The sequence below is a fragment of the Microtus oregoni genome, unplaced genomic scaffold (assembly GCF_018167655.1).
Source record: "Microtus oregoni isolate MIOR12 unplaced genomic scaffold, Mior012 000003F_ref0000135, whole genome shotgun sequence".
NCBI classification, from domain to species: domain Eukaryota; kingdom Metazoa; phylum Chordata; class Mammalia; order Rodentia; family Cricetidae; genus Microtus; species Microtus oregoni.
This window is the reverse complement of record NW_024543062.1, coordinates 9,055,458-9,126,977: the sequence shown is the minus strand read 5'-3', so window position 1 is coordinate 9,126,977 and position 71,520 is coordinate 9,055,458. Positions and strand designations below refer to the sequence as shown.

The window sequence follows — 71,520 nt, the reverse complement described above, 5'->3', positions numbered from 1 at the left end:
CCTGGAGCAGGGTCAGCTGGCCACTGGGATACTCCGCGTTCTGTGGCGTTTATGTGGGGTTCATGGAGGAGAGGGGTTCACGAGAGGAAGGGACTCAGAAGGATGGGACAGAAAGGAAGGGGCAAAGAGCATGGGCAGTTTCAACGGAGGACTCAGACCCTCCCTAGTCCCCCTTCCTGGTCTTACGTCCTCGTTCACAGTCTTGTCACCCCCCTCCAGCCTCCCACCTGCCTAGGCCAGGCCACTTTAACCTTGTCGTTTTCCACTCAGGCCTCAGTGAGCTCCAGGACAGACTGATCCAAGCCTGGGCCCCACTGAGGACATCTCAAATCTGGGCTGTCAAGACGGGTAGATGTGAATACTGGGCCTTGCTCAGGCCCTCAGGGTCATGAGGCAGGGGCGTGAGGTTCCAAGTAGCAGGGCACTTGTGAATGCTTCGAGTATGAACTGGCTGTGTGGGGGTAGTGTGAGCTGGTAAGAGCTGGCCTTGGGACAGAAGTCAACCCTAGTGTGAGCTGGCCTTGGGACAGTAGTCAACTCTAGTGTGAGCTGGCCCTTTAGGACAGTGGTCAGTCTGAGCATCAGCTGACCTCCTGGGACAATGATCAGTCCAAGTGTGAGCTGACCATTGGGGCAGTGGTTGGCTCTGGGTGTGAGCTGGTACCATGGTACAGTGACCAGTCCTGGGTGTGCGCTGACAGGCCCCAGGGACAGTGGTCAGCCCTGGTATAAACTGGATCCATAGTCAACCCTGGTGTGAACCGGACCCATGAGTCAGTGATCAACCTTGAAATGAGCGCCCCCTTTAGAATGATTCCCAACTCTCTCTCTCTCTCTCTCTCTCTCTCTCTCTCTCTCTCTCTGTGTGTGTGTGTGTGTGTGTGTGTGTGTGTGTGTGTGTGATCCCAAGAAGGCTTCCTGCAGGAGGAAACATGGCCTTCACATTGGGTTTGAAGGAAGAGGCTGGAAGAAGAGGCAGTGGGGTCCATGGAGGTATTTGTGGGTTCTGTGTGGCAACTGTGGCAGGGACAGGGCAAGGCAGACCTCTGGGTGTGGATGTCATGGTCTGGGGATTCCTGCTGAGGGAGTAAAGGTATAGACAGAGGCCGGCAGTTGGGTGAGGGGCCGTCAAGGGCAGGGGTAGAAGTATTAACAAGGAAACGGTGCCCTTGGGAATTGCTCTGTCTTTCAAGCTATGGAAACGTCTAGACCAGACTCTGTCCCACCCACCACACCCCCACACAAAAACACTCCATCCATGCAGGGTGCACTGTAGAGGGGTCCTCCTCAGCCCTCCTCAGGTTCGCCCAAGTCCAAGGGTAACGCCAGCTCGCGAGTTTCCAACCTCATAAACCCAGAGGCAAGGCAGATCTCCGGGAAGATTCAAATCCCTCCCCAACCTCCTCAACCCCCACCTCTCACCCCCTCCAGGAATGCAGTTTCCCTGGAAATTCTCATTAGGTACACACACTTCCCTACAGAGCAGAGCGCTTTCCTGGGAAGCCAGGGGCACAGGGAGACCCCACCTCTTGGTTCCCAAGTATCCCTTATCATGGGGAAGAGAAAGGAGAGCTGCAACCAAAATGCTAGGTTTGAGCCCACAGCCTTGGGCTCTAGCCCGCCCTGCTACTGCTCCAGCCTCAGTTTCCCCATCTAAAACAGACCCACCATCTCTATTTTTAAGATTGTTTTTGTGTGTGGGGGAGGGAAGGACAGAGGGAGGGGGAGGGAAGGACAGAGAGAGGAAGGGAGGGAGAGAGAAAAAGAGAGAGAGAGAGAGATATCACAGTGCATATATAGAAGTTAGATGACAACTGCAGAGCTGGTTCCGTTTCCTTTGTGCAGGTCCCGGGATTGAACCTCAGGTCCTTGGGCTTGGCTGAAAATGCCTTTGCCTACTGAACCCTCTTGTCAGCCCAGATCCAGTGTCTCAACAACTTCTTTAAGGGAAGGTTTGTTTTTTGTTATTATTGTTGTTTGTTTGTTTGTTTTACTTTCCTGTTCTTCAGAGTAGACAAGCCCTCCCCCCGGGGGTCAGGGTGAGGGGGTTCTGAGGTCCTTCCCCCTGCTTGACCCCTCAAAGAAACCCCTCTGTGCTATTCGCATTTAAAAGAGAAGCTGGTGGATCCTATGGGGTGCCATCAGGGGTATGGCGGGGCAAAGCTGAGGCGACAGCCGGGAAGGGCAGGGTGGGGAAGAACTTGGAAATTTTTACAACTTTGACAGCCCCAGATGGAAGTTATTAAGCCCTGGCGGTAGGCGGCACAGTGGGGTGGAGACAGCACAGGGGGGTGGAGACAGCACAAAAAAGGGGGTGGAGACAGCACAGGAGCGAGGGGGGGCTGTGGAGACGGGGGGGGGGGGGGGGGGGGGGTTAGACAGTCCAGGAGGGTGGAGACAGCATGGGGTGGGTGGAGACCGCACAAGGGGGTGGAGATAGCACAGTGGGGTGGAGATAGCATAGGGGGTGGAGACAGGGGGATTGCTGGAGTTCAGAGCGCTGAGCTCCAAGCTCCAAGCTTAGACCCTGAAATGCATGGGCCTGGGGCTTGGAGACATATATAGCCAGTCTAAAGAGTCCAGAGTCATCCTAGCTCCTAAAGTCACAAAGACCGTCCCGTAGAGTGCCACTGATGACAGGTAGCCACAGTTCAGATCTACACAGCACTTAAATGGGACCTAGGCTTCCCCAAACCTCTCTCCGCTCCATAGGTTCCCTCAGCCTCCCCATCCATCTACTCAGTCATTTGGCAAACTTTCAGTTTGGTTCGATTTCATTTGGCTCTCAGGAGAGGCAAAGGTCAGAGGACAATCTGTGCTCAGGAGCCTTCACCTATCATTTGAGATGGGTTCTCTCCTTGGCATGGAACTTCAACCCAGAGGCCAGGCTAGTTTCCAGGAAACCTCCTGTCTCTGCTCCCCACCCCCTTCCCCGTCTTCCAGCTCTGGGGTTACAAGCGTGCACCGCCACACCTGATTTATGAAGTGCTAGGATTTGAACCCTTGTAGGGAGATGGTTCTGTGGGTAAGAGTGCTCACTGTGAAGAAAAACAAGGGCTTGGACTGGATCCTCAACACCCATGTGAAAAGGCCAGGGGAGGCCACACAGGCCTGCGGCCCCAGCGGTGGTAGTGAGGGAGACTCGGAGATTTCTGAGGCTCGCTGGCAGACAGCCTAGCTCAGTGAGACCCTGTCGTAGGGAATAAGGAGTGACAAGATAGGATCCTAGACAGTCTCCTCTGGACTCTGTGTGTGCATGGACATGTTCACCCCCCACATACACACATTTGTCCTGCCCCCCACAGGTGTGTGTGTGTATGCGCGTGTGCGTAAGGGTGTGTGTGTGTCCATCTCTCTGTTTCTTTTTCTCCACAGACACAACAAAAAGACGGAGTATGATAGAGAAATGCACCGTACGTCAACCTATGGCCAGCACACATTACGTACAAATGAGTACATGCCCATACATATAACACACATGTACACAAAGGCACGAGTGTCTCAAGTTGAGATGAGACTGTCTGAGCTACATGAAACCCTATCTGAAAATATTAGCAGATGTTAACTTTACAAAATTGATTTTATTGGGATATTATCACATATGTATATATTGTATGCCTGATGGTATTTATAGCTCATTAACTCTCAAACCCTACTTCCTCTCCCCAAATAGTCTCTCTTCTACTTCCAGGCCTTGTTGTTGTGTGTAGACAAGATCCCATGCAGCCCAGGCTAGCCCAGAGCTCACTATTAGCCGAGGATGATCTTGAACTTTTCAATGCTCCTGCCTTCACCTCCCAAGTGCTGAAATCACAGCCATCCGGCATCAAAGAGGTTTGGGTTTGCATTTCTTTGGCGACTGAAGAGGGCAAACATACAATCCCACTTTAAATTGCTCAGGTCAGAAGAGAAGAAGGGGGAGAGGGAAAATAGTTAGGAATGGTTTTCTTGTATCAGCATCAAAAAGGATAAAATACCTAGGGGGAACCGAGTGAACTTGTACACCAAAATCTAAATATCACTGGAGAAATATAATACGTAGCTAAGTGGAAAGGAATCCCACGTTCATGGAGAGCAAGGCTGCATTCTGTTAGAAGACAATCGTGGCCAAGGCCAGTGGCTGTGCTGATGAAAACAGCTGTAGAGCAGGCTCCGGAAAATCCAGGTTGCATTTAGAGAGTGAAAAAAAAAAAAAACCCTAAGATTGATTTTATTTTTCTCATATGTGCACTGTGTATGTGCGTAGGAGTGCATTGATAACAAAACCCTGTTCATCAAGACAAGTTAGGTGGTTAAGGACAGACCTAAAAACGATGGAATTAAACCGAGGGAGCGACGATTGTCTTCACAGTGGATTGAGTTTTCCCAAGGGTGCCCAACCACATGTTGTTGTTCGTTGTTTTCAGCAGGTAGGCCAGGACAGCTGGCTTCTCAGGTGACAAAGACTGAAGCTGGGACGCTGGGACTGGAGCTCCGTCAATAGAGTGTACTCTATAGAGTCCTCACCAAGCGCACCCAGGGCCCTGGGCTCCTCCCCAGTACTGCACGAACCAGGCGTGACAGTGCACACTTGCAGCAATAGGACTCAAGGGGCAGAGACAGATTGTCACACGTTCAAAACCAAGTCTAGTGTGATACAGTGAGCCACAGCCAGCATGGGCTATGTGTCAAGACCTAGTCTCAGGTGGGGGGAGGGGGCCTAGTCTCAGGTGGGGGAGGGGCCTAGTCTCAGGTGGGGGAGGGTCCTAGTCTTAGGTGGGGGAGGAGCCTAGTCTCAGGTGGGGGAGAGGCCTGGTCTCAGGTGGGGGAGGGGCCTGGTCTCAGGTGGGGGAGGGGCCTAGTCTCAGGTGGGGGAGAGGCCTAGTCTCATGTGGGGGAGGGGCCTAGTCTCAGGTGGGGGAGGGGCCTAGTCTCAGGTGGGGGAGGGGCCTAGTCTCAAGTGGGGGAGGGGCCTAGTCTCAGGTGGGGGAGGGGCCTAGTCTCAGGTGGGGGAGTGTGGGTGGTTGTGAACCTGCTGACAGGGTGTTGGACCGCAGTCCTCTACAGAAGCAGCAAGTGCTCTGTGGAGCCATCTCTCCAGTCCTTACCGTTCCATGCTCTATAATGAGTCCTTTAAAGTTTTTTTTTTTTTTTTTTTGGTTTTTCGAGACAGGGTTTCTCTTCCTTTAAAGTTTTTAATTTGAGTGAAGAATATATATATATACACACACACACAAATTGTATTTTATTGTAAGGCCAATAAGGGAGAGAGAGTTTAACACAGATTTTTGCTGTTTGTTGGTGGCGTGCTGTAGAGAGATTTCCTGATTCGGCAACAGTAGCAGAAAAAATGCTGTGTCATTTTAAAGCGCGACTTCCTGGGGCTGTGCCAGCATTGCGATCTCTGTCTGGCTCCTGCGGGAGACAGAGCTTTTGAATAGAACATTTGGAGTAAAGTGCTACGATTTGTTTGATGACAACTAGACTTGCTGTGTTCTCGGGTCTGCTCTGCTTGTTAGAGGCAAGCATGCGCTTTCTTCTAAGAGAAGCTTCCTGACTCAGCTTTAGCTGCAAAGCCTGCAGCTCATTAAGAGGTCCTGCCACGAAACACTTAAATGGTGTTGACGAAAAGCTGAACACATGCTTTTCGGTTTTCAGCAGCAGCAGGAAAAAACCTGTTGTTTGAAAATGCCGGCTTTCTGGGCCATCCTGCCAGGGCAAACTCTGACTGTTTGAGGCAGGAGGGCCGGCTACCTAGAGAGGACTTGAGTGTTGTCTGTTGTAGCTCACTTGCTGGCAGGGACCTTGAAATGCCACACAGTTGTGGCAGTAAACATGGCTACAGCCAGTACCTCAGCCATGAGGCTGGAAAGCTAAGGAATGGACAGGATCTAGCTGGCAAAGCCACGCCTTTAATCCTACTGATATTGCTTGGTAAATTAAAGACTCATGTGGTCAGAAAAAGAGAGATATACAGTAAAGAGAGATTCAAAGACAAAGAAAATTTCTGAATGGTTTAAAGTGTGTTAAAAATATATGCAGACTAAAATTTAAAGTTCTTAAAGTAACAAAAAAAAAAAAGGAAGAGAGTTGTTGTGTGTGGTAGCACATGCCTTTAATCCCAGTGCCTAGAAGGCAGAGACAAACAGATCTCTGTGAGTTCAAGGTGTAGTAGTGTACACCTTTAATCCCGAATGCCTGGGAGGCAGAGACAGGCGGATCTCTGAGAGTTCAAAGACAGCCAGGTTTACAGAGTTACTTCAGGTCAAAGATACAGAGAACCTGTCTCAAAAAGCAAAGAGTTAAAAGTAAAAATAAACAAAATAGAGGTTAAAACAAAGCTGCACAAAGATGGAAAATACACAGAGAATTTTGATACTGTATGCTATTATGCTCTCTTTGAATTGTTTGAATGCTGAGGAAGGAGCAACAGCTGCTAAAAGATATTTATTTATAAATGCTGCTGAACTAATCCGACATAGATATTTTGATGTCTTGACTTTGAAATTTGGATCTAAGGACATGATGCTTTGGAAAGGAGTTTCTTATTTTGTTTTCACAGAGGATGAGACGCTGTTCATTTCTTCTATTCCGATTTGGTATGATGGACCACGTCCTCCTGAATGGTTCCTGTGCACGCCTTCAAAAAATTGCTTCACTCAACTGCCAACTGAGACGAAACTAGCACACAGGTTATACCATGAAAGACCTAATTAACGACGCCCCCATTCAGCAGGAAGCAGTTTGGAGAGAAATAACTGCGCCCATATTCCCAAAAAAATGTTTATAAATGTTCTTTTACATTTAAAGGGGGATATGATATAGATCTGAATAATTTACATTAGTATAGATTTTGCTTTATTGATAGAGATTTAAGGTCAATTTTGTTATATATATGTGTTTCTGATTTTGATTAAGGTATTGTGATTGTGTAGTTCATTTAAATATGTACTGTATAAATAGGAAATATAGGTTGTTAATGGATAATCATTGATAATAGTAAAGCTTGTAGTCATGTTAGTTAGATTTTCTAGATATATAGAGATATATTTTAGATAGGCATTCTTCATATTTTTCAAAGATTATAGAATATGGCATTTTAAATGTTTTAATAGCTTAGGACTTTTCATGACAATGAGACACTCTGCTCCTGGCAGCACCAATCTACTTCAGGAGGAAGATGGGCATCGAAGAGGCTCGTTATGGAGTTTTGATAGCCATTTGGGCAAGAAACTGCTCTTGCCTGGACTATTGCATAAACTGGACACAGAGAACCTGCAGAGAGAGGACTACTAAACTTGCCTAAGGTGAGATGATCTTTCGGGGTTCCTGATTCATTTTGAAAGAGTCTGCGAGACATGCTGCAGGACACAACAGATAGTGACTGAACTGACTTTGAATTTTCCTGCTTTATGGAAATGTCTGCTGGATACCATGGGCCTGAAGGCTGAAGATGGATGCCCCAATGGTACAAAAGAACTTTGGGTGACTGTCCAGGCAGCGAGATGTCTTTGTCATTTCTAGAGTTTGAAGTTTCTTAGTTCTTGTTTACTTAGGTAATATATCTTTCTGGAGTCTTTGATGGAGTTAAGAATAGTTAGTTATAGTTATAGTTTTCCTTAGTTATGATAAAGATTATTGTAACTTTTACTTGATAACTGTTTTGTTATATGTAATTTTGCTATGTTAAAGTTAAAGCCTTTTTTTTTTGTTTAAACCGAAAAAGGGGAAATGATGGAGGAAGGTCATTGGCTAATAAAGGCACTGCCCTGGCCCATTTTATTGGTTAGAGGATAGGTGGGAGGAGTAAACAGAACAGAACGCTGGGAGGAAGAGGAAGTGAGCTCAGAGTCTCGACAGCTTAGAGACGCCATGCCCCACTCCCGGCATGAAGCTCCGACCCAGGATGGACTAGGCTAGAATCTTCCCGGTAAGACCAGTTCTCACAGATTATTAGAGATGGGTTGATCGGGATGTGAGAATTAGCCAGTAAGGGCTAGGGCTAAAGGGCCAAGCAGTGTTTAAAAGAATACAGTGTCTGTGTAATTATTTCAGGGCATAAGGTAGCCGGGCAGGCAGCCAGGGGTGCTGAGAACGCAGCCCTGCCGCCCTTATTACTTCATTGTATATTGTATTTTATTGTATATTTGTTTATTTTTTTATTTGTGTGTATCCATGTTTGCATGGGCATGTGTTAGGATGTGCATGAACATCCATACATGCCCATGTGTGGATGCCAAAAGTTGGTGTTGGGAAGTATTTTTCAATACCTTTCCATCTATCTTCTTTTCTTTTTACAGAGTGAGTCTCTCACTGAGCCTGGAGCTCACTGATTGGCTAGTCTGGCTGGCCAGTGAGCTCCAGGGATCCATTTGTCTCTGCCTCCCCAGCACTAGGCTTACACATCCAGGTGTGTGTGCGAGTGTGAGTGAGTGTGTGTGTGTGTGTGTGTGTGTGTGCTGGGAATCCAGACTCGGGTCCTCATGCTTGTTCAGCGGGCACTTTACTGCCTGAGCCGTCCCTTCAGCCCTACAAACCATATTTGAAATGACTTCAGAGAGTTTGCGTATCAGATACTTGAGGAGTAGAGGCTGGAGAGATGCTCGGAGGTTGAGAGCACTGGCTGCTTTTGCACAGGACCCGAGTGTGGCTCCCAGCATCAGCATCTGATGACTCACAACCACCTGTAATTCTGGCTCCTTCCTGCCTTCCGCAGATATCACACCCTTGTATGTGCATGTGTGCACACACATGCCCACACTTAAAATAATTAAAAAAAAAGACATACTTGGAAACTGTGGTAGTGTGGAGGAGAGAGATCCCACTGCATAGTTTGCCCAGTGAGAACCCAGGTAGGATGGGAAATTACAGGAACCAGATTGGGAGAGGATGGGAGAAAGCCAGGGCCCTTGTCCCTGGGGCAGCCATGGCTGTCTGGGAACTTACTCTCAAATTCTCTGAATTCCCTCATATTAATTTTAGAATCAGTGCTCGGCGCCAGTCAGGGCAGCTCCCAGTGAGGGGACAGCATGAGGGAGAGGTTGTCAGCCTTGGCTCAGTCTCCAGGCTAGCCCTTTTCCATGGGAAGTAGACAAGAGGCATGAGCCAGGGCCAAGGCCTGTACAGGGTACAGGCAAGGGGCCACGGACCAGAAGGCCACGGAGCCCAAGGCTTTGGTTCCCACTGACATCAATGTAAGGTGTCAGGAGACCTGAATCATCTAGGCTCCGGCCAGCCCCCTCCTGGAAGAGGGACGACATAGCAAACTCGTGAGGCATTACCCAAGGCCAGGCAAGCAGCCCCAGGCTGGGCTGGACACAGCCTGTTTTTTAGAACTAGCCAGTGGGACCCACCACAGGAGAAGACAGAGATGTCATCATCTCGGTTTCTAACGAGTCACCCCCCCCCCTTCATGATTCACAAAATTAATTTCAATGGCTACAGAAAGGAGGCTGTCAGAGGGCCAGGGGGTCATAAACACAGGGACTATTAACAGCCTCAGCCAGACTGCCAGGGGTTGGGGGGGGGGCAGGGTAGGAAGCTTCCAGAAAGACTGACTTATTTAGGCTTCTCATTAACCAAGTGGAAAGAGAAGATTCTGCCCAAGCCTGGGGCGGAACCTGACCTACATCTAGGCAGGAATTTCCCAAAAGGATGGATCACAGGGGACCATCCTGAGCCGTGACCCAAACAACCTCCACTACCACCCAAGGAGTATCCTCATTGTGCTACAGTTGATGATAGAAAGCCCAGCGAGAGCATCCCGGCCTGGGAAATGACACCGACGCCAGGCATTTGTCCCTGCGTGATAGACAGGTAGAGAACTGGCCATGTAAGGTCTTGAGACCCTTTCTCAGACACAATAACAACGAGAAAAAGTGAGATGTGGGGATACAAAAGTATCATTCTGACATCGGGGTGGTAGAGGCGGGAGGACCGGGGATTCAAGGTCATCCTTGGCTCTACAGCAAGTTCAAAGGTCAGCCTGTGTTCAATGACACCCTGTCTCAAAAAAAAAAAAAAATCACACAGACACAAACACAAACTTGACCAGGTGAGTCTGGCTGTTTCCTGATGTTCTCACAGCTGGTCCCTCCCAACACTGTGATGTAATTAGTGAGCCCCACAAGTCACCCCCAAAATCGGGAGATGATATTTTAAGCTAAGGGTGTGGGTACCCAGAAGGCATGCACGTGCAAGGCTCATTCTGTGTCTTGGACACTAGTTCTTCCACACGCTGAGCGGCGGCCCCACCCTGTGCAGCCTGTCCCACTAGAGAGAGCAGAAATCAGGGCAGCTGGCAAGCTCCAGCCTGTCCAAGTCTCCAAGGTCCTGAGAACATGGTTTCCTGTAGACCTCAGACCCCCAGCATGGGGTGGGTGAGAGGAGGGAGTTTGGGGGTCACATTCTAAGGAGCCTGTGATGAAGGGCAGCTGGGGAGGGGGATGATCTAGTTTGAAAAGGTTTGCCCGGGGCCCCGCAGCAATCCCACTAGAGGAGCCTCCCCTGGGAAGCCCTCGGCTCCCAGCTGCAGGCTTGTGGCTGCCAGAGCCAGGACAGACACAGACGAGCTGGGCCTGGCAGAAGCAGGGAGCTGGGAGCCTGCCGAGTCCCAAGCTGGAATGAAGGAGAAAACCTGTCCAGCAATGAGATCAAGGCGATGGCACCAGCGTCTCCCCCAGGGAGCAGAGCTCTGTGTCCCAGGACATTCCAAACTCTTCGAACAAAACATGGTGTGGGAGACCAGCCAGGCTGGGATGGTGCCAAGTGGTCTCCCTCCTGACACACACACATACCATCAGTAAAGGGAGGTGTCATGGCCTCCGAGTCCCAGGGGCTGTCCCAGCTCTACAGTGGGACCGGCTGGGAACATAGCATGAACTGCTGGGAACTCTGCCCACACAAGTCGCCTGGGGACGTGGCGTCCAGGCACCTGCCACGTTCCCTAGACAGAACACTGCACGTGGTCATCTGCCCAAGCCTATCACTGTGTGTGGCACTGTGAACAACAGGTTCAGAGCACCCACCTGGTTGGCAAGGGTCAAGATAGATGACATCAAGCAACCCCAAGTGGAAAGCCATGTCCGGCCTCTTTCCCTGTCTTGGTAGTTAACCAAGGCCCATTACAGACTTTGCTTAAAGTAATACTGCACTCGGCCGCAGGATTCTCACCCAGGACCTCCGTTCTTCCTGCACCTGGGTTCCTTAAATTACACTCTGTTGCTGACAGCAGGGAACCGCCGAGGCCCTCGGCTCGTGTGGTGGTTCACAGCAATACTTGGGAGTCTGTAGCAGGAGGGCTGCCGTGAGTTCAAGGCCAGCCTAGGCTACAGGGTGTGACTCTGTCCTAAGGAAAAAAAACTGAAAAGAGAGTATAGCAAGGAAAAGGGGAAGGAGAGGGGACGGGGAGATGGTCAGTCAGGTCGCCTTGGGTGACCTGAGGTCCTAAGTTCAGATCCTCCACACCCATGTAAAAAGCCACATGTGACCGTTTGCACCTGCGACCCCAGTGCTGGCGAGGCGAAAACAAAGGACAGTGCTGGCCTAGTATGCATGAAGCCCTGGGGTCCATCCTCACAGCCGTATAGGTGGGGCACAGCGGTGCACGCCTTTCATCCCAGCACTTGGAAGGTAGAGGCAGGAGGATCAGAAGTCCCAGGTCATTCTGGGAGCAGCAGACATGTTGCTGCTTGCTGAATGGGGCTGTGACATCTGCAGAGGGGCCTGGGGAAAAGTGGAGGCAGAACCGTGCTGGCAGAGGCTGAAGGAGCCATGCACAGACATGGAAGAGGAAGCCTGGGTATGCATGGACAGCAGTGAGAGCTTGGACCCCAGGCCGTGTCAGATCACAGTCCATAAATGACAGGAAGCCACAGTCAGATTCACTGCGGTCCAGGGAAGGAGCCATCGGAGTCCAGACAGGCGCTGGTGAAGCCGTACGTCCCGGCACAGGTTTAGAAGGCTCAACGTGAAAGGCTTGGAATGTGCCTAGTATGCCTAAGAGCCTGGGTTCAATCCCAACACCACACAAGCTGGGTGGGGTGGCTCCTGCCAATAATCTCAATACTCTGGAAGTGGCAGCAGGAGGGTTGAGAGTTCAGAGTCATCCTCAGTTACACAGTGAGCAGGAGACCAGCCTGGGCTGCAAGAGATTCTCAGTACATGGACAGACAGACAGACAGACAGATACATACATACATACATACATACATACACACACATACATGCTTGCATACATACATACATAGACAAATATAGGCTTCAGATGAAAAGCTCCGTCTTTCTCCCCACATCCATCCTGGAAAACTGTAGATCCCTTGAGGGCTGCTCCTCAGAGCCAGCACCAAGAAGCAAGGCAAGCCTGTGTGCTGACCCCTGGTCGAACCTGGTGACTGCAGCCCTCTGCACGGACAAAGAGTCCATCCGCACTGTAGCTGGACCAGGTCATGTTGACCGAGTTCATCGCTGGCAGGCAGCCTCATCCAGGAGCAGCGTCATCTGGCTCCCTGCGCTCCTCACAGCCTCCACATCCAGTGACAAAAAAAAAGCCTCACCGAAACCAGTGACTCGGTGCTGGGCAAGAAGGGCTCAGTCAGTAAAGTACTTGCCTTGTAATCACAAGGACCTGAGTTTAATCCTCAAGAACCCATGTGAGAAAGCCAGCACTAGGGAGACTGGGAGATGAGGATCCCTGGAGTTCCCTGGCCATCCAGCCTAGAAGAATCATCGAGCTCCAGGTTCATTGAGAGACCCTTTCTCCCAAAACAAGACGGACATGCATCTTCTGAGGAATGACAGCCAAAGTTAGCTCTGGCCTCTGTGTGCACATGCGTATCCAAACATACACATCAACGCATGCACACCAAGCAATTAGTGGTCCGAGCATCCACAGGAAGTGGACAAGAGCAACACATGAACAGAGACAGAAAATCTAGTGGAGAGGCCAACCGTTCTCTCCCACAGATGGTTACTGAGCGTTTGCTATGTACCCGGCCACAGGAGAGAAAGGAGGAGCCTGGGGGAAACCCAGGTGGGGACCAGTTGGGGAATGAATGAGCCAGAAACCTTGGTCAATAGAGGGAAGAGGTCAGGAGAGGCTGAGCAGGGTAAGAAACTTCCAGGGCAGAGATGAGAACACAAGGAAGAAAGAAAGGAAGGAAGGAAGGAAGGAAGGAAGGAAAGAAGGAAGGGAGGGAAGGAAGGAAGGGCTGCAAGGTGGGGGGGGGGAGTCAGGAGACCTCAGAGACCCCAGAGCCTAACCAGTCAGGTTGTGTGGTCTGTGTGTACAGGTGCATCCTTCATCACTGTCCGCCTCTTTCTGAAAGAGGGCCTTTCATTGGGCAGCAGCTCACCAAGTAGGCGTGGCTGGCTGGCTAGCAAGCACCATAATCCCCCTGTCTTTGTTTTCCCAGCACTGAGCCTAGAAACATACTCCACCAAGCTGGGGTTATAAACACACTATCCAGCACAGGGATCGAACTTGGGTCCTCATGAATGCAAGGCAAGCGCATACCAACTGAGCCATCTCCCCAGCCCCTAGCCAGGCTTTGATAGAAACAGGATCAAGTCTGTGGGCTATTTTCACCTTTTAAAAACCACAGACATCCGACGCGTGGGCACAGGAGCCAAATCTGGGAGAGACCAGGGCCCTGTGGGCGCTTCCCTTGACGTCAATATGGGTTTGTCTTCGATGTCTGTGGCTTTGACAGGCGAGGGCCAGATTAGGGAGCTGAGCTGAGAGGGTGGGCAGGGAAACAGAGCCGAGTGCCATCCACTTCTCTGACCTGGGACGCTCCTGTTTGGGGTAGTTCAAGGTCCCTGAAGGTAGTGCAGGGGTCACGAGAAAGGCTGGGAGCACCTCAAGTCTCGTACAAAGATATGACCCCTTGCCAAGTCCCATGCCCAAACCACAATGTCACATCCGTAGTCAGTGATGCAGAGTGCTCCCTGACTTTGAAGATGGAGGTGGAAGGGTACACCACCAATGAACGGTAGATGTCTCTGTGGTTAAGCCTGCTGTGTCACAACTTCCAGGGAGGTCCTGTCTCCCCACCCCCCTACCCGCCTTCAGCCACCTCACTCCAAATCACTGGTTCCTGTGTGGTTCCCAACTGCCATCTAGTCTCTAGTCCTCTTTTGTTTTCTGTTTGCTTTGCTTTGCTTTTGAGACAGGGTCTCGTGTAGCCTAGGCTAGCCTGGAACGTCCTATGAAGCTGAGGATGAGCTTGAACTTCTGATCCTCTTGACTCCAGCTCCGAAGTGTAGGGTTACAGACATGGGTCACCATGTCCAGTTTACACAGTACTAGGATGGAACTCCCTGCACGGCAAGCACTCTACCAGCTGAGCCACATGTCCAAACACCCTAATCCTCTTGCTGATCAAGCTACCAGTCCATGTTTCTATGGCACGACCGATCCCCAAAACCCCAAGGGTGGGGAAACTGAAGCCTGGAGAGCATGTTAAGAAATCTGGTCCCCTTCTCTAGCCACCAAACCCAGTCACAGCTCTCATCTTGTCTCTTCTCCCTGAAGCTTCAGAAGTGGGGGAACAGTGGGTTGTGGGATGAGAATCAGGCATAGATTGTGGGAGACCCCCCAGGGTTCCCTTTCAGCACATACCCCCTCCATCAGTTCCATACACTGAGTGCTTGGACACAGTCTGAGCCTTAAACCCATACCTCAGTGAGCCCAATGCCCCTACCTGATGTGGGAGTGTCATATATCAATCTGTTGATTTCATTGGTTAAGCAATAAAGAAACTGCTTGGCCCTGATAGGTTAAAACATAGGTGGGAGGAGTAAACAGAACAGAATGCTGGGAGGAAGAGGAAGTGAGCTCAGAGAGGCCATGCTCCGCTCTCCCAGGCAGACGCACACGATGAAGCAAGCCGCCAGGTCAGACATGCTGAATCTTTCCCAGTAAGACCGGAGCTACACAGTTTATTAGAGATGGGTTGATCGGGATATCAGAATTAGCCAGTAAGGGCTAGAGCTAATAGGCCAAGCAGAATGGGCCAAGCAGTGTTTAAATGAATACAGTTTGTGTGTTATTATTTCGGGCATAAGCTAGCCAGGCGGCCAGGGTGCTGGGGACGCAGCCCCCACCGCTCCTATTACTACACCTACCAGTCTTCATTCACCCACAGCACCAGGATGAGTTCCAGTCATGGGCACTGACTTCATGTTGCATCTGACTTAACAAAGCCTGAATCTGACCTTGATATAGACTGGCCTTAACCAAGACTTAGCCTGAGCTTGACAACACACCAAAGGTTAACATCTACCCTGGGCTGAAGCCTGACCCCAAGCTACCTTAAAACCCCATTGCTTTTCCAAAACTAAACTCCAGTATTTCACCACACTGAGCCCCGATGACAACCCCAGAACTCTGGCCCCAAACTATTCCTGATCTTAACCTTAGACCAAGACTAGTTCTTGCCCTTGACACGTCCTTGAGTCCAACTCCAGACTGAAGCCCAGAAATGTAGGTTGAGCCCAGAGCCCAACAGAATGACTTTAGTAGACTAAGCCCTGATCCTTACCCAAACCCCAGACTGAACTTGACCCCAAGACAGAGTCTTGACCAGCTCACAGAGACCAAGAAAGACCTGGACATTGTGAAGATGGCCTTCAACTGCAATCCAGCAGGTAAAGGAATTGGCCAGCGAGCCTGGTGGCCTCAGTTTGATCCCTGGTATCCACATGGTAGCAGAAGAGAACTGATTCTTACAAGTTGCCCTCTGACCCCCACATGTGTGCTGTGGCACATGTGTGCACATACACGCACACACACACACACACACACCATACATGCACACATGCACATATACCATACATACACACACATACTTTATTTATGCGCACACAGAGAGAGAATAATAAATAAAAATAATAATTATTAAAAATTTTACAGGTCAGGTGTGGTGTTAACACCTTTCATCTCAGCCCTTGGGAGGCAGATGCAGACAGATCTCTATGAGTTTGAAGCCATCCTGGTCTTCAGAGTGAGTTACAAAGGATAAATAGACAAATGGTGGGACTGGAGGGACCACTCAGTGGTTTAGAGCACTTGTTGCCCTTGCTGAGGACCCAGGTCAATTCCTAGCACCCGTGTGGCAGCTCACAACCATCCTATCTCCGGTTCCGGGTATCTGATACCCAATTCTGACCTCCGCCAGCACTGGGCACATAGATATATGCAGGTAAAATATTTATACATGTAAAACTAAATAAGTCACTTTCAAAAGACTTTACTGGTTAACTCTACACGAAAGCAACACACTGTTGTTTGCTGCCTGTTTTAAACATTCATTAGCTACATATCAAATCCTAGGTTAGCCTAGGCTACACAAGGGAGGGAGGAGAGAGCGAGAATGTGGGGACAATGGTTACAAATCCTGATCACTTTGTTGCCGGGTCAGTGGCAGTTTCTCAGAATGGTGGAACCACCGAGGTCCTAGGAGGGAAGACTCAGTGACAAACTGTCCCCCAAGTCAGTTTTCCTCTTGGTCCAGGAGGTAGGAAGCTGGGCATGGTCATGCGCACCTACGATCCCAGTGCTTGGGCAGTTCAAACAGGAGAATCAGAAGTTTTGAGACCAGTCTGGGCTGCTTAGCAAGACCCTGTTCATCTCCCGAAGAAAAACCACATCTGCAGGGCTAGGATCAGAGCAACCTTACAGTTTCTGTTTTAGATGGTAGAAGGGGGCCAGGCAGGACAGTTCCGGTGAGACAATGGACCCTTGCACCCCCCCCCCCTCCGTCAGCTCCTGCAGGCAAAGGGAAAAGACTCGGTGCAGAGGGGCAGCCTACCCAAGATGGCACCAGAGAAGACCTAACACTGGGTCAACGCTTCCGTGAGACTAAGGGCCACACTTCGCAGGTGCCCAGCTGATGTTCCCATACACGGGCGGTGTAGAGGAAAAGCCCCCATGGGATAACAAACAAAGGACGAGTTCCAGTCCTCTCAAGTGCCCTTTGGTCCCTGAAAAGGGAGTCCAGGGTCCCGGGGAGACTCGTGGAGCTCCCCCATTCTTTAACATAGCCCCAGTCCCTGGACCCCACATCTTGCCTCATTATGAGAATGCATGCTCGCAGCCACTGAGGAGAAATCAGCCTGAAGGAATGCACTTGTCCAGGAGCCAGTGGCTGGGGCTGGGCGCTGGAGAGGGAGCTGGGGAGAGCTTGGGAAGGCAGCACTGACATGTGCTAAGGCAGCCAGCCAGCCAGGCAGTACCGGCCCAGCCATTGTTCCCAGCCCCAGGGTCAGGTGCACTGGGCTCTGGCCCAATCCCAGCACTGCTCCAGACTTCCCCAGGCCTGCTTGTCTCCCATCCGTCCCAGACCTTCATGCCTGAGGCCCCCAGTCTGGATCAGGAAAAAGACAGCACTTGACCTCCTTGCCTCCCAACTGGCTCTGTGAACCTGGGCCTGCCTCCTGCAACATGGCCCCTGTCAACCTCATGTTCCAAGTCCCTCTACAAGCCTTACTCTGTTTAGACTTCTCCTGTGACTCGAAGCTTCTGGATTCGATGTGGATGCTAATAGCTGTGCATAGCTAACGCGCGTTACTCTCAAAGTGTGGTCCCCAGGACCCACAACACCAAAGTCCCCCAGACACTGGCTTAAAATGCACATTGATGCTAACTGACATGGTGGCTGTCATCTGTAAACCCAGCACAGGCTAGCGACCAGCCTGAACACCAGAACATAGCTGTGTCTCAGAAACAGACAGACTGGAGACGGGGGAGATGGCTTGGAAGATAAAGTCCTTGCTGTCAAAGCACTGGTATTCCCAGCACCCATGCGAAAAGTTTTCCATGGCAATGGGTGTCTTTAAATCCCTGAGCTGGGACACCGGGACACGTGGATCCCTGGGAATTACTGGACAGCCAGACTAGTCAAAACAATGAACTCCAGGGTCACTAAAAGACTGTTTCAAAAGCAAAAAACGGAGGGCTGCGGAGATGAGGGCTCAGTAGTTGAGAGCACATACTGTTCTTGCAGAGGGTCCAAGTTTATTCCCAGGGTTCAAGATGAATAGCTCACAACTGCCTGTAACTACAACAGAGGAATCTCACACCTCTGGCCTCGGAGGGCACAGCGTTCATGTACACTTACCCCACACTGACATACACACACATGTAATCAAAAGCAATCATAAACATTTTTTTTAAGTTGGAAATGCTAACTGAGGAAGGCGTTTCAGCATCCACCTCTGGACTCCACACAGGCCTGTACATGCAATGCACCCCGTACACACAGGCGATAAGCATGCACGCACACACACACACACACACACACACACACACCCATGCACGCACACACGCACACACACACAAGTACAGGAGGTGATGTGGGTCTGGGAAGTGGAACCAGAGGATGAAATTCATGGACTAGAAAAGAGCAAAAGGGAAAGCAGGGAAGGGAAGAGGATGGGAAGGGAAATTCTTTTTCTTTTCTTTTTCTTTTTTTTTGTTTTATTTTGCTTAATTTAGAATCTCATTATATTTACAATACTGTCTGTTTAAATAATATCTGCATTTTTGAAATTAAATATATTATTGTGATAGTTTGAATGAGAATGGCCACCATAGGCTCATATGTTTGAACGCTTAGTCACCAGGGAACCACTGTTTGAAAGGATTAGAAGGATTAGGGGCTGGGGACTTGTTGGGATAGGTGTGACCCTTTTGGAGGAAGTGTGTCACTAGGGTGGGCCTGGAGAGTTCAAAACCCCATACAAGAGCCATTCTCCCTCTCTCTACCTGCTCCCTGTGTCTCGGGATGTAAAGCTCTCAGTTAGTGTCCCAGCATCATGCCTGTCTGCTTCCCACCATGAGTATCATGGACTAACCACTAAAACTGTGAGCAAGCCCTCAGTTAGCTGCTTCCTTTTATAAGAGTCGCCTTGGTCGTGGTGTCTCCCCACAGCAATAGATAGTGACTGAGACAATTATATACCCCCCTCTAGCCCCCTTTTTGCCCTCTCTCAAATTCTTGGCCTCCAGTCTGTCTTTTTGTTGTTGTTTTTGTTGTTCTGTAAATAGATACAAGCTACTTAGTCTGTATGTTGGGGTGCCTTAAGTCCCATTCTGCAGCAACTGGATCAGAACCTGTTCAGCAAACCTTCAGGGGAATCAGAGGCACACTCGGGTTCAAGTCTAGGGATCACTGACTTAAGTATAATTGAACATTGATAGAAATGTCAGATCACTGAGTGACTGAATGAGCCAGAGCAGATTCAGCAGGGCCTGGAGCTGGAGAGGGCTGCCTCAGTCTGTCATGTGCTTGGAGTGAGAACACAATGGCCTGGATTCAATTCCCAGCACCCACTTTGTTCTTGTTGTTGTTTGCAAAAGCTGTGAATTTATAATCTGTTCACTGGGGAGGCAGAGGCAGGTGGATCCCCGAGGGCTTTGTTGGTTAGCCCAACTAACCTATTTGAGGAGCTCCAGGCCAGTGAGAGACCCTGCCTCAAAAAAAAAAAAAGCAGGTTTCCTCTAAGAAATGACACCCAAGACTGTCCCCTGATCTCTTCTCTGATCTCTGTATGTACACACACACGCACACAAACACAAACACACCACACCTGCATGCATACATGTACACACACAAATACCGCATGCCTGCATGCATGCACACATGCATACATACACGCTCGCATGCATGCACACATGCATACATACACACTCACATGCATGCATACATACATGCAAGCACACATACAAACACATGACACATGTATGCATACACACACACCAAGGCCTGGCTGTAGGCCTCAGGCTCAGGTAGAGCACTGCCTTATTCTCTAATTGAACCTAAGGCATAAGGAAGGACTAAGAGGGAACAGCCTTGGGAGTCCTGCATTAGGCAGGAGGGTCCCTAGGATACAGGGAAGACTCTAGCCAATGGAAGCACAAACGAGAGGGGTTGGAGTGAGAAGCAAGAGTCTCCATCAGTAGAGCTGGAACAATGACTTATATGCCAGCCCTGTGAGCACCACACTTGTTAATAAATCCTCTAGAGAAGCTGGGCATGGTGGGTCCTGACTGTGCCACTACCCGCAAAGTCAGACATTTCCAGGCCAGCCTAAGCCATGTTTTAAAACCTTGTCTCAAAAATAAAAACAAGTAAGCAAAAATTCCTTTTGTAGAAACCTCCCTCAATGAAGCTGAAGTTGGGCCCTAGAGTCTCTAACCTGAAAGTGGAGTTTAAGGAAGCAGACAAAGTAGGATGTGGAAAGCTGACCCTCACTGGGGAATTCTAGGCAGGGGCTCTACCACTGAGCCACACCCCAGCCCCTCACTGAGGGATTCTAGGCAGGGCCTCTACCACTGAGCCATACCCCAAGCCTGTCACTGGGGGATTCTAGGCAGGGGCTCTACCACTGAGCCACACCCAGCCCCTCACTGAGGGATTCTAGGCAGGGCCTCTACCACTGAGCCACACCCCAGCCTCTCACTGGGGGATTCTAGGCAAGGGCTCTACCACTGAGCCACACCCCAGACCCTCACTGGGGGATTCTAGGCAGGGGCTCTACCACTGAGCCACACCCCAGACCCTCACTGGGGGATTCTAGGCGGTTGCTCTACCACTGAGCCACACCCCAGACCCTCACTGGGGGATTCTAGGCAGGTGCTCTACCACTGAGCCACACCCAGCCCCTCACTGGGGGATTCTAGGCAGGGGCTCTACCATTGGTCTATAGCCCCAGCTACTTTTTCAGTTCTTTATTTTGAGACAAGGTCTCAAGTTTTCCAAGCTGGCCTTGAACCGTATTACACAGCTGGTCTCGGACTTTTCACTTATGATTCAGCTTTGCTCACAGCTGGGGTGAGAAGCCTGCGCCACCGGCCCCAGGCTGTGCACGCTCTGAGTTCTGTCAATTCATCCCAAAGTCTCTCCTGGGAATCAGATGCCACCTGAGGCTATGAAGCTCAGACCAGCCGAAGACAGAAATGGCCTCCAATTTCCCAGCTGCCTGGGTCCCACCCAGTTTTGCCTCCAGCTGACCTGATTATGACTTGTGTTTCCAGAACAAACTGGTGAGATGGCTAGGGTCTGGGCTGTCTCCTTGACCCGTCAACCAGCTGACTCACGTCCCTTCAGGAGCAGGGACGAGGATGCATTGCCTGGACAGATGGCCACACTAGTGTCATCCAACAATGGAAGTGTCATTTTCCATTCAATAACAGCAAAAATGAGAAGCGTGCCGCTGGGGTGTGATGACACACACTTATAATCTTAGCACGGGAGGCCGAGGCAGGAAGATCTCTAGAGTGGGCTGCACAGGAGAACCAAGGCCAAAATAAAAGCAAAGAGAAAGGAAACCAGTAACAATGATGAAACCAAAACCATCATCTTAGCTCGAAGTCACCACTGTTGCTAGACAAATTGCTATTTTACATCCGGCAATGCCCAAGGTGCCCTCTCAACATTTCATATCCACGGTATATCCTGCCTGTCCTGCAAAGAGAAAAAAAAAGGGGGGGGGGGATCCCATGAAGGGAAAGAGGACTCACATGCCAAGGACTCCTTCTCAGAAGGTTAAAAGCTCTATGAACCAGAAGCCCTGCACGCAAGGTGTCTGTCTGATGCATCACTCGTTACTTTAGTGTTCTCTCCCCCCAAACGAGGACTGTGAAGCATTGTCTGGGAACACATGTCCAAAACATAAAGGGCTTTCCAACATTCTGGGCTGAGAAAGAAAAAACAGAGGAACACCTTGTTAAAACGTCTGAGGCAGAGAGGCAGAGGACTTAAAAGGATGCAAAGACAGCATGGGCCCCTCCATTAGCTTCTTGAAAACCCTGTCTCTCTGGACTTGAGTTCTTAGACCAGCTCAAGCCTACACGAGATTCCCCAACTATGCCCCGCTGCCTTCCCCGACTCCATCTTCCTGTAGTTTTTCTGCAGCCCCAAGGACCTGTGCCCGCCGGCGTGAAGGCTTTGTCCTCTTTAGAAGTGGAGGGCAGAAAAATCCAACCACAACTCCCTCCTCCCTCCTGTCTCTTGGCTGTCTTGGGAAACAGGACAATACAGGGAAATGTTTGTGCCCAAACAGCCGTACAGCTCCAGGAACTGTGACCCTGCCCAGGAAAGCCAGCTCCGGGAGCCCCACCCTGTAGCTGCCTCTGTCTGCTGGATGGGACGGCCCAGGAGAGGGTCACCAGAGCAAAAGGCACCCTTATGTGGGAAAAAGGAGAGTTCAGGAGTGGCCTCTCTGAGGGACCAGCCTTGTATAACCTGGACAAGGCAGAATGGGGTCCCTGTCACCAGGGTGACGGAGGCCAGAGGATCACGAGTTCCAGGCCACCCTGGGCTACAGAGTAAATTTAAGGCCAACTTGGGCTCGATAGGAAGTCCTTGACTCACTCAGAAAACACGGGGAGAGATGGATTGCAACAGGAAGGGAGAGACTGAGGCAGAGACGAGGGAAAGTCAGAGATGGGGAGAGACAGAGACAAGGGAGAGAGACGGGCGAGAGACGTTGGTCCCATGTAAAATGGCTGCGGCTGGATTGCCAATATTTATCTAGAAAATTGTGGCCCTGGGTTAATCGAGCCTACAAGTCATAAAAATAGCACTTTGATTCGACTCGAAAAATGCATTAATTCATTCAACAAGCATTCTGCACCCTTGGACCCAGCTGGGCACTGGAGATCCTGGGTGGACCAGTCCCACCCTGTCCTGGAAAGACCTACAGTAGAAGGAGGGGGTAGAGGGGTTGGAGACAGACGCGCGCATGTGGAATTGGAGGTCTCTCGTCTGTCCCCAGCTGATTCCTCCTGAGAAATGCCAAGCTTGTATTGGCTAAGAACCCCAGAAGCGAGTGCGTATGTGGGTGGACTGGGTGTTATCAGTGTCCCCAGAGATGAAGTTCAGGTTTAGTCTGTAGCTCATAAAGCTATCATGTCGTGTCTGGTCCCCAGCCCCCACCCCCACCCTGCCACTGCCCTCCACACTGTAATTTTTTGAGTCGGAGTCTCATATAGCTCAGGCTGGCCTGAAATACTCAACATAGCCTAGGATGACCTTGAACTTCTGGTCCTCCACCATATCCAGATCCAGTTTATGTGATGCCAAGAACCCAGGGCCTCAAATGTGCTAGGTAAGCAGACTATCAAGTGAGCCACATCCTCAGCTCCCAGCCCCATGGGTGATTAAACATTTCAGTGTTGGGGCTAGGAAGATGGCTCAGCAAGTAAGATCACTTGCTGTCCAAGCCTGAGGACCTGAGTTCAAATCCTGACACCCATGTAAAAAGCTGGGCATAATTGAGTGCATGCCTGTAATCCACTGTTGCAGGGGGCAGTCTTTGGATCTCTGGGACTTGCTGGCCATCAATCTAGATCCAGGTTCAGTGACAGACTCTGTGTCAAAGGAATAAGGTGAAGGGTGACAGAGCAGGACACCTGACATCTTCAGGCATTAACACATCTGCACACACATCTGGACAACACACAAACACACATGCGTGCGTGTGTGTGCACACGCATACACACACACACCCCACACAAATAAATAAATAAAAAGATTCCCATGCCCTTGGATACCCCTCCTTTCTGCTGCCCTTCCCATGATCCTCTCTGATTTTAGCCTTGCTAATCTCATCCTTAGATGATGAACATCAGGTCTAACCCAACAAACAGGAAAAGCAAAATAATTTTGGCCACTTCAGATGCCTATAATCCCAGTATTCAGGAAGCAGAAGCAGGGAGATGGGACATTCCAGGCTACTCTGAGCTACAGTGTGAAATACTTCTCAATAATAACAAAAGAAAGCTGGGCATGATGGTCAGTTCCTATAATCACTCACTATCTGGGAGGCTGAGGCAGGAGGATCACTGGGAATTTGAGGTCTGCCTAGGCTACAAGGTATCAAAAGATAAGGGGCCAGGGATGTAACTAGGTAGAGCGCTTGCTTAGCAGGGTTGGCCCAGCACCACACATACTAAGTGTGGTGGTACACACCCATAACCCCAGCACCTGGGACATGGAGACAGGAGGATTAGAAGCTCCAGGTTATACTTAACTAACATTGAGACTGTCTCAAAAAATAAAAAAGAGAGGTGTGGGGGGTCGGGTGGAGAGATAGCTCAGTCGTTAAGAAAGCTTACTGCTCTTGAAGAAGACCAGGTTTGGTTTTGGGCACCCACACTGGGCAGTTCACATTCACCTGTAGCTACAGTTCCAGGGAATCTGGCGCCCTCCTCTGGGCTCCGAAGGCTTTTGTGCACACATGGTATACTTCTCAGGCACACACAGGTGCACATAAAATGATAAATAATTTTTTTAAAAGAAGAGAGAGGAAAGGGAAGGAGGAGAGAAGGTTGAAGAAGGAAGGGGACGGGAGAAGAGGGGAGGGGAGGGAAGAGTAGAGAGGATAGAAGAGGGAAGGGAGGGGAGGAGGAGAGGGAAAGGGAGAGGAGAGAGGAGAGAAGAGGGAAGGGAGGGAGGAAAGACAAGGACTTTGACTTCAGGGTACAAACAGGTCCATGAGTGACACGTGACCCGGCCACATGTGACCCCGGACATTCCTGTTCACAAACCTTCTGGGCATGTCCATTTCCCGTTTCCAGAAGTCCCGAGGTAGAAAGGAAAAAGCTGGTGACCCCAGGGTCCCTTCTCAGTCCTGCCAGGACTTGGACAACTGCCTTCATCTTCTTGCCTTCGGGAACACAGGGACTGGGGTGGAAGGAGCCAGGGAGATGGAGGGACAGCCAGCTAGGGGGCAGATGAGGTCAAGGCAGCCAGCCTGGTTGTCACAGGCCCTCACGCCCACCTCGCCTGCCAGCAACTGTACGTTTTCATCTTTTCCTGGGAGGGGGAGGGGTGCAGCATGGAGCCTTGAGGGCTGAATTAAGTGACGATGAATTTGAACCACATGGAGCCCCGGCTTCAGGGGGAAAGTGTTTGGGTCAAACAAAGAGAGAGTTTCATCAGGCCCACCCTCACCCCCGCACCCACCCCCAGACAGTACAAAAATAGTTCGGGCCCAGGCAGTCCATGACCCACAGGCCTGGCTGTGTGTCATGGCCCCCTGTCCTGGAAAGATACTTCTGGTGGCCTCTTTCCCTGGATGTGGATTTCGCAATCTTCCCTTGTTTTGGTGGCCTCTTTTTGGACTGGCCTGGTTTGTCTGGGAGAATTAGCTGGAGAGAAGAGCCAGGGAGACCCTCTCTGTGTGTGTCTTTTATTTTTCTGTTGGTTTTTGGAGATAGGGTCTCACAGCCCAGGCTGACTTTGAGCATGCTCTGTAGCCAAGGATGACCTTGAACTCATGACCTTTCTGCCTCCAGCTTCTCCAGGGACTGGATTACAGATGTGTGCCAGCATGACTGGTTTATGGAGAGCTGGGGGTGGAACCTAGGGCTCCGTGCATGCTAGGGCCACATGGGGAGCCTAGGAAACTTGAGGCAGGACATATCCTCTCACGGTACCCAACCGAAAGCATAGAGGTTCAGAGACACCCAATCCCAGAGACCAGAGCAACATCCCATAACCAAAGTTAGACATACACTGGGAGGCCAGTACAAGGGACGGCAGGAGATCTCTGGTATGGGGATGACTAAAACTTGCTCACCTGGACCCGAGGAGATGTCCTGCTGATATCGCTGCAGAGACAGCGTCTCAAGCAGTCTTGACAAACCTCATTCCACCTCGTCATGTGGCAGAGGCCAGCCTGGGCACTCTTTGTTCTTACTGTAACCCCTGCTCTAGGGACCCCAGGACCCAGCCCGTCTGGGACACCATGTAGCCTGGCTTCTTTCCCCATGCTGGCTTCCTAAAGGGTTTCCGTCCTTTTCGTTCCTATTGTTCTCCCAGCTGCCTGCCTGATTTTTGCTTCTGCAGGCCCTGACCTCCCCTCACAGGCCAGGCTGGGACAGAAACCAGTCCAGCTAGGGAGTGGGGCCACAAAGCTGGGCTCCAGCTTTTTATTGTTGCTGTCGCTGACTGTCACAGTCTTAGACTGTGGATGGGGCTCAGTTGGGAGAGCCCCTAACCTAGCAATGCATGGGTCCATCCCCAGCAACGCATAGCCCCTGTGTGCTAGTGCACGCCTGTAATCCCAGGGCTTGGGAGACAGACGCAGGAGGATCAGGAGTTCAAATTCACCCTTGATCATACAGAGAGTTCAAGGCTAGTCTGGGCCACACGAGACTCTGTCTCAAAAAGAAAAAGACACGATCTCATTATGTTTCCCAAACGGTCCTCTAACTTTTGATCCCCCTGCCTCAGCTTCCTGAGGGATGGGAATATAGGCACATGCCACTGTGCGAAGGTCAAGTTAATTCCCACTGCAGGAATATGAAGAGGGGAGGGTGCCTCTCCTCAGTCCTCTTCATAGGGGTGCTAAGTAGGAGGTCTCTGAGAAGGCTCAGACTGATCTGTGATTCTGTCTTGGCCAGGACAGTTGTCAACCATGTGGACGAGTGATTTGGTTTTGCTGAGCCTCAGTTTTCTCAACTATAAAATGGGGTGGTAATGGGGGTGATAAGGGACTCTCTCCCTAAGGGGGTTGGGGGCAGTATATGGGGTGCGACATAATAGAGTGCCCTGACTCTATTTCTGGGGGCGGGGGGGTGCGGGGGCTGGTATCTGTAATCTCAGCACTTGGCAGGTAGAATACCTAGCACTCTGGAAGCAGAAGCAGGGGTCTCCAGGACAAGTTGGTTAGCGAGGCTAGCCAAATCGGCATGATCTGGGGTCAAGTGGATGCCCTATTTTGTTTTAAGATTTGCTTATTTTTATTTTATGAGCATGAATGTTTTGTTGCATGTATGTCTGTGCACCGGGTGTGTTATGGGGGCCAGAAGAGGGCGTCAGATTGCCTCTGGAACTAGAGTTACAGACAGTTGTGAGCTGCCCTGTGGGGTGCTGGGAATCGAACCTAGGTCCTCTGGAAGGGCACTCAGTGATCGTAACTGATGATATCCACAGCTTCTGGGGATGATGCCCCATCTTAGTACATGAAGATGAAAACAGTTCATGGAGAAGAACCCTGGATCAGCCTCTGGCTTCTACCTGCACAAGTGCCCACACACACGTGTGTGCACATCATCCCACACACACATGTGTGTACACCATCTGCAAAAAAAAAGAAAAACAAAGCCAAAACAAAACATGCATAGCATACATCCATACACATGAAAATAGATGAACAAGAAAATTCTTGCCCGTGTCCGCTATCGTTCATTGTCCCCAACGCATGTCTTGGTTGACTCACATTTTCCGTGGCCAGGGAGGGGCAAAAGAAGGTTTTCACTCTTTGCTGCTTGCTTTTCCAGGGCCCCAGGCTAGGCTGCAGCTGCAAAGAATTCCTTTCAATCGTGTCCAGTGATGCTACGATAAGCCTGGACCACAGGATACAGCATCACCAGGGCGAGGAGGCTGTAAGCCAGCATCAGAACAGAGGCCATTCAAAGCAGGCAGGCTCTGGACTTGGGAGCAGGGGAGACAGGCAGCGGGGATCTATTCTCCATGGTCCCGGTAACATTCTTTTTCTCTTGCTTTCTTCCTTACACCTACCCCCTCACCCACCCTACACATTAAACATCTGTTCTCTACCCCATGATTGTGTATGGACACGCACACGCACCCTCCACGGGACTCTCTAAATGAAAGCTCCAAGGCTTGACCTTTAAAGGTTATCTGACATCCTGGGGTCCTGGCAAGAGTAGCCTCTGCCTGTTGGATGTTCTGTCCTAAAGAGGACATCAGTATCAGCAGGCTCAGGGGGGGATGGAGAGGAAATGCTGTTTTCCAGACACTCTGTGAACTCATCTGCACAAGATTAGGTCTTCAAACCATCCATCGTGGCTACTGGTGGGCTCACAAGGTCCCGCCCCTCTCCAAAGATCCCTAAACTATGAACGGTTGCTGGGGAAAGGGAGAGAGACTTTGGAGTCCCACGTGCTTCAGCTCAGCATAGCTGTATATCCTAAGCCAGAAATGTTAGGGGCAAGCAAGATGGCTCAGAAGGTAAAGTCACCTACTGTGAAACCTGATGACCTGAGCTGAATTCCTCAGGACCCATGTGCGGAAGGAAAGACCTGAGTCCCTAAAGTCGCCCTCTAACTGCCACGTGTGCACTATGGCGTGCGTGCACACTCATCCCATAAATAAATGTAACTTCTAAAGGTAGTTACTTAGTGACTGAACTGAGCATGTGCCGGTTAAAGGGCTGGGGGTGTGGCTCAGTCAGGGCTGTCTTTGCTGAGTGTACAGGAGGATCAAGAATCTTCCTCAGTTACATGGGGAACTTGAGGATAGCCTGGGATACATGAGGCCCTGTCTTAATTTTTTTAAATATTTATTTATTATGTATACAATATTCTGTCTGTGTGTATGCCTGCAGGCCAGAAGAGGGCACCAGACCTCATTACAGATGGTGGTGAGCCACCATGTGGTTACTGGGAATTGAACTCAGGACCTTTGGAAGAGCATGCTGAGCCATCTCTCCAGCCCCCCTGTCTTATTTTTTTTTTTTTTTAAATCCAGTTACGGTTATGTTGAGTCCCTGCTCAGAAGGTCCCTTACCTTTGGGGTAGACATCTTTTCCACAGCTTAGCCCAGTTCCCTCTAGTTGTTTTCTGTCCCAGGCTCTCCTACTCTGAATCTCGAGGTCCTGAAGAGACCACCTGCTCCTGCTAGCTGAGCACAGAAGTTGGCTCAGTATTGTTCCCACAGAGTGGGCTGCAAGGCAGGGACCCAAGGCTGTCCCCCTCCCTTCCAGTTGGGAGAACTCCAAGAGAGGGCATGCGGGCAGGCAGTCCCGTGGTCCCAGAGGCTCTTTTAAGTAATGCCAACAACCCCTCTCGGGTGGGCTGCGCAGAGTGGCAGCTGTCACCAATCCGGACAAGGGACATGTGTACAGAGTATGTTAGGATGAATCTGTTGCCAAGGTAATCCCTTCAGGCGAAGTCCTGAGAACAGTGCCTCTCAGAAAGTCTGGGGAAGCTCTCTGAATGCAGGACCCCTACCTCAGGGCAAGGACCCCAGACAGACGGTGGTGATGGTGGCAGAGACAGCTCCTGACCCAGCTGGACACGGGCTCCAGTCCTCCAGATGCACAGCCAGCATTCCGCTGTGGAGACGGGGCGGAGCAGCAGCAAGGGGCCCAGATGGGCCGTGTTAACCTAGAAACAGCTCTTCATGTCCAGATGCTCTGTGTTTAGCCAGCAAGCCGGCTTTGGTCTCCAGATGTGAGCCTGGGCTGGGGGGTGGGGAATACATCACCCCAGATGTGCACATTGTGAACAAGAATGGCTGCAGGGGTCTGGGCTTGGATTTCTCTGTTCTCTTTAGACTAAGGGGTACTGTCCAGCACCCCTACTCCCAGCACTCTGGTCCCTAAGTCAAGAAAGCTTCAATATTCACAAATGCTCAATCGCAGACGCCGGCAAACCCTGTGGTAGCCATAAGAACCAAGCCTGACCTGCCCAGGGCTCTGTGAGCCAAGAGACTGGTCACTAGTGATCCCCAGTGGAGACAAAGGAGCCGAGGTCCCTCCGTGCAGCTAATTCAACTCAGTTGGTAGAGTGTTCTCCTGGCGTGCATGAAGCACTAGGCTTGATCCCAAGCATAGCGGCTCCTGCCCGTAATCCCAGCATTTGAGAGGTGGAAGCAGGAGGGTCAGAAGTTCAAGGCCAGGCTCAGCCGCACAGTAAGTTCGAGACCAGCTTGTCTCAGCGCGCGCACACACACACTACAGTCAAGAAATGTAAATTTTAAACTATTTCAATCATTCCACTATTATTTTGTTGTTGTTTATGGGTATGAGTGTTTGGCATGCTGGTATATCTGTGCATGACATGTGTGTCGGCTACGTGTGAAGGTCAGAAGAGGGAATCGGAGCCCCTGAAACTGGAGTTACAGATGATTGTGAGCCGCCATGGGGTGCTCGGATTTGAACCTGGGTCCTCTAGAAAAGTAGCCAGTACTCTTAACCACATGGCCATCTCTCCAAACCCCTAAATGTAATTCTTTCTTTTCTAAGTTTTAAAGATTGCCTAAGTAGGGCCTCCCACTCCCAATCTCCTACCACCAGGAGCAGAAATCAAAAAGCAAAGGTCACAAGCCAACGAAGGAAACCCATCGTCTCCTGATTTCCAGGCAGGAAGGTATGGTGGCCCATTGGAGGCAGAGGTCGAAGGTCAAGTCTACCCAACCACAAGGCAGTAGAGGCCTTGGACAGACAACAGCCCCTAAGTCCTACTGAGGAAGAAAACTATCAAAGGGTCTGTAAGGTGGACAGTGGTCTCTTTGTGACCTGCTGGGGACACCAGGGCTGGCATCATGTGACCTAGGTGGGGAGTCTGGTCAGGGAGCCTCCAGGCCGAGGAGCGAAGCCCTAATAGGTTGTGTCAGGCCAGAGCTCTGGGGAGGGGGCCGCACCCCGACTCTGGCAAACCCACCTGGGGTCAAGCCCAGAGCTGGGAATAGAGAGAGACTGACGATTCTGCATGGAGTATGAGGGGGAAGGTAATCCACCACTGAGCCCCCCAACTCCTGACAAGCCTGAAGCGGAGGAAAGATGTGGAGACCACTCTCACGGTCATGAGGGTGGGGGACAGTTTCAGGTAGGCTTGGGTGGGCTTGGTGGGAAACTGACCTCTGGGGTTCCCAGCTCCACACTCATACCAGGATAACCAGGATTCGAGCCCTAAATGGGGGTGGGTGGCTTGATCATTTAAACCCCCCCCCATTTGCTATTGTTATGTCTGAGATGCTCAACTCCAGTCAGCCCCTATATAACTTCTGAAGTCATTGCGTTCTTTGGAGTCAGATGAGGTGAGGACCAGGGACACGGGGAGAAACTTAAACATCAGTCCCCTTACCCAGGCTATGGCCCCAGAGAGGAGAGAAGGTTGAGAAGCCGCGGCTGGCAGGAGGGTCAGTGAAGGGCCAGAGACTGGAGATGGGGGCCCTCTGGCAATCACGGCGGGACAGCCAAGGGCCCTGTGTGTCTTGGCTGAGTGAGACCCCTAGGCCGCCAGGTATGTAACAATTCTAGCCGTTTCCTGTCGTAATAATGAGAAAGGGGTTGGTATAAATATACGCGAAGCATAAATAAATACAGGCCGGGCCGAGGCTGCATAGCAGACAGATTGCGTGGAACTGCCGGCCAGCCCTCCCGCCTGCTCCCCCACTGCCTGCGGCCTCCCCTCCTTCCCCACTACTCCCCTCTTGCTTTCTTCCATCACTCCAGGCCTGAGAAAGACGAACTGGTGACCCTGGGCCACAGGGCCTAGGAATCTCTATCAGTAGACTGTGGCCCCTGGGAAGTCAGTGGATCTAGAGGAGATAGCCAGGGCCACGGGGTCAGCTGGGAGCATCACGATGCATGTATAGACTAAACAATAGCCCTGTGAGGGCTGGTGTGCCGTAGCTAGTCACAAGTAGGGAAACTGAGGCATGCAGGTTTGATTTACTCAGTCACTTTACCTAGCTGAAGTTGTCTAGAGCTAAGACTCCGACCCAAGGTGTTCTCAGTCCAGGGCATCTGCTTTAAGCATTGTTAAGAGGCATCTGAAGGGCTGGGGCGATGGCTCTGTGGATACGCTTGCCACAAAAGCATAAGGTCCTGAGTTCAAATCTCCAGAGCCCACATAAAACCAGATACAGTTACTAGCCAGCCCCAGTGCTCCTGGGGTGAGGTAGGAAGTGGGTGACATGAGACTGTCTTATCTTGGTTTGTTTTTATTTGCTTTGTTTTGTTTTTCAAGACAGGGTCGCACTATGTAGCACTGGCTGCCCTGGAATTCACTCTGTAGACCAGGCTGGCCTCAAACTCACAAAGATCCACCTGCCTCTGCCTCCCAAGTGTTGGGATTAAAGACGTGCACCACCACCACCCAGCCCCACCTCCCATTTTATTGCAAGGCAAAGACCAACACCTGAGATTGTCCTCTGACCTCTCCACATGCGCCTTGGTCCACACGCCTCCCACTTACACAGGGACTTACGCTGCTAAAATTCCTTCCCTGGGGGGAAATATGAGCATCTATACCTTCTTTCTAAGTTCCCAAAAACAAGCCAAAGTTCTGTTCCACCAAAGTTCACCCCAGAGAACTGATGAGTGTATTAGGCTTACCCATGGAAGGGTTATGAGCAAGAGAATGTGTGACCCCAAAGCAGCTACAGTCTGGAAGGTCTGCACCCTCCATGGCTCGTGACGCCTCTGTGGCTGTATAGATGGTGCCCTCTCCCCAATCTTCCCCAGCCTGTGTATGCTAGCCTTCCCAAAGCCCTGTGTGATTAGGGCAGAACTTCATACATATGGGAGGGGGGTGTATCAGGTGAGCGGGTTCCGTGAGCCTCTCTGCCCTCATTCTCTGAGGGAATGCCAACAGTCAATCAGTCCACCCGTGAGAATCTCTTGCACACAGACACAGCTGGTCCTAGGAAGAGGGTTGGTTGTCCATCTTGGTTGATAATATAACAATGTAGGGGGGGAGGAAGGGCCATAGCAGGGAGGCTATTCTAATCCTTTCTCCAGAATCCTGGCCCCAGGCCACCAGGGTCTTTAAAAGACTGGGGAATTTATCTCCAAGGCGCTAAAGCAAATACAGCAATGACCTGGGGCCAGGGATCCCAAGGGTCAGATTCCCTGTGGCTTGTGTAAAGGTCCAGTGGCCAGGGCTGTGTATACAAGAGGCCTAACCAGTATGTGGCTTTGTTAACTGTCTGCTGGGGCACTGGAGGCGGGGGAGGCCTGGGGGCTCCCCCTCATCATGTTGTATCCACAAGAAAACTGAGGCCAAGACAGGGCAGAGCCGCATCTAAGACCAACTGGGAAAGCAAGAACAGAGTCATAGGATTCAAGGTGCAGCTCAGTGGTAGAGCCCCTGCCTAGAATCCCCCAGTGAGGGGCTGGAGTGTGGTTCAGTGGTAGAGCCCCTGCCTAGAATCCCCCAGTGAGGAGCTGGGGTGTGGCTCAATGGTAGAGCTTCTGCCTAGAATCCCCCAGTGAGGGGCTGGGGTGTGGTTTAGTGGTAGAGCCCCTGCCTAGAATCCCCCAGTGAAGGGTTGGGGTGTGGCTCAATGGTAGAGCTTCTGCCTAGAATCCCCCAGTGAGGGGCTGGAGTGTGACTCAGTGGTAAAACACTGGCCTACCCTGGAAATGGCCTTGGATTTCATCTCCAGGAGGAATAAGAGTAAACAACACAAAACAAATACTTGGGAGACTGAGGCAAGAGGTTTGTGAGGTTGAAGTCAGCCTGGGCTACATAATAAGACCCTGTCTCACAAAAGAAAATGTAAATAAACATAAAAGTTAACAAACATGGTGGTGCATGCCTGTAATCCTAGCTCTCAAGAACCAGATGCAGGAGAACTGAGTGAATTTGAGGCTAGACTAAGCTATGTAGCCAGAGCCTGTGTCCAAAAATAAACTATAAAATAAAATAAGGGCTGTAGAGATGGCTCAGTAAAGTATGTGCTTTGTATTTATGAAACCTGGCTTAAACCTCCAACCCCCCCCCCCAAAAAAAAGGCTCAGTGTGTGGTACAGACTGCAATCCTAGCCCTGGGAAGGTAGAGACAGGTGGGTCCCGGGGGAGCCCATGGTCACAGCCAGTCCTAGCAAAAGCAGCAATCTTCAGATGCAGTGAGAGAGGTGGGAAGTGACAGAGGGGACAACCTCTGGCCACCACAAGTACTTGCCTCTGTGTGTGTGTGTGTGTGTGTGTGTGTGTCTGTGTGTCTCTGTGTCTCTGTGTGTGTGTCTGTGTGTCTGTGTCTGTGTGTACATAATGAACTCATCAACTCATCCCTCTCTCTCTCTCTCTCTCATACACACACACAAGCACATGGAGAGAGAGAGAGACACACACACACACAGAGAGAGAGAGAGAGAGACAGAGAGACACAGAGAGAGAGAGAGACACAGAGAGAGAGAGAGAAAGAGAGAGAGAGAGAGAGAGAGAGAGAGAGAGAGAGAGAGAGCTACTAAAAGGAAAAGAAAAGCATGCCAGGATCACATACACACTCTCACAGTTCAATGCCAGAGCTGATGCCATCCCAGCCCCCAGCCCCATCCTGCTTAGCTCTGCACCCCCTGCTCGGACTTTTGTCACCTCCTTTCGTCCCTCCTTGGGCTCTGAACCCCTCTCTACTAGTTTTCCCACTCCGTTCTGGCCCAGGTGTAGCCCCAGGCAGCTCAAAAACATTCCGGTTGGAAGGGGGGTTTGAAACCCAGGTTTCCCCAAAAGTTGTGGGTTCTCTGGGATCTAGAAGAGGCTGCCCTTTACTCGGGAGCTTGTAGCCCATCCCACAAACCCCAGTAACTGTTCTACCTTAAAAGGGACCTATCAGCTGTCTCTTGAAGGCCAGTAAGCTGCTTCCTGTATCTGGAGGAAGGACCTGGAAGACACACCTAGCCTGGGCCATTTGCAGCCATAAGGGAGGCATTAGCTACCCTGACAATGCGGAATGGGGTGGGGTGGGGGGACCAAAGTTCTCTGAACCTCCCCACACACCCATGGGTGCCAGGTCTCGAGCTAGGGGAAGGGGTGGGAGGTGACAGTTGACTCTCAGAAAAACAGCCCTTCCTCTTTTTTCAGAAGAATCCCTCACCTAAGGACAGGGCCAGAGCCTGAGCTCAGATGTGTCTGAAGGACCAGTGAGAGGTGGTGGAGACTAAGTCTTCTCTTGCTTGGGGTGGGGAAGATGGACAGTCTTTCTGCGATGTGACATATTTTGGATAGAGGAAAGAACAGACTAGTGGATGTGTGAATGAACGGAAGGAGGAGTGAGGAGATACATTTGGGGATAAGTAGGTGGATTTGAGATGGTTGGAGGGGTGAAATTTTGAGTGGGGGGAGGGATGATGTAGAGGGAGGGAGGGAGGGAAAAGGGGAGGGTCCTATGCATGGATTGGCAGCTGTGTCGATGAATGATGAGTGGCTTAGAGGGATACCTTTGTGTGAGAGAATGAATGAGCTACTTCCAGACTTTCTTGGGAGTGATATTCCAAAAAATTTTTCTACATCTCTAAACTGTGGGGCCCTGGCACCCCCCAGAGGCCAGAGTCTCTAACTGCCCAGTTCCCTTTAAATTCCTGGAGAACTGAGAACCAAGGGCATAGATTTAGTGTTAGAGACCTGGGAAGCAGCACCACCTGGAGACCTGAGCCTGCTCGGACATATCCCCGAGGCTCGATTTACTTGTATGGAAACAAGCCAGATGCTGGGGTTGCTAGGAGACAAGCCAAACGGCATGGGAAGTGTCTGAGGAGGTTGATATGTGATACCTGAAAGGCACTTGGGGAATGTGATTTCCATTCCAGAGGCGCCAGGGCCTGGGATTTCATCCGTGTGGACCCGTAAGCACAGGTACATGCAGATCCATACACGCACACATATGACACAGTTAGGTAGAAGGCTGGTGAGTCCGAAAGGCAGGTGGGGGACACATTTATTCTCCGGGGGTTCCAGGCTGGGATGGGAAGGGCCCAGCCTCAGCGGTGGAGGACTCTGGAATTAAGAACTGAGGCGAGGGGGCCCCTGAGGTCTCCTGGGATTTGGCTTCCTGAGCCTGGGCCAGTTGGGCTGTGTGTTCAAAGGCAGCCTGAAGCAGATGAGAAGCAAGACAGGTGGTCCAAGTGACAAGATAGGCCAGGTTCCAGGAAGTGAGTGTGGTCATGTGCTCCACCCACAGGTAGAGGCGTCGCAGCAGGGCCAGGGCTTTCAGCAACACAGAACTCTGCAGGATGGTCCAGGCAAGCAAGAACATTGTAAGGACCGAAGGGATGGCTCAGCAAGCTAAGTTTGAGCCCTAGCACACACAAGGTAGAAGAGAAACAAATCCTGGTTTTCCCTGATGCCCACTGGCATAAGCATGCACATACACAAATAATACTTTGGATTTTTTTTTTTTTTTGCAACATTCTATGGGGCTGGAGAGATAGGTTAAGTGAGTAAGAACATGTACTACTCTTGCAGGGGACTTCAGTACAATCTCCATTACCCACGTCAGGTAGCTCACAACTCCAGCTCCAGGAAATCTGATGCCCTGTTCTGGCTTCTGGGGACACCTGCGTACTCGAACACACACACACACACACACACACACACACACACACATTTAAAAAAAATAAAAAGAAAAAGAGCATGCTAGGGATTGGAGAGGTGGCTCAGAGGTTAAGAGCACTAGCTGCTCTTCTAGAGGTCCTGAGTTCAATTCCCAGGACCCACAAGGTGACTCACAACTGTCTATAATAAGATCTGCCCTCTTCTGGCATGCAGGCGTACATACAGGCAGAGCAATGTATACATAATAAATAAATCTTTAAAAAAAAGAAAAAGCATGCTGAGTGGCCCCCAAAACCTGCCCATGGCTGGTACTGACCAGCTGGGGACCCAGAGTCCCCAGCCTATCACCATCTGCAGTCTGAATACCTGCCAACCTACCTGGCTGGGCAACCAGCCCAGACTAAAGCGATGGGCTTTCTGCACCAGCCTCCAGGTCAACAGCAGCATCAGCAAGGCCACCAGCATCAGGCCATGCACAGAGGAGATAAACAGGTCCCTGAAGGTGGTGGCAGACAGGCCCAGAGGTTCCCAGACACCTAAGTGCCACAAGGCCAGTCTCACGGTACGAGCACAGCACAGCCCGATGTTGTATGCCAACCTGGGTCCCCAGAGCAGCAACCACAGGGGGACCCAAAGCAATGCCAGTCCAACTTGAAGGGCCAAGCTCAGGGGACAGGTTATGATGACTCCTGGAAGCAGGCGAGACTGGTCACCGCCAGAGCCCCGGGCCTCCTGGGCTAGTCCCAACACCCACTGCTGAAAGGCCGCCATCTTCAGGAGCAGGAAGTTGTACAGGTGCGTGCGGTTCTGGATCAGCTGCAGGAAGATGGAGACGCCGGTGTTACCAGCGCAACAGAGCCACCCACCTGGGGTGGGACCCAACCTGTGCTTTAGACATAGGGGCTGTCCAATCATTATGGGCCAAGTGTCAGTTTACTTGTGAATACACAAAAGTAGTCTCTTATTTATTTATTTATTTATTTATTTGATTTTGGTTTCTTTTGCAACAGGTTCTCTCTATGTAGTCCTGACAGTCCTAGAGATCGCTATGTAGAATAGGCTGGCCTTAAACTCACAAAGATCCTCCTGCATGCTGGGGTTAAAGGTGTGCACTACCACTGCCCAGCCTATAATCTTTAAAGCGTGACTTCCACGGGTGGGAATGTAGCTCAGATGTAGCTAAAACCAAGAAAGGTGGCATATGCCGAAAGTTTTAATAGTTGGGAGGTAGAGGCAGAAGGATCAAGAATTCAATGTACTCTGGCTGTATAGGAAGTTCAAAGTTAACCTAGTCTACATGAAACCAAGGAAGGAACAGAGATGGCTCAGTGGTTAATGCTCATGCCCACAAGACTGGTGACCTCAATATGACCCCGGAACCCATGTAAAGCGAGGAGAGAACCAACTCCCCAAAAATCTTCCTCTGACTTCCACACGGGTGCTACAACACAATAATAATAAATAATAACAAACTGGGTGGTAGTGGCGCACGCCTTTAATCGCAGCACTCAGGAGGCAGAGACAGGTGGATCTCTGTGAGTTCAAGGCCAGCCTGATCTACAGAGTGAGTTCCACGGCAGCCAGGGCTACACAAAGAAACCCTGTCTCAATAATAATAATAATAATATAATAATATAATATAATATAGTAATTAATAAAAACAGATAAGTAGATGCGACATCCCCCTTCACCCTATAAGATTTGAACACAGGCTGGCCGACTTCCCCCACGTACCTGGGTTTGCCCATTGTTGCCCTTGGCACCAGGAGGGCATCTGGAAGTAACGGTATCACTAGGGACAGAGCGATGTTGAGACATGGAGGTGACAGTGTGATGACAGACCTACTGTGAGGGGTATAGGACGAGTGACTTAAGATTTCCAGGTCTCTCGTCTGAGGGGCAGGCTGGCCAAGAGTGGGATTATGGGGGGTGAGGCTGTAATTGAGAATGGCTTTCTGAGCAGTAAGCCTCCCTGGTAGAGCCCCCAGCCTCTAGCCCACAGGTGACAGAAGTGATCAGCAGCCTGGATCCCCTGACCCACAGGAGCATCAGAGTCCAGGGACCAAGATAAGAAACCAGGCATCAGAGCACAGGCCTGTCGTCCCAGCAGGTCAGGAGTTCAAGGCCAGCCTGGGTTACACAGTGAATCTGAGGCTAGCCTGGTTGCACTGTGAGTCTGAGGCCAGTCTGGACTACATAGTGAGACAGCGAGGGTTGGAAGAGGATGAAAATGAGAAGTGGGGACTGGAGAGATGGCTCAGCAGTTAAGAGTGCTTGCTACTCAGTCCTGAAGAGCAGAGCTGAGTTCGGGTCCCAGCACCCACAGTCATAAGCCAGTGCGGGCATGGTCCAGTGCATCCCCGCAACCCCAGCACCCAAGATGTTGAAGACAGGAGGATCTCTGGGGCTTGCTAAGCTGCCAGACAAGACAAAATAAACAAAACCCATCAACTCCAAGCTCAGAGGACCAAAGGAATACGGTAGAGTGATCAAGGGGGCATCCAGGGCATTCTTATGTTACATACACAGGCATGTACATTACACACATGTACATGCATCACGCTCACACATGGGCACATACATCATACCCACACACATGGACATACACCATACCAGCACCCATTCACACCAGAAGGAAATAGGAAAGGAGAAGAAGAGAGGGAGGAGGAGGAGAAGAGAGGAAGGAGGAGGAGAAGAGAGGGAGGAGGCAGGGAGGGGAAAGGGAAAGTGGGCCAATGCGATGGCTCAGCAGGGAATGGCACCTGCTGCCAAGCCTGACAGTCTGAGTTCAATCCCCAGGACCCACATGGTGGAAGGGGAGAACTGACTCTCAACACACACACAGACACACACACAGAGACACACATACACAGACACACACACACACACACACACACACACACACATCAAATATAATATTTTTAAAGGAAAGAAAGGACCGGGTGTATTGGAGCACATCTTTAGTCTCAGCACTGGGGGAGGCAGAGGCAGAGGCAGGTAAACTTCTGGGAGTTCAGAGCCAGCCTGCTCTACATAGCAAGTGCCAGGACAGCCAGAGCTACGGCTACATAACGAGACCTTGTCTCAGAATATATATAAATAAATAAAAAGAAGGCAGGGGAAGATAGGAAAAAAGAAGGGGGAGGGAAAGAAAGATTGCCACAGTAGTTCAGGGAACGGGGCTTCTGGGAGTTCATTGGTTATTCCCTGGGGGCTAGGAACCGCTGAATCTCTACAGGTCCCCTCTCCCCACCATGCTTACCATCGCACAGAGCCTCCCAACCTGCACCAGAATCCTAAGGAGGCCGGATCTGACCCGGGGAGCGGCCTCCATGTCTGGCCTCCATCCATTCCTCCAGCCAGGGAGGCAGGGTGACCTCACAGATGCCACAGGGTGTGGGGGGGGGGGGTCTAGTTACCATGGGGACCCAGTTGCCACATAAGCCACTGTCCCTTTCCCTAGATCCCTTTCCAGCTCCTCCGAAACCTCAGTTCAAATCTGGCTACATGGTGATCACGGACCAGAAAGATGGCTGATGGCTAGGGTCAGTTCTCTATCCATCTGTCTGTCTGTCTATCTATTATCTATCTATCTATCTACCTACCTATCTATCTATCATCTTTTTATCTATTTATCTGTCTATCTATGTTGCTGTTAGAGAAGGTCTCAGGCAGCACAGACTGGCCTCAAACCAGCTATGTAGTCAAATATGACCTTGAATTCCTCAACCTCCTGCCTCCACTTCCCAAAAATTGGAACGATAGGTATGAGCCGCCGCGGCATGTAGCCTTTTTATTTTGATTTGGCTTTTGTTTGGAGACACAACTCACCCTGTAGCCCAGGACGGCCGATCACAGCGGGTGTATTCATATCATGTTTTGGCTTTGGGCAACCTGTGGATTGGGACACCCAGGGAAACAGCTGAGTACATTTCAGCATTTCAGAATCAGTCTAGTTTACCTGCCAGGCACTGGGGGGGGGGGGGGGGGGAGGGAGGTAGGGAGGGAAGAAGGAAACGAAGAAGGGAGGAGGAGATGGAATCTGTACAGCCTTCATTCCAGAATGGGCCTGAGGGTAGCAGATATGCAGCAGGAGGAGCCCCAATTTAGTTTCCCCAACTGAGAGCCCTCTGTCCTCAGCCCCAGACCTCCCTCCCTGTCCCTTCTCTCTCCCCATCAACTGAGTGCACTCTGGGCTGTGCACTGTGAACTGCGAAGTCTTGGAGTTTCCCCCACGCCGAGGGTAAACAGCTGGAGGCATGCAGGAACCAGTGGATGCTGCCTTGTACCAAACCAGGGGTCACCATTCTGGATCCCTGCTGGAGAAGCTTGATCGCATCCCCAGAGCAAGCCCTAGAAGTACTCCGCGCTGATGCAGAACCACAATGCTGCCGCGCGGGGGCGAAAGACACCGCGGGCAAGCAGGGCGCTCGGCAGGCGGCGGGCGTGAGAATGCTTCTGATTTTTGCCCTAGCACCTGCAAGACCAGTTTCCTAGTAACAGCCTCTTCGGGGCTTCTGAAAGCGCTTTTTGTGCATTTCCCGTCAATGCCTGGGTTACAAGAAGAGGAACCAGGAACACCCAGAGATAAGGAGACTCACGTCACAGTCTTTCCCCACTCCGCCCCACCCCACCTTTTTCTTTTCTTTTTTATTTAAAAAAATTTTTTTTTGAGACAGGGTTTCTCTTTTTAGCTCTGGCTGTCCTGGAACTCACTTTGTAGACCACACTGGCCTTGCCTGCCTCTGCCTCCTGAGTGCTGGGATTAAAGAGGTGTTCGTCACCACCGACCGGCCAACCTCTCCTAATTAATTTCACCCCCTTTTTATTTGTGCAGAACTGGGGGGTTGAAACCAGGGCCTTGTACGTGTTAAACAAATGAGGCACCCAGATTGGCCTCCATGTCTCTGTGTATCTGAGGTTAACTTCTGATTCTTCTGCCCCACACCCTGCTATTTTAAGTTTTTAACATGATATTTTTTTATTTATGTGACTTGGATAACGCTATTTTAAGCAGGAAAAAAAATTAAAGTTCCCGTATGAATATGCGTGATGACACAGCGGTCTTTTCCGTAGACTTCAGGAAACAATGAAAGAAAGGATTAGAAACAAAGTAACGAAGCTGGGCGTGGTGGTGCACGCCTTCAAGCCCAATCCTGGGGAGGCAGCAACAGGTGGATTCCAATTAATTTGAAGACAGCCTGGTCTACATCCTAGTTCCAGGACAGCCAAGGGGACTTAAAGAGACCCTGTCTCAGCCAGGCGGTGGTGGCATATGCGTTGGAAAGGAAGAGGCCGGTGGATCTCCGGATTCAAAGCCAGCCTGGTCTACACAATGAGTTAGTTTCCAGGACAGTCGGGACTACACAGAGAAACCCTGTCTCAAAAATCAATTTTGAGAGAGAGAGAGAGACAGAGAGAGAGAGAGAGAGAGAGAGAGAGAGAGAGAGAGAGAGACCCTGTCTGAAAAAGGAAGGAAGGAAGGAAGGAAGGAAGAAAGAAAAGAAAATAGCCAGTGGGTAAAGGCACTTGCTGTCAAGCCTGTTTACCTGAGTTTGATCCTAAAGACCCACATGATAGGACAGAACCCATTTCAGGTGGCTCCAATGCTAGAATATAGTTAGCATGTGTAAGAGACTGAGTTCTACTCCCACCACTGGAAAGAAAAAGAAAGAAAGAAAGAAAGAAAGAAAGAAAGAAAGAAAGAAAAAGGAGAAAGAGAAAGGGGTGAGGGAGAAAGAGGGAGGAAGGGAGGAAGGAAGGGAGGGAGGGAGGGAGGGAGGGAGGGAGGGAGAGAGAAGAGAGAAACTTAAAAATGTTTTGTTAAAGCAAAGGTCCTGATAGAGCACGGGGCAAACCAATTAACAACAAGAGAAACCAAAAGAACAGAAAAGAACAGTCAGGTTTGTGTAAAGATGTTCACATCTCATTAGTAATCGGGAGGAATGTGAAAGTCACAGTGAGATACCATCTTCCCTTTCTTAGCAAAAAACAAGAGTTGTACTCTATGCACCAATGACTTTATGGGACAAATAGCAATTCATGCAGAGCCAGACCCTGAAGCAGGATCTCAGAAATCCATACAGGAAATGATTGTGCAAAGCTGCCCACGAAGTACATGAGGAACTAAAACTGGACACTGACCAAGAGCTGAATGAATGGTTCAGCACTACAGTACCTACCCAGAACCCCCAGTGAGGGGCAGGGGTGTGGCTCAGTGGTAGAGCCCCTGCCTAGAACCCCCAGTGAGGGGCAGGGGTGTGGCTCAGTGGTAGAGCCCCTGCCTAGAACCCCCAGTGAGGGGCAGGGGTGTGGCTCAGTGGTAGAGCCCCTGCCTAGAATCCCCCAGTGAGGGGCAGGGGTGTGGCTCAGTGGTAGATCACCTACCCAGAACCCCCAGTGAGGGGCTGGGGTGTGGCTCAGTGGTAGATCACCTACCCAGAACCCCCAGTGAGGGGCTGGGGTGTGGCTCAGTGGTAGATCACCTACCCAGAACCCCCAGTGAGGGGCAGGGGTGTGGCTCAGTGGTAGATCACCTACCCAGAACCCCCAGTGAGGGGCAGGGGTGTGGCTCAGTGGTAGAGCACCTGCCTAGAATCCCCCAGTGAGGGGCTGGGGTGTGGCTCAGTGGTAGAGCCCCTGCCTAGAATCTCCCAGTGAGGGGCTGGGTGTGGCTCAGTGGTAGAGCCCCTGCCTAGAACCCCCAGTGAGGGGCAGGGGTGTGGCTCAGTGGTAGAGCCCCTGCCTAGAACCCCCAGTGAGGGGCAGGGGTGTGGCTCAGTGGTAGAGCCCCTGCCTAGAATCCCCCAGTGAGGGGCAGGGGTGTGGCTCAGTGGTAGAGCCCCTGCCTAGAATCTCCCAGTGAGGGGCTGGGTGTGACTCAGTGGTAGAGCACCTGCCTAGAATCCCCCAGTGAGGGCTCATAAAAAAAAAAAAAAAAAAAAAAAACACCAACCATTCACGTTTTCTAGTTTCTACTCGTCTTACTTGGTACCCCCATTGGCAGAAGATCTCCTTACAGAAACGTCTACTCATGAGTAACAAGCACAGAACTGTGGAAGGCTCTTCCCATCGGTAGAGAGATAGAAGAATAAACATGAAACTCCTTTGAAGGTTGACTGGAGCTTGGCTAGGATAAATGAGAGCTATATGGGTTGACATGGAAAGATCCAGAAAAGGTTAGGTGGAAAAGGAATGCTCCGGGGAGCAGGGTGTAGCATGACAGCATTCATGTACTTTCTTTTCTTTTTTTTTATAAATATTTATTTATTTATTTATTATGTATACAATATTCTGTCTGTGTGTATGTCTGCAGGCCAGAAGAGGACACCAGACCTCATTACAGATGGTTGTGAGTCACCATGTGGTTGCTGGGAATTGAACTCAGGACCTTTGGAAGAGCAGGCAGTGCTCTTAACCTCTGAGCCATCTCTCCAGCCCTCATGTATGTTTTTTCAAATCATTACGAATACTACATGTATTGTTCTGGATATGCAATGTATATGCTAACCATATTTTAAAATATATTTAGCTGAGTGAGGTGGTACATGTAATACCAACCCTGTCAAAATCTTTAATTTTTATTTATTATGGTATATGCCTTAGCTACTGTTCTGTTGCTGTGAAGAGACATTGTGACCAAGGCAGCTTGTACCAGAAAACTTTTCACTGGGGCCTTGCTAACGTTTCAGAGAATTAGTCTATGACCATCGTGGCAGGGAGCATGGTGGGAGGCAGGCAGGCGTGGCGCTGAAGCAGTAACTGAGAGCTCACATCCTGATCTGCAGGCAGGAGGCAGAGACCCATCCTGGGCCTGGCATGGGTGTTTGAAATGCCAAAGCCCATCCCAAGTGGCACACGGACTCCAACAAGGCAACTCTCTTAATCCTTTTCAAACATCTCCACTAACCAGGGACCACACATTCAAATATGCTAGCCTGTGGGAACCACGCCCACTCATACCACCACGATTTGTTTCTGAGGGACAGAAGATCTGCACAGAGCTCATGGGGTGACTTTGTGGACTTGATTTCTTCCTTCCGCCTTTATGTGGGTCTGCAGATCAAACTCATGCCATCGGGCTTTCATGGCAAATGCTTTACCCACTAAGGCATCTCACTGGGCCTCCCCATCACATTTCCTTCCAAAGGGCGAGGGGTGTAGCTGAGTGGTAGAGCACAGGCTAGCAAGTGCAAGGTCCTGAGTTTAGTTCCCAGTACAAAAGAGGAAGGAAGGAGGGAAGGAGGAACGGTGAGAGAAGATAGAGGGATAGATAGATAGATAGATAGATAGATAGATAGATGGATATAAATAGATGATAGATGATATAGACAGATAATGGATGATGAGAGAAGGGGGAGGAAGGGAGGGAGGGAGGGAGGGAGGAAGGGAGGGAGGGAAAGAGAGAGAGAGAGTAGTTTAGATTAGTATTTAGGCTGGGAATGAAGCTGTCTCCGTTGGTAGAGTGATTGCCTAGCACACGAGAAGCCTGCATTTCGTTCTCAGCCCTGTATGAACCAGATGTCATGGCGCAGGCCTGTAATCCCTGCACACACTCCAGAGATGAAGCCAGAAGGATCTTTGACCAGACAGTAAGTCAAGCCTGAGTACCATGAGGTCACCTCGGGGACGAAATGAAAAGGAAAGGGGGCGGGGCCCAGTCGAGGGAAAACTAATCATGAAGCAGGTAAGGGAAGACAACACATGGCTCAATGCCCTTGCTGCCACAACCTGCCTGCGCCATGACTTCCTCTCCTCACTGGCTCCTCCCTACTCTGCTCTGGGACAACCATGTCCAAATGACTTCCCAGTCCTGTTAATGGCAGCTCAACCCTGTCACCTCCCCAGCTAATTCTAGACTGATCCTGTATCTCCAAACCAGACTGTTCGAAATATAATTCACTCAGAGTTCACGCTGGCCAGTTTTAGATCAGCTTGACACAAGCTAGAGTCCTGGGAAGAGGGAGCCTCAGTTGAGAAAATGCTCACACCAGTTGGGCCTGTGGGCAATCCCGTGGGGGCATTTTTTTTGATTGACATGAGAGGCTCCTGCTCATTGTACGTGGTGGTGGTGCAGTCTCTGGGCTCATTGTACATGGTGCCGTCTCTGGGCTGGTCGCCCTATATGCTGCTATAAGAAAGCAGGCTCAGCAAGCTATGGAGAGCAAACCACTAAGTAAGCATTTCTCCACGGCCTCTGCATCAGCTCCGGCCTCCGGATCCCTGCCTTGAGTTCCTGCCCTGACTTTCTTGGTTGGTGGACTACACGCTGTAAACAGACATAAACCAGTTTATTCCTCCCTGAGTTGCTTTTAGTAATGGTGTTTTATCGCAGCACTAGAAACCCTGACAGGGCTTGAAAGAGATCCACAGCCTGGAGCCACAAAGCCTGGGGACCTGCACCTGGCCTGAGAACAAACCTGCATGTCCAGTACAGCAGGTGCCGAGGCTGGCTCCACACCGTCGCCAGCAGCAGCCGGGCGAGTTTCCTAAATCTTCTGGGAATCTCTATTCAAGTAGCCGGATCCTTGTCTGTACTGCAGAAACAGAATTTAAACCAGTCATGGAGCAGTGAGTATGCAGGCAGGAGATGCTAAAAAGGCTGGAACAGGGGGACCACAAACCCTAAGCCAGCCTTTGCCTTACTATTGGCTGGAAAAATGGCTCAGTGAGCCAAGGGAGCTTGCCACCAAGCCCGTTGTTCTGAGTTCAATCCTCAGAGCACAACTTGATGGAAGGAGAAAACTGACCTCTATGACCTGCACACAACACACATAAAAATAAATAAACTTTAAACATTTGATTTTAAAAGGAAGCTGGGCTGTGGTGGCACATGCCTTTAATCCCAGCACTTGGGAGGCAGAGGCAGGCGGATCTCTGTGAGTTTGAGACCAGCCTAGTCTATAAGAGCTAGTTCCAGGACAGGCTCCAAAGCTACAGAGAAACCCTGTCTTGAAAAATAAAAACAAAAGCAAAAAAAAAAAAAAAAGATAGTAAAATGAATTTCACAATCAAGTTTTTTTTAATTATACTTATTAATTTATGGGGTATGGGGGCACTTGTGCCACAGGACACGTGTAGAGCCAGAAATAACCCAAAGAAGTCATTTCTCTCCTTCCACCATGTGGTTCCTGGGGTTTGAACTTAGGCCGTGAGGTTTGGTGGCAAGCACCATTACCTGCTAAGCCATCTTGTTGGCCCCCACATTGGGGGCCCAGACTTTTCTTCTCCCAGCATGAGACTGTTCGCAAAATTCCAATCTCTTCGGACTCGATGTTTTAATACTTTGATAGCTAAAGTGTCTCTTTAGGATACATTCATTTGGGGCAGGCCAATCACAACCGAAAGAGCCTTAGGGAGATGTGTGAGTGGGCCGGGATGGTACTGGGCTGCTTCTGTCCCCACTGGCCCATCCCCATACGGCCATCAGTCCTGGCATTAGCATCCAGTATTAACACCCATTAGTTGCTTTTTGTCCTCTTTCTAACCACTCCAAATAGAGAACAATGGAATGATTCCATCTGAGCCCAACCTGAAGAAACCAAGAGTTTGTAGGGGAGCATCATGGGATCATCTGTATCTCAGGCAGCTGCATCACAGCCCAGCATAGTAACTGCCCATGAGAACTGTATCCCTCGTGTTCCCTGCACAACCCTCAAGCTCCCTAAAAGGGTCTCCTCCTCAATAACTCCCCAATAGTCTACCACTTCTAGAACCTGGGGAGGGGCCCCAGAGTCTTGTAAGTTTCTCAAGTCTCCCCCTCCCCTCTCCCCAAGAATGTTTCTGTCCTAAGGGAACAACTACAAAATAGGTTCACTAGAGGGTATGAACTCGGTTTAAGGATTAACAGACTCAAAGGGTAGAAAGTAACTAGTCAGGGTTTCTATTGTTGCTAGGAAACACTGTGGCCAGAGAGCAACTCCAGGAGGAAAGGGTTTATTTGGCTTATACTTCCACCTTCCCTGTCTTCATCAAGAAAGTCAGGACAGGAACCCAAACAGGGTAGGATCCTGGAGGCAGGAGCTGATGCAGAGGTCATGGAGGGGTGCTGCTTACTGGCTTGGTCTCCTGGGCTTGCTCAGACTGCTTTCTTACAGCACCCAGGACCACCAGCCCAGGGATGGCCCCACCCACAAGGAGCTGGGCCCTGCCCATCCATCACTAAGTAAGAAAATACCTTACAGCCAGATGTTATGGAGGCATTTTCTCAATTAGAGAACTCTAGTTTGTGTCAAGTTGACATAAGACTCACCAGCACAGTGGCCCACTTCATGCCTGGCTGCCTGGGGCAGAGCTGTTCACAGAGTCTTCAACAGGATGGAAAGGCTACTGCCAAGTAGACATTAGCTGTGCAACAGGGTCCTCTCCAGGGGCAGGAGCACTGACTGGTCCAGCCCGTGTAGAGTAAGGCCCCTTGTCTGTTTTCTGACCAACAGTGGGGCAGAGAAGCCAAGGAGGATGAATGTTATTCAGGACATGGATGCCAGCAACGGCAAGCTAACTCCCAAGGACAGCTCAACTCCCCGCAGCATGATCAATCCAGATTCTCATTCAAGCTCCGCTCGCTGAACTTGTCTCCAATCGCCCACAGCAACAAAATCAACCCTGTGACAATGGTGCAGATGACCACGGTGGCCCTGTATGTCCCACAGCAGAGGTGTCTGGTAGTCATATGCCCGCACTCCATCTAGCCACATCCTTGAACCTCGCGAATCTTCCACCCGCCATTGCAAACATAGACAGCTATAGCCATCTCATCCTGCAAATTTTTCATCGTTCACCACCTGGGCAGTACGCAGCTCACAATGGAAAACAGACAGATCAGTGTGCCCTGAGAGGTGCTGACCATTCAGCTACACTGCCAGGGGAGCCATGGCTCAGAGTCCGCTGGAATCAGGACAAGGAGACAGGGGTGGGGCCGGGGAGATGAGGAAGCCTTCCCTAGGAGGCCAAAGTCTCTCAGAGACTTCACCAACACCAATGAGTATATGTCAAGTCTGAGAGCCAAGCCGGCAAATGTGACCACAGAAGTCAACACAGGGACCTGGTGAAGCCGACTGAGTGACTGTGGGGCTCTGGCAGAGGATGGGGCAGAGGGGAAGAACTTCAGTCTCTGACCTCATATCAGATCCATATAATTCTTCTTTTTAAATGAGTGTGAGCATGTGTGTGCATGTGTGTGTACCTGTGTGTGTGCATGTTAATGAGTGTGTCTACAAGCTCATATTTGTAATCATATGCATGTAGATACCAGAGGACAGCCAGTGCTATGACCCTAGGAACTCTGTCTACCTCTTTTCCGACTGGGTCTCTCACTGGAGCTGTGCTAACCAACTAGGCTAGACTTGCTGCCGAAGGCGCTAGAGATGCGGTCAACAAACCTCCTTTATCCTAGATCCGTCATGTACTATTGGCCTCTGGATGGGTCCGAGAAACACTGATGACCCCGAACTCGAATAGTATGTGAAAACAAAGAGCGTTTATCCTGCAAAAAGAACCAGCATGCGGGGTCAACCATTTGTACAAAATGGCGACCATGAGAGGAACAGGCAGGCTCCTTTAAAGCAAAGCTAAGGGAATTCCAGGAACAGTTAAGTCATCTCAAGCATAACTGTTTAGTCAGGCAGAAGTTGTGTTAGTATATTTTTGATAGGCTGGGGTTCTAGTTTTTTCATCTTTAGACATATCTGGGTAAGTTTGGTGTGTTTCAGGGGAGTTCCAGGAACCGTCCTGTTTTTGGCCATCATCTTGAGATACTGTGGGTGCTGGTTCAGGCGCCGTATGTGTTTTCTCCTTTGTCCTTCCTGTCAGGAGTTTGTGGACCAATGGCCCTTTGTTAAAAACAAAAACAAAACAACAACAATGAAAAAAACCAACAAAACTTGTTTGCTCTTAAGAAACTGAAATCTAGCCTAGTATGGTTGTGCACACCTTTAATCCCAGCACTCTGAAGGCAGAGGAGGGTGGATCTCTTTGTGTTTGAGCCCAGCCTGGTCTACAGAGCGAGTTCCAGTACAACCAAAGATACACAAAGAAATCCTGTCTTGAAAAACGGAAAGAAGGAAAGAAGGAAGGAAGGAAGGAAGGAAGGAAGGAAGGAACCTAGGTCTGGTTGTATAATGGGGGATGTTTAGACCTTTCATCTCATCTCAATGGGAATCAAATGCCAAAACACAGGACCAGCCACCATCTCCACCCGACACAAGGATGCTCCATGAAGCATTGATGGTGAGTGCCCTCAGAGACAGCCAGGCCCCCTGCAGTAACACACCCATGTAACATGAGGGCCGGGCTTGTTGGGGTTTCTGTCCTACCCAGTTCCCACAGCCGGTAAGCCCCAAAGAAAATCACACAGAGGTCTCTATAAGATTATAAACTGAGCCGGGCGATGGTGGCGCACGCCTTTAATCCCAGCACTCGGGAGGCAGAGGTAGGCGGATCTCTGTGAGTTCGAGACCAGCCTGGTCTATAGAGCTAGTTCCAGGACAGGCTCCAAAGCCACAGAGAAACCCTATCTCGAAAAACCAAAAAAAAAAAATAAATAAAAAAAAAATAAAAAAAGATTATAAACTGATTGGCCCATTAGCTCAGACTTCTTATTAACTTTTGCAGCTTATATTAACCCTTTGTTCTTATCTATGTTAGCCACATGGCTCAGTACCCTTTTTAGAGGAGCAGGTCACATCCTGCTTCTTCAGTGATCTGGGCAGGACTGTGGAGTGAGCTTCCTGCTTCCCAGAATTCTCCTGTTCTCATTGCCCCACCTCTACTTCCTGTCTGGTTATCCCTGCCTATACTTCCTGCCTGGCTATTGGCCAATCCGTTTTTATTTAAAACATGATTGACAGAATACAGACAATTCTCCCACACCACACTCAGGTGAGAGTTAATCTTGTCAACTCAATCACCATGGAAACAAAACTCGGAGCCTGCCCATGAAAGAGTTCTCTAGCATTGACTGTTGTGAGAAGACCATCCCCAACTGTGGGAGCACCATTTCATGCTTTGAGACCTCAGACTGAATAAAAAGGAGAAAGTGAGCTGAGCACCAGCATCCATCTCTCTCTGCTTCCTGACTATGGACGCCACGTGAGCAGCTGCTTCACGCTCCTGCTGCCATGCCTTCCTGCCATCATGGGCTGTGTGTTCTCGAGGTGTGAGCCAAGGTAAACCTTTCCCTCCTTTGTCAGTCATTTTGTCACAGCAATGAGAAGAATGGAGGCCAAGCGACAGGAGAATACCCACCCCATCCTTCCACACACGCCACACACGGTCCTTCTCCTCACCACACAGCTCAGAACCCTGAAGACAGGGTGCTGCTCAGCTCTGCTCGGGCCAGCCCTTAAGCCAGGAGTGTCATGAGAAGCAGCTTGCACTGGGCCCAAAGCCCATCTGAGGGACTCGGTTGCAAAAAGGGTTGGCCACGTGAGCATGAGGACCTGTGTTCAGAACCCAGCACCCATGTGAAGGAAAGCATGTGGAGGCACACACATGTAATCCCAGCACTGGGGGACACTGGCAAGAGGATCCCTGGAGCCTGAAGGAGGGCCATCGAGTCTGGAAGATACCTTGAGTTCACAGTCCAGTGAGTACTTTCTCAAAGAACAGGCAGAAAACTGATTGACAAAGACGTCTGACATTCACATCCGTCCTCCACACATGTGGGCAAACATACATGTAAAATACATATATGATGTTTGGAGCCAGGCTGGAGTCTCCCGTGGGCCGACATGTATGGTACCCTAGTGACTGCCAGCCAGAGCAGGTGGTTATCAATACCCAAGCTTATCTTCTGCAAGCAAGTGGCAGAGGTGCCAAGGCCAAAGACTATCAGTAATTTCAGAGTTGAGCCTGGTGACAAGTTCATTAGGAAGGTGTCACAATGGGCCAGGCTGGCACCAGGCTGGCTCAGGCTCTTCTCGTCCATCCCCCCAAACAGCCAGCAAGTCCTAGCATTACCATCCTGGCTTCTGCTGTTTCCCTTTTGGTCTATTTCCAGTCAGTCCAAACTTAGAGAGCAACCTCAGACCAAAGAACCAACTCCATCCAAGTCCAACTTGGGGGAACAATGACTTTATTGGGGTCACTTATAAGTTCATAGGTGATCAAGCAGCTTCATCACCAATAAGCCTGCTCAGCATGGTGACATTTCATCCAGCCGCATCCCTGAAGTCCCTGGACAGCTTGTGGGCAGTTCCACGGACCAGCAACAGTCCACTGAGTCTAGAAACTAGGGAGTGGTGTCTTGAGTCTTAGAAGCTTACTGGGCCTCCTACTCACTCTGAGAATCAAACGCCTGCAGAGCAGGGCCATGAGATGGCCTGAGGCTGGTCTGAAAAGAAACAGCTCAAAAGGTAGGGAGAGACTTACCTGATGTTTTGCTGTTGGCTCCTGACCATCTGCCCACAGAGTCCACAGTGAAAAAGAGGCAGACCCTGCATGGTGGGCAGCCGAAATGTAGCACAGTGCTCCGAGCAACAGCGCAGCGAACTGGTCAGGCAGAGTGAGGCACCCATTTCTGTTTTCTTCATGGAGCCCAACAGTGGGTTGGAGAAGCCATGGCTGATGTTGTGTGCCACCCAGGACAGAGACATCAGCACCAGAAAGCCAATACCGAGGAATATCACACTGGCTGTCCTCATGATCTCAGCTTCAATATTCCAGTACTTCACAGCCGTGATACATTTATCCCCGACCATGCACAGCAGCAGACCTAGCCAGGTTCCATGAAGACTCGAGACACAGTTAGGGCCTGGGCTACAATTGGCCGGGTGCCGTACAACGTGCATTGTATCCTGCTGCTTTTCGGAGCCGGGCACATGTGCCGCAGACCCTCCCAAATTCTGGCATCTGGGTTCGTCTCATCTTCTGGAAACATCACCCTCCAAATGGGCTCACAATGGCACACGGCGCCGCTCAGTGTAGCCACCAAGAAGCTAATAGCCTCTTGCTCCATGCAGACCATGGTTCAGAGTCTGCTGGGGAAAGGACCAGGAAGAGAGTGGTGGTCCAGCTCTAGAGATGCAGGATTCCATGAACCGAGGATGGATTTCTAAAGCATCTAAAGCAAGCCTCTCCCTGTGAGGCAGAGTGGCAGAGGGCAAGTAAGATGCCACTGCCACCAACAACTATCTTGGTAGAGTCAGATGTCCCACTCTAGCAAGTGTGACCACAGCAGCTGACACGGGGATCTATCTGGTGAAACAGATTGAGCTTCCGTGAGGTTCTGACAGAGGCTGGGGTAGAGAGAAGAGCTCCAGTCCTTGGCACCTGCCCTGACCAGAGCCCTGTATTTCTTTTGCTTTCTTTCTTTTTTTAATGTATGTGTTCTTGTGTGCATCAATGCACGTGTGTGCACCTGAGCATGTTTGTAAATGTGTGTGCATGTTCCTGTGTACATGCATATATGTGTGTGTACCTCAGCATGATTATAAATTTGTGTGCATGTTTCCATGTATGTGTATACGTGTGTGTGTGTGTGTGTGTGTGTGTGTGTGTGTGTGTGTGTATACCTGAGTATGTTTGTTAATGTGTGTGCACCTGCATGTTGGGGACCTCATTGGCCTGGGGCTCACCCATTAGGCGACTCACTGGTTGGCTGGTGCCTTAGAAGTGCCTCATGTCTCCACCTCACTGCATTGGGGTTGCCAGCAAACACTACCATATCCAACATTTTTATGTGAGTTCTGAGAATTTGACTCAGGTCCTCCAGGCTAAACCCTCAACCCTGGATCTATGGAATTCTGAGCCCAGACCCAGCAAAGTCACTTTAAAGCCTCAATCATGAGCAAGAGTTTTCATCTAAATATTAAGAAACGCCCTTTTCTCTCCACATGGGTACACACAGTCACACACAACATTATTTATGCACATCTATATTAGTAATAAAATTAAATGAAAATAATTTGTGGAAAGAAGGGTCCTTCCTGCCTTGTTTAATGGTCTGAGCAGAGTGCCAGGCAGTGCCTTGGCAGAGTCTGGCACCAGCTTCCTTTCTTGACCCACCCCCAGGCATGGCTGGCCATGGTACCCCTCTCAGGCCAAGGGAATGAACCTGATGGTTCACACAGAGGTTCCCAGATAGGGCAAGATTCACCCTGCAGGGTTTTCTGTCCTTCTTAACCCTCCCTCGCCTTTTAGAAAAGGAGATGTGGAGTGCAACCTTGAACTCATGATCCTCCTGCCTCCACCTCCCTGTGTTGGAAACACACATGTGCACCACCAGGCCCAGGACTTTCCCCTTTTGCTTTCATCTTGTTTTTCTTTTATATATATATATATTTATTTATTATGTATACAATATTCTGTCTGTGTGTATGTCTGCAGGCCAGAAGAGGGCACCAGACCCCATTACAGATGGTTGTGAGCCACCATGTGGTTGCTGGGAATTGAACTCAGGACCTTTGGAAGAGCAGGCAATGCTCTTAACCTCTGAGCCATCTCTCCAGCCCTTCATCTTGTTTTTCAAGAGAGGTTTCTCTGTGTAACCCTGGATGTCCTGGAACCCGCTCTGTAGACCAGGCTGGCCTCGAACTCACAGAGATCCACCTGCCTCTGTCTCCTGAGTGCTGGGATCAAAGGTGTGTGCTACGACTTCCTGGCACTTTCCCCCTTTTAACTGGAGAAGTGTTTCAACCACAAGGTGTTGGCAGATTGAGCACTAAGGCTTGGGAGCTGGAGGTGACAGAGAGGAATGGTCATACATCTGGGTCCCTGATGGTATCACTGAGCCCCAGACCGCATTGACCAGTCTCAGTGTCCCACACTGGACCTGCACATTGTTTCTCCTTTAAGGCCGGCCATGCACCACTCTGCTATGTGCAGCAGCACCCAGTGGTGTCCCCCACATACACATGTCATGTGTTTAGAGTACGATGGATTCGGGTGTGGAGCTTGGATCCTGACCCTCTGAAATCTAGGTCTCCCCACAGCCTACAACTTGTCCCACACCGGGTGTGCACTGGGAAAAAACACTGAAAGTCTAAGGTCTTCTCAGAGAAAGTGACCTCCCTCCTAGATGAAGAAAACCATAGGCACAATGCCACATACACACATACACACCCTGTGCATAAAACATGTCTGCGTACATACATACATACATACATACATACATACATACATACAATGTGCACAAACATGTATGTGTGCATGCATACTCTAACAAACGCACACACATGCATGCATGGGGCAAGGAGCTCAGGCAATAATATGTTTGTCATATGAGCATGAGGACCTGAATTTGATCTACAGAACCCACATAAAAATGTCAGACATGGGGCTGGAAAGAGGGTTGAGCAGGTAAGGTCACTGGCTGCTCTTATAGATGACTCACTTCCAATTCCCAGCATACACCCAGCCTTCTTGTTCCAGGGGATCTATGCCATCTCCTGGTCTGGTGGGCACTGGACTCATATTTGGAGTGCATACATGCAAGGAAGAAAATGTCCATACACATAAAAACAAAAACTTTTTTCAAAGAATCCCAGATGTTGGAAGAGAGCTGAACTCTAAGCATTGCAAAGGATCCTCAGAATGCAAGGACAGGGGAAAGATTTTGAGTTCAAAGACAGCCTGGTCGTCTTAGTTACCTTTCTATTGCTGTGTCAAACACCATGACCAAGGAAGCTTACCAAAGAAACTGTTTACCTGGGGCTATGGAGTCAGAGAGTTAGAGTCCAGGATGGCAAAAGCGTGGTGGCAGGAAGAGCTGGAACCTCACGCCTCGATCAGCAAGTCAAAAGCAGTCAGAGCTCACTGTAGATGCCAGTCCAGTTAAAACTCAAAACCCACCCTGAGTGGCACATCTTTTCCACCAAGGCCACACCCCCTAATCCTTCCCAAACAGTTCCACCAACTGGGGACTTAGCATGAGCCTATGGGAGCCATTCTCATTTATACCCCCCCTACTGGGCTGAAGAGCAAGTTACAGGACAGCCAGGGCCAGTATGATACAATGAAACCTTACCTGGGAGAAAAGGACATATGGCTAGCACCTGGAAAAGAAACAAAGTAACCTCCGGATTCCACGTGAGTGAACACATATGTGCCTATATATACCTGGACATGCATGTGTACACAGACACACATTGTCTTAGTCATTCTATACCTGTGAAGAGATACTGTAACCAAAGCAACTCTTATCAAAGAAAAATCGGGGCCTTGTGTACACTTTCAGAGGCTTGGTCCATTATCATCCGGGCAGGAAGCATGGCAGGAACATGGCTCTGGAGCAGTAGCTGAGAGATGCATGCTGCTCCTCTGAGGGAAAGAGAACCTGAGCCTGGTTTGGGCTTTGGAAACTAAAAGCCCACACCCAGTGACACACTTCCTCCAACAAGGCCACACCTCCTAATCCTTCTGCTCCCACCAAAGAGTTCCACTCCACCGTGACAAAGCATTCAAATACATGAGCCTATGGGGGCCATTCTCATTCAAACCACCACCCATACAATAAAAATACAAAGGAGGAAGGATCACTGTGAGCAACAAACCGGATAGTAGTTTATTAGACAAATGTCAATCTCACTGTGCACACAGGAAAGTTTGCTTCTTCTTCACGTGACAGGACAGTGGCACCAATGAGGAGGAACCCACTATGGGTCACAGAGGCCTTGGTCATGAGCTCCACAATGTGGCAGGTGGATGGCGCCATCTTCACAGAGTACCATGCCTGAGATGCGTAGGTCTGGTTCTGGTCAATGGGTTTTCTACTTCTGTCCTCCACCCAAAGGCCCCAGGGGCCGCACCCATGCCAGAGGGTGCACAGAAGCCCTTGACTCAGGCCATCTTCAGTTCTCTGTTCTCTTGATGTCTCCTCTACAACACGGATGCGCGGTTAATAAAAACTCAGAGACTGATATTGGAGTTCAAGCTGAAGACCAGAAAAGCAAAACAGCCAGCCACTGGCTCTTACCTCTGCCTCAGTCCAAAATGGGGATCCTGCCTCCAGGAAATCACAGAATGAGACTGACTGAGAGCTGTCTTCTCTCATCCTTAATCCTCTCCAGTTCTGGGATTAAGGGTGTGCACCATTACCGCCTGGTTCCTAGGGCAAGCTAGCGTGGCCACTGGGATTAAAGGTGTGTGTCATTGCTGCCTGATCCTACACAAAAAAAAATGGCCAGTATGTCTCTTTTACTTTCCTGAACCTCAGGCAAGCTTTATTTATTAAAATATAGATCAAAGGCCACTAGACAACACTGGGGCCTCTAGCTTCCCTTTCTGACTGTCAAACATCCTTTGGCTCCTTGATGACCATCTGCGGCTTCTCCAGGACTCCAGGGGTGCATTTCCTGACCTACCCAGCAACATGGGCATCCTCGCCTATATTCTGAGCCCTCCTCAGCCTTGTCCATCACTCAACACAGGCCATTGACTCCTGACACAAAGAGCACCGTCAAACTCCACCCCTCCATCTATCCCAGCCTGACCTCCCTCCTGAGCCCCTCACTCAGCCATCAGAGAGACCTCTGGGGAGGGTGAGGATGTCACTCAATGGGAGATGCTGGCCCAACATGCACAAAGCCCTGAGGTCCATCCTCAGAACCCCACATACAAGAAAAGGAGTACACATCTGTATTTCAGCATCTGGTGGCGGAGGCAGGAGAATGAAGGTTCAAATTCATCCCCAGAAATAATGAGTTCAAGGCCAGCCTGAGCATGAGGTCCTGTCTTACAAACTAAAATGCGTGGCAGGTGACACCAGTCATTACAGCCCCAGGATGGTCACACCTTTCAGGACAGCTCAGGACTCTGTAGGATTTCTTCATCATGAAGAGAGAAAAAGAAAAAGAAGGAAGGACAAATGGTAAAGGTGAGTTTCCCAGCACAAGCCAAAGCTCGGGGACTCAGCAGCAGGAAGAAGGCTCAGCTCACAGGAGCTCAGGGAGGCTGGAGACATGGACTGAAGATTCTACACATTCTCCACCACCGTTGTCTGGAAGTTTCTGTGCAGGCCAAGAAACCCTTCTACATCATGGAGCGTCCCAAACCTGCCCTTCCCTGGCTTCTCAAAGAAAGAATCCCCTAATCAACACCACCCAGTACTCCTTCATCCCTCACTCAGCCTCCAGGACAAACCCTGAGCCCCACCACCTCTGCTCCATGGGATCAGGATAGGAGGAAGGGACAAGTGAACGGCTGAGAGCGCAGATCCAGCCTGGTCTGCACAACAAGGCCCAAAGCAACCTTAGCCACCCAGCAGGACCCTGTCTCAACCCCCACACACACACACACACACACACACACACACACACACACACGCACACGCACGATAACCAAAAGAGAAAGCAAACTGGGCACCAGCATCTGAAGGATTTAAATTTTCCCACTTTTACAGCTGAATTTAGGTTTCAGTTCTCTGAGAAGGGCAAACAGGTGTCTCTCCCAGCAAAGGGCCCTTTGTCAACAAACACCCTTACATGATGAGGGAGAGACTGCAAACCAGGCCTGAGTCATCCCCACAATTTCTCATGGACATTTCCTTGAAACTTTACCCAAGTATGTCCAAAACTCAAACCTCGGCCAATTAGACTACTATAACTGCGGCTTGTTTAACCAACCGTATTTGAGATGACCTAACTGTTCCTGAAATTCCCCTGGCTGGGCTTGAAAGGAGTCTGCACGCTCCTCCCGTCGGCATTTTGTGGAGGTGAACAACCCCACATACGCTGGTAAATAAATTCTCTTTGCTCTTCCATACTATGTGAGTCTGGATGTTCCTTCTGCATTTCCTCAGACTCTATATTTGGTGAATTAGAGAGGAAATGCTGGAGATCCCAACTCATTAGTAGGGCATTTTAGGAGAGCACAATCGGTTCTCAGCCAATCGGTGAGTCTGGATTCGTCTGGGCATGTCTTTGTTCAGGTCTGATGTCCGGACACAAAACTTGAGACCAACAGAGGCAGGGCAGACACGTAACTCCCTCCTCGTCTGGGAGATCTGAAGACACTCAGAACTCCCTTCTGGTGGAAACAACGAGTTCCAATCTGTTGAAGTCAGGAAGCTCCAGTCTGGTTATGGTAACCACTGAGGGCTCACTCCCGCCATCTGGGCGGAGCCTAAGCACGGGAGGTGCCACCTGTTAGGGCGGAGCCTCCAAAGATGGAGACCAGAGACGGGGATTGACACCATCATCTGCATCTTTTCAGTTTCTTTTTCCAACACCAATGGGTTTGTTCTTAAGTGTATGTATTTATGTTTTATTCTTCGTTTTCTTTTATGTTCTTGACAAATATTAGAATGGAGAAGACACCCCATGGACCTGGTCCCGTCACTTTTCAAGGACTTCAAATGCCAGGCAGAGAATCTGGGGTGAATTGTTTGCTGGGGAAGCTATTGGTCTTTTGCAGGAATACTGACTGCCAGGTATTCTGTGCCAGCTGCTGCTGCATACCCACCAACCACTGCTCCTCCTCCCTTCCTTCTGTTGAAAACCTGAATGCAATGCACAAGCTTGTGAGAGCCCCTCCCTCCACCAAGGGCCTTGCTGCTGGTACTTTCCCATATTAGCCCTTCCCTGTCCTGACACTGCCTACAAGGTAAACTGTTAAAAATAATTTTAAAAATCTTCAATAAACAACAGCTGCTAAAAAAACATACTAAATTATAAAAGGAACTGTTAAATTAAACCAGCCTATATACTTTAGGATGTCATGGCTTCAGAATAAAAGTTGGAAGATATATTATGCTTGGGAAAAAATTATGCTTTTGATTCCATAGGAAACAAAAATATATGGTTTCCCTTCAAGATTAATAAAGATCAGGGCTGGAGAGATGGCTCAGAGGTTAAGAGCACTGGCTGTTCTTCCGGAGGTCCTGAGTTCAATTCCCAGCAACCACATAGTGGCTGACAACCATCTGTGCTGAGATCTGGCGCCCTCCTCTGGCGTGTGAGCATACATCGAGGCAGAATGTTGTATACATAATAAATAAATAAATCTTAAAAAAAAAGATTAATAAAGATCAGACTTGAGTGGGGAGAGCTCTGAGGATCTTGGCTTCAGACATGAGGAAGAAAGCCAGGAAGACTACAGGACAGGTGACATGCATGCTGAGCCCTCTGCATGGGAACAGCTCTGAGACCCGAAGACAAATATTACAGCCAGTTTTCTCAGGTCTGGGGCCATTATCTCCAGTTTCCCCAGGGACCCCTAAAGATGCCTTTGCCCACAAAAAGCAGGAAAAAGTCTGAAGAATATGATGCCCACATTTCCAAAAGATAATATAGCTGGTTTTGGGGCATTCAGATTTGGTGAGTTGTAAGCATTTTTCTTCATTTAGGGGGGTTGGTTACAAATTATTATTAGTCAGAGTAAGAAAAAAAGACTCCTAGTCTCGAATATTTCACATTTGTATGAATTTTTATGTATTAATACAAATATAAGGCTATTTTGTTAAACTATATATATTTCCACTCTTGTTTAAGGTTTTGTGCCTATAAAACTCATTTTAAAATATAACGTATAATTTTAAAATACAAGTTGATAATTAATCATCATGTCACAACCCTCTGGGTTGTGGGGTTCTATATGATTGGCCTTCTGTGAAATGCCAGAATCAAAATCTCAGTCATAAATTATAACAAGATGCTGGGCAGAAACATAGGACCGGAGACAGGGGAACATGATGCTCTGGTTGTTGTTTCTAAACTTAGATATATTTTCAAGATTAAGCCTAGGTTTGTTTAGCTCAGATCTAGCCAATAGATGGTGGTCCTCAAACCTGTCAAAGATCTGATGAATACGGCATTTAAGTTATTTGATACAAAGGCTTTATTATGACAGACAGAGGCTCCCAGCTCCTAGCAGCGACCCTGAGGTCTCCAAAGAAGACAATGGAAAACCATGATGGCACCACCTGGATTGCTGATAACACTGACCAGTGAGCAAAACGCCCCAAGACAACACCTGCTGCTAGGACCCAGCCCAGACTGTGAGCATGCAGGACACTGGAGAATTGATTGTTCCTCTTTGCATAGACAAAGTAAGGTCAGTCTTCCCCATGTTCCTCTTCCACAGGAAAAACTCTCACCTTATGGGCCCGGCAGCCAAAGACTGATGCTGTCCTGGTGCCTCTGCCCCAAAGCTATGGAGACCACAGGAGCCTGGGATGCTTGTCTAGGTAATGGACTAGTCTCTGCCATTTTAACTGATACACAGGCCATTCTGATTATTCTTCATGTTATAATTTATCCTTCTCAAATGTCTGATTGTATTGATGACTAGGCTACCTATAACTTTGTCAGCTTAGCAGCAACCAGATTCTTCCACAAGGCCATAGCCAGCTTGTTAACTCATTTTATTTGCAAAAATCAAGCCTTGTCTACAAATTGAGTTCCAGAACAGCCAGGACTGTTACATAGAGAAACTCTGTCTCAAAAAAAAAAAAACAGGTTTCAGAAGTAATTTTAAAGAACATGATTTAAAATAACTGTGCTCGATAATAGCTGCTTGTGTCTCTGGTAAATGATTAGATTAAAAGAAGAGGTTAAAGTCCATACAAGTTTTACAGGTCTAAGAAAGTCTTAAAATACAAGTCTTAATAATATGTAGAAAATTGTAAAAGGCAGAAGGGATATAAACTGTATTTGCTTTGGTTTCTCATATCTGCAAATGCTAAATTTGAAAAGAAACCATAAAATATATTAGACTAAAAAAACACACATAAGAAAGACATTAGTAAAAGTTTTTATGTTGTTTAAAAACATGAAGAAATAGATTAAGAGAAAGAGAGAGAGTGGAAGGAAGGAAGGGAGGAAGAAAGGAAGAAAGGAAGGAGGTGTTTGTGTTTGTGTAAAGTAAAATGGCTGAACCAGAGAAGCAGAGATAGAAAAAGCCTGGCCTAAGGGTGTGAGCCTACTCCAGCTGTTTTACAGACACTGTTATCTTCGTTTTCTACAATATGGATTTCAGTACAGATTGATAATGCTAACATATCTAAAACTTTTTATGTCTTTTTGTAAACTAAAAATTCATATAAGCTTCAAAAAATAGAGAGAGGTGGAAAACTTGGATCCACTTCTCAAAGATCAAAAGGACTCCAGATAAATACAGCCTAAGATTTCCCACCTGTCTATTCCTAAGGATGACATTTCTCTTTCTCTCCTGGTCTTGGGACTCTTTGCCTTCCCAATTACTAGGACTATGGGCTTGAAAGTTCCAAGTATTTTTCTTTAAGTTCATAAATTTTAGCTTCTGTCCCTAATCTATATTTGTCTCGCAGACTTCCACTTGACTGACAGGCACATCCGAGCACCCACTGCTGACTAAAACCTGCTCCAAATGGTTAAAGCCCTGGACTTGCTGAAAGCTGATGTGCAACAATCCAGCTGTTGTAAAAGTTCCCCATCTCTTCAGCTGGGTCAGCAAACCAGACGCTTCGGATGAACTCCCCCTTGTCTAAACTCCTTCCTTACCTTTGATCTGACATTACAAACTTCCTGGGCCCTGACAGGAAAGTCCTAGTTTCCTGTGGGAGCCCACAGAAGTGGTCCATTACACCTTGGCTAAAGGTCAGAGATTTCAGACCTATTCTTGCTCCTTCAAGGTTGTATGACAAGGTTTGACCTAAGGCGGGGTTACTAATAGGCTGTTTTGGCCTCAGGTGTGGTTACTTGATGTTTTGGGTATTAAGGAGGTAATTACTTTGTTCCTTGTATCATAGTAAAGAATCTTTTGCCTTCCCCTTCTCTTTGAATTGGGGTATATAAAGGCTATAAGAAATAAACATGGGGCCAGGGCCGTGGTGGCGCACACCTTTAATCCCAGCACTCGGGAGGCAGAGGCAGGCGGATCTCTGTGAGTTCGAGACCAGCCTGGTCTACAAGAGCTAGTTCCAGGACAGGCTCCAAAACCACAGAGAAACCCTGTCTCGAAAAACCAAAAAAAAAAATAAATAAATAAAATAAACATGGGGTGAATCTCAGTATTTATTAAATATCCTCTCGAAGCCAGGCGGTGGTGGCGCACGCCTTTAATCCCAGCACTCAGGAGGCAGAGGCAGGCAGATCTCTGTGAGTTCGAGGCCAGCCTGGTCTACAAGAGCTAGTTCCAGGACAGGAACCAAAAGCTACGGAGAAACCCTGTCTCGAAAATCAAAAAAAAAAAAAAATACCCTCTCGACTCTCTCAGTTGTCTCTTATCTATTCCTTTTTTAACCCACATGCTTCCCACCAAGCACACACACGCATATGTCATGTGGGACCCAACAAATGGCACCCAGCATGGGCTTCAAAGAGAAGCCATGTAGCTGATGGAAGAGACAGACACTGGGAAAAATGATGGCCACCAAGAAGCCTTGCTTAACTCTGTTCTTTTGTGTCTGAAGTTTCTCAGGTTTTATGTGGATATAGTCAACCACGTTGGGCACCAATCTGTTGGGAGAGGCTGCTTGTTCATTTCCTGGCAGCCCATACTCAAAATAATTACTCAGAAACTAAGCCAGGTGGTGGTGCACACCTTTAATCCCAGCACTCAGGAGGCAGATGCAGGCAGATCTCTGTGAGTTCAAGGCCAGCCTGGTCTTTCTAGGACAGACTCCAAAGCTACAGAGAAACCCTGTCTTGAAAAACGAAAAAGAAAAAGAAACTATATTAATTACAACACTGCTTGACCTATTAGTTTACACATATTTCTAGCTAGCTCTTGCATCTTAAATTAACCACGTCTCTATTAACCTGTGCATCACCACAAGGTTGTAGCCTACCGGCAAGGTTCCAACATCTGTCTCCTCCAGCAGCTACATGGCTTCTCTTTGACTCCTCCTTTTTTCTCCCAGCATTCAGTTTAGTTTTTCTGCCTAGTTCTATTATACCCTGTCATAGGCCCAAGCAGCTTCTTTACTCATTAACCAATAAAAGCAACACATATACAGAAGGACCTCCCATATCACTGGTTAGAAAAAGGGTTAGAATCTATCTGAGAATAATTGGACATGATACTAATGAGTTCTTATATTTGATATGTTTAATAAGACAAATTTGGATTTTGATGCAGCTAAAACTGTTTTTTTTTCTTTTTTTTTTTCTTTTTTTTTTTTTTTTGGTTTTTCGAGACAGGGTTTCTCTGTGGTTTTGGAGCCTGTCCTGGAACTAGCTCTTGTAGACCAGGCTGGTCTCGAACTCACAGAGATCCACCTGCCTCTTCCTCCCAAGTGCTGGGATTAAAGGTGTGCACCACCACCGCCCGGCCAGCAGCTAAAACTGTTAAAGACATCCTAAACCAACTTAAAAAGGCCATCCCATCTTGGTCACCCTCTACTCCTTTATATGTAGATATGTGGCCATGGGAGCACATATGGTGTGGGAAGTCCCTCTACATATGTGTTGCTTTTATTAGTTAATGAATAAAGCTGTTTCAGCCAGTGGCTTAGCAAAATGGAGCAAGGTGGGAATTCCAAGCCTATAGAGGAGGAAAGAAGGCAGAGTCAGGGAGAGGCCATGTAGCTTCCGGAAGAGAAAGATGACCACACGCCAGTACCAGTAAACCATGAGCCTTATGGTAAAATATAAAATAATAAAAATTAGTTAATTTAAGATGTAAGAGCTAGCTAAAAATATGCTTAAACTATTGGTCAAACAGTATTGCAATTAATATAGTTTCTGTGTGATCCTTTCAGGTCTGGGCAGCTGGAAACGAGCAAACAGCCTCTGTCAACACACGTGTAATACGAAGCATTATCTGCTTGTCTGTGATTCTCCAGTTACTTGTGAGAGATCAATGAAAAGTTGGCTGGGAGGTGCTTGGCATCAAGCTACGCAATCTCTCTTAACCCTTTATGAACAGATGCTGGTAGTAATGATGAGTGAGATCTTTTTCCCTCCAGGCAATCTAAAACAGGATGTTTCGTGATGAAATGTATGTACTGATGATACAAGACTGCAAGGTTGAAGAACACAATCTAAGACATGCACAGCCATCTGTCCTGTAGCAGAAGTGCAAGCTTTAATAAATAAATTAAAAGGGGGGGAATCTGTGGGAGCCCACAGAAGTGGATCCATTCCACCTTGACCAAAGGCCAGAGAGCTCAGACCTATTCTTGCTCCTTCAAGGTGATGACAGGAGGTTTGACCTAAGGTGTGGCTACAAACAGGATGCTTTGACCTAGGATGTGGTTACTTGATGTTTTGGGTATTAAAAAGGTAATTACTTTGTTCCTTGTATCATGGTAAAGGAGTCTTTTGCCTTCCCTGCCCCTCTTTTAGGAATAGGGTATAGAAAGGCTATGAAAAATAAACATGAGATGAATATCAGTATTTCCTGGATGCCCTCCCAACTCCATCTGTGTCTCGTATCTATTTCTTTCTTAATCAACATGCTTCCCTCAAAGCGTGGATAAATATGTCAGACAGGACCTGACAGTTTCAGCTAGGAAGTAATTACAGCATACAATACATCACCCCTTGTCCCCCAACAAAATGGAATGTGAATTCAGAAGGAAACTCCCTGTCCTTTGGGACTTGAGATAAAATAAATAACTGGTTCCCATTCTCATTTCCCGGTTCCTTCTAGACAATGAGCTCTGTCAGCCATCACAGGACCTTTGGCCTTTCTGCTTCTGCTAATTGCTCTTATATCACTGATGCCTTAACAAAATGATAATTCCTATCTGGCTGCTATTAAACTGATGGTTATTAGATCCCAGTATCAGCCCCTAGACCAAGCTCAACGATTCCAGATAGAGCCAATCTCAAGGGGAGAATGAAGGGTTTAAACGTTCCCACTTTTACAGCTGAATTTCATTTTCAGTTCTCCTAGAAGGGCAAACAGGTGTCTCTGCCAACAAAGAGACATTTGTCAAAAAAACACACTTTCATTTAGGGATGAGGAAGACAGCATGAACACCACCTGAGTCAGCCCCAGACCTTTCAAGGACAGTTCCTGCAACCCACTTGAAACTTACCCAGGTATGTCCAAAAATAGAGCCTCAGCCATTTAAAAGTATACTGCTATAACTGCTGCTTGTTTAACCAATCATATTTGAGATGATCTCTTGATCATGATTCCCCTGGCTGTGCTTAAAAGGAGCCTGCACACTCCTCTCATTGCCGTTTTGTGGAGGTGAACAGCCCAGCATATACTGGTACATAAATGCTCTTTACTCTTACATACTATTTGAGTCTGGGGTCTTCCATCAGCATTTTGGTGACGTATTGTCTGCAGGGTAAAATTTTATCACCTGTACTTAAAAATTAGAGCTGGCTTTGCAGTTGGGCAATGGCTATCTTTCTCTAAATCTAAGCATGTTATTAAAAGAAAAATAGAGTTTCTGTGTCATCGCTGGAGCCATCTAGTATGGGACAGAAAGAAAAAAGAATTTAGGAAAGATTTTACTTTTCCCCATCAATATTTTTGTTTCTATCATACCTTCCATTGACTATATGGCTATATGAATAATGTCTAAGTTTTCTACAATGAACAATAAATTTTCCTGTGGTAATTTTTGAAGTTTCCAGGAAGACAATGAGGCCCCACAACAATGACTCCACCTGGTTGATATGACATCATGATGCTGATTGCACTACTTTAAGACCAGTTTTGGGTACCAGCTGCCCCAGATGATTCCAACTTGGTTAGCTGAAATGGTGCACCTTCTTATAACATTTTGGCCAGAACTCCAAATAAGAACTTCAGAAAAACCGTTTCGACTACTCAGAGACCATTTGCAATTATACCAGATAGTAATCTTGAAACTTAACCATCATTTTAGTTTTACAGGATCCCATAGAAATGGCATTGCCCCCATGACAGTTGGAAGTAATTCTAGAAGATGACGTCCCCTCTCCCAGCAAGGTTTGTCCTCAGGGTTAGGGACATCTATTAAGGGCTGATTACAAGTGGTATAGGGTTGGGGGTTGGGTGGAAACTATGTAGGTTCAGGGATCTCTTTGGGAAAGAAAAGGAATTGGATGGGATAATAGGCAGATTAGTGTGTACTTATTCACACTAATAATAATAGTGAGTAATGGAGTGAATACTTATGAGCTATTATTTATAAACAATTTACATTGGTATAGATTCTTATATATTGATACAAATTCAAATTATATTTGTTATATTGGATATGCTCCTATTTCTGTTTACAATCTTTGTACACTTAGGCAAAGTTATTTTGTCATATTGTATGCATGCATGTTTCAAACTCTGCTTAAGATATTTTGTATATTGATGCAATTTTAGGATTTATTTGTCATATTGCACTATACATTTCTACCTCTGACCAAATACTTATACACTGTTTACATTTTGAGGTCACTGTCCTCATTTTCTGCACAGTTGTTTAAAATTATTTAATATTCTAATAAGAAGCCTTAGTCTTTAAGCTTTATAGGTATTAAGAATTATAGGTCAATAGTCATCCATGTTTGTCATATATATAGTTAGACTAATCAGGTTCTTTAGATACATAGAGATTGTATTCCACATAGATGGGTAATCTTCAACCACTTCAAAGAACTGTAGAGTATGGCATTCAAATAATTTAGGGTTTGTTAAGTATATCTCCTGGCCAACAAATCTCTCCACCAATGCAAATAATTCCAATCTGACCAAATTAGACAAAATTAAAAGATGCTCATGTTTTACGGATGGCAATACTCCTGGGTGGCCCCAGGAAAACCGAGAGGAAAAGGGGGAAAAGGGGAGGCCACAGGGAACCAGGAGACCACATGTTCATTTTCTGGAGGGCAGTTCAGATAGCCTGTGGGAGTGGTCTTGACCTTCCCTGGGGAGAAGTCACCATTTGGAGGGCTTTCTCAGAGGTGGAGTTTGGACTGAGGCAACTCCCAGGGGAGGGAGCTTATGCCAGGATCTGGGGTGAAGCTGGGGTGAAGCCACCAGCTGAATAATCCAGATTTTTTTGTATAAAGGGGTGCAAAGGAGCTGAGGTGATGCTTTTAACTAAACAGGGTTCTGTTGATGTGAGACACGATTGCTCCTGGCATCACTGATCTAGTCCTGAAAGGTGTTAGGCACTGAAGACACTCCACTTGGAGCTTGCTTTCTTCTTGGCAAAACTAGCCTTTGGGTAAAGAACTGTGATGTGGGATTTCCCTCTGTATGCTGTGATTACCATTAAGAAATAAAGAAATTGCTTTGGACCTATAGGAGAGCAGAACTTAGCTAGGTGGGGAAAACTAAGCTAAATGCTGGAAGGAAGAAGGGCGGAGCCAGAGAGAAGCCATGGAGCTGCCAGAGACAGATGTGACACTGGGAACTTTACCTGACAAGCCACAGCCACATGGCCTATACAGATTAATAGAAAAGGGTTAAATTGATATAAGAGTTAGCCAATAAGAAGCTAAAATTAATGGGCCAAGCTGTGATTTAATTAATACAGTTTCTGTGTGATTATTTCAGGGCTAAGCAGCTGGGAACTAACTAGTGGCCTCCCTCCTACAGAACTGCCCATGCCTCGACCACTGACAAAATTCCAGACTGGACAAGAAGGATACAAGCAAAAAGACTACCAAACCTTACCAAGACAGGGTAAGATGGTTTTGAAATTTTTCCTGGCTCTGAAAATTGTCTGTCCTAGGTCTTGGCCAAAGTTGGTCACTCCAACATTGCAGATGAGACTTTGGGTAATTGCCCAGGTAGCCAGTTGTCCCTGTCATTTATTGTACCTTTTGGAAGTTGCTTGATTTTGCTTCCTGTTTACTCAAGTAATATTATTTCCCTTCTTGGGTCTTTGATGGGGTTAAAGACTAGACAGTCATAGTTATTTTTCTCTCATGATTTAGCCAAGCCATTTTTAATACAAAACTTAGACTCCTAAGGATAGGATAACTATTAAAGCATTTAGCATATGGGTTTTTTTTTTGCTTGGTATTGTTTATGCTAGTTGTAATTCTAATTTTTATACTTGATAAAATTGTTCTTATTGTATATAGTTTTGTATTAGGCTTAGAACTCTTTTTTTTTTAAGACAGGGTTTCTCTGTAGCTTTGGAGCCTGTCCTGGAACTAGCTCTTGTAGACCAGGCTGGCCTCGAACTCTCAGAGATCCACCTGTCTCTGCCTCCCAAGTGCTGGGATTAAAGGCATATGCCACCACCGCCCAGCTAGATCTCTTATTTAGACAAAAGGAGGCGGTGAGAACTCCTTCAGCCAATAGCCTTTAAGCAACTGGCTCACTCTGGGCGTAGCCAGGTGTATACACTGATGTAGAAACGTGTGCAGTCCCTTGGCTGCTGGATTCAGTTCCTGTTCCCTGATCATGCAGAGGACTGCTGATCTGTGAGTCTACCCCTAAATAAGGAGACCCTTATTATACCCCATTCTGAGCTAGTGTGGGACTGCTTTATTATAATCGACTACATCTGGACCCTTATACAACCATTTCTCTGCTTCCACGCTGTGGATGAAATGTGACCAGCTGCCTCACGCTCCTATTCCCATGCTTTCTCAACTGTGAGTCAAAATAAGACCTTCCTTTCCTCCTAAAGTAGCTGTTGTCAGGCATCTTGTCACAACAATTGAAAGAGACAAAGGATTCCCCAAGTTCACATGAGGAACACCCAGCGCTGCCTTTCCACACACAGCCATCCCCTCCTCCAGCACACACACACACACACACACACACACACACACACACACACAGCTGGGAGCCACTGGGAGGGCGACCCCTGTGCAGGGAAGTCCTAGACCAGCACTTGAAGCAGAACTTTTGCAGAAAAGCGTTATCTAGACAGAAGAAAGCAGAGGAGGGTGTGCAGTGAGAGACGGGGCCAAAGGCCCTGAGGACAAGTGTAATTTCAGGTCACTGTCCTTCTGAGGGGACAATAGATGGAGCAATTGCTACAGATTGAGGAGCAAAGTTCCGATGCTAGCAGTCATAAAACACAGGGTGTGGGGTACACACCTGCGTAGTCAGAGGCTGCTTGCTCATTCCCCGACACCAAGACCCAAAATAATTACACAGGAACTTTATTAATTGCAATACTGTCTGGCCAATAGCTTAAGCATATTTCTAGTTAACTCTTACATCTTAAATTAATCTGTGTATTGCCATGTGGTTGTGGCCAACCAGTAAAGTTCCATCCAGCATCTGTCTCCTGTAGCGGCTACATGGCTTCTCCTTGACTCCACCTATTTTCTCTGTAAATATCTCTTCCAGCCTGGCTATATTCTGTTAAGCCACTGGTTGGAAGCAAATTCCGTATTAACCAATGGCAATAAAACATATTCATAGCATACAGAGGGGAATCCCACATCACATCTGTAATCCACACTCCAGACAGAAACACACAGCAGGAGCCTACAATTTGCTGGCCAGTCAGGCAGGCCTAACTGGTGGCTGCCGAGAAGAACCTATCTCAGAAAACAGTAGGAAAATTGATTACATAGGGGCACCTAACATGGTCCTTGGTCACATATTAGCGTGTGTGTGCACATGCACGAGCATGCGGGCACACACACACACACACACACACACACACAAACATTGCCTCTCAATGAACTCAGCCAGGCTATACTTCTCCAAGGGTTGACTTATATGCTACCGTAGTACCACAGTGACTACCAGCCAGGAGAGGGTGGTTGCCAATAGCCAGGCTTATCTTCTGCAAGCACCTAGCAGAAGCGCCAGGGCCACAGACTATCAGTAATTTCAGAGGTGAGCTCTGACGAGAAGATCTTAGGGAGGGTTTCAGAGAGGGCCAGGCTGATGGCAGCCTGGCTCAGTCCCTGCTCGCCCATCCCACAACACCCAGCAGCACTGGCACTAACATCTTAGTGCCAGCTCTCTATCCTTCTGTCTGAGTCTGGTCACCCCAGATTCAGATGCTAACTGCCGACCCTGAAATGACGGCATTCCAGACCAGCATAGGTGACAAGTGACTTTATTGGGGCCCCGTGTTCATGGGTGTCTCAGGCGGCTGCATCCACAGGAAGTGCACCACAGCATTGTGCTGAGATGTGAGAACCGCACCCAGGAGGTTACCAGCAAAGCCTGTTTGCAGCCAGGTCCGTGAAGGAGTTTTCTCTCCCGTTGTGTTCCCAGCAGTAATTCACTGAGGCTGAGGAGGGCACTCAAGTCCTATAGCTTCCTGTTTCTCCTTCCCTCAGGCCAAATATGTTTCAGTCAAAGGGAAACAGCTGGAGAATAAGTCACAAGGTGAGCCGGGCGATGGTGGCGCACACCTTGAATCCCAGCACTCGGGAGGCAGAGGCAGGCGGATCTCTGTGAGTTCGAGACCAGCCTGGTCTACAGAGCTAGTTCCAGGACAGGCTCCAAAACCACAGAGAAACTCTGTCTCGAAAAAAAAAAAAAAAAAAAATCACAAGGTGATGGATCTGAGGTGACTACAGATAAATCCAAAACGCAGAGAGTGGCCCACCTTATGCATTGTTCTCTGAGGAGGGCCCATCCCTGGAGTCCTCAGAAGAACTGGGCAAGCTATTGTTGGAGCCCTCTGGAGGACTGGGCTGGTCATTGTTAGTCCAGGCCTTGTACCACAGGTGGGCCCCTCCTAGAAGGGCCCCTCCCAGCAGAAGCAGCAGGGAGCTGAGCCAGCCCAGGTAGAGTGAGACTCCCATCATGGTTTCCATGAGCAGCAGAGAGAGAGAGTTGCCGTGGATCACATTGTGTGTTATCCAGGACACAGACACCAGCAGCAGCACACCAAGCCCCAGGAACAATGCACTTGTCACTACCATCATCTTTTCTTTAGTGCTCGTACGTAGCACAAAGGTCCTGTCTCCCCGGAACCTGTCCAGCACCAAACCCATCCAGGTGATGACGATGCAGGTGACCACCAGAACTCGAGACACCTGTATGTCCTGGGGTAGTGTCATGCGTGAGTACTTCACACACCGTAGGATATCAAGTCCTTTAGCCTCACACACATCCCACAGCCCTTCCCAAATTATGATCTCTTCAGAAACTTCTGTACCACGCCAGAAGGGTAGGGCACAGCAGATAATGGTAACCAGCCAGCCCAGCCTGACCAGAGACGTGCTGGCTATTTCCAGTTGCCGGCGAGCCATGGCTTATTGTCTGCCGGACACGGGAAACAGAAGAGACGGGGGATCTGGCTGTTCAGATGCAGAATTCAAGGGGCTGAGGATGAACTTTCAAGTGTCCATAGTGTCCATAGTGAGCTGTCCTGAGAGCCAGCAGCAGAAATGAGAGTCGCTATGACGTCAGACACACCACCAGCAGGTATGTCCCCAGCAGCGACACAGGGACCTGTGGAATAGAGTAAGCTTGTATGAGGTTTGGTAGAGGGAGGGGCAGAGGGAGGAGATTCAGAGCACAGGCTTCTTGTGATCAGATCTCTGTACTTTTTTTCCATGTTTATGTGTGTGTTCATACACATGCGAGCACAAGACTGAGGAAAAATCTCTGCTGCCATTTTTAGGAATTCTAACTACCACCTCTGAGATGAGGTCCAACATCACCTGGAGCTAATCAATTGGGCTAGAATATCTGACAAAGGTCCTGCAGAGGCAGGTGACAGACCTTGCAGTTTCCTAAGGCCATCCTAGTACACAGACCTCTAG

General features: G+C 49.0%; 2 protein-coding genes across 3 annotated transcripts; both read right to left on the bottom strand.

Annotated features, from left to right (window-relative positions):
• Window positions 1-35,402: 35,402 nt before the first annotated feature.
• On the bottom strand, window positions 35,403-39,353 carry Tmem270 (transmembrane protein 270). Of its 2 annotated transcripts, none has more exons than XM_041646832.1 (3): window positions 39,282-39,353; window positions 36,398-36,835; window positions 35,403-35,690 (listed from the first exon to the last, which is right to left on the bottom strand). In XM_041646832.1, exons 1-3 carry the CDS (start codon window positions 39,351-39,353, stop codon window positions 35,403-35,405), a joined length of 798 nt encoding a protein of 265 aa, XP_041502766.1. The 2 variants fall into 2 exon arrangements, with proteins under 2 accessions (XP_041502766.1, XP_041502774.1); XM_041646840.1 differs by having other exon boundaries at window positions 35,675-35,749; window positions 36,368-36,835.
• Window positions 39,354-47,552: 8,199 nt separating this feature from the next.
• Window positions 47,553-51,983, bottom strand: LOC121445912 (claudin-13-like). Its single transcript, XM_041648087.1, is given in 3 exon segments — window positions 47,553-47,655; window positions 51,389-51,746; window positions 51,749-51,983. Coding segments are annotated over 3 exon segments (696 nt in total).
• Window positions 51,984-71,520: the final 19,537 nt, after the last annotated feature.

Excerpts from the sequence above, each read along its gene's own strand:
- Tmem270 (XM_041646832.1), bottom strand. The coding sequence starts at position 39,353 with ATGGAGGCCGCTCCCCGGGTCAGATCCGGCCTCCTTAGGATTCTGGTG. Across the intron at positions 36,836-39,281 it reads TTGGGAGGCTCTGTGCGATG|CTGATCCAGAACCGCACGCA; the intron begins GTAAGCATGGTG and ends ATCTTCCTGCAG. Across the intron at positions 35,691-36,397 it reads TGGGCTGGTTGCCCAGCCAG|AGTTCTGTGTTGCTGAAAGC; the intron begins GTAGGTTGGCAG and ends ACCATCCTGCAG.